The sequence below is a fragment of the Miniopterus natalensis genome, chromosome 10 (assembly GCF_054644295.1).
Source record: "Miniopterus natalensis isolate mMinNat1 chromosome 10, mMinNat1.hap1, whole genome shotgun sequence".
NCBI classification, from domain to species: Eukaryota; Metazoa; Chordata; class Mammalia; order Chiroptera; family Miniopteridae; genus Miniopterus; species Miniopterus natalensis.
This window is the reverse complement of record NC_142090.1, coordinates 54,324,636-54,396,724: the sequence shown is the minus strand read 5'-3', so window position 1 is coordinate 54,396,724 and position 72,089 is coordinate 54,324,636. Positions and strand designations below refer to the sequence as shown.

Below are 72,089 nucleotides of genomic sequence, written 5' to 3'. Positions count from 1 at the left end.
GAAATCAAGAGCATTGTTGCATGGATATCAGGGGGTCTATGCTCATCTGTGAATATATGTGTGTGTGTGTGTTTCAGCAATCATCACATCAATGAACACCCCCCCCCACACACACACGTACAGTATTGTTTCTCATTATTTACAGTAGTTATGTTCTATCAAGTCACTGCAAATTCCAAATTAGGGAGTACTGAACCATTTCCCCTGTGAGCCTCTGGTCACATTGCAACAACTGATCAATACATAAACTTGTTTTATGTGTGTTTCTGTTTAAAGATACTGGACATAATATGTATTATTGATTCATTAACTTTGAACTCTTGGCCAAGCATACTATAACTCATATCTGAATGAAAGTGTATCTGTGAATTTTCTCCATAGGCTCATCATAGCTGTGTTTTGCTTAGGAACAAACACGAGACAGAACTTCAGCACTATGCTTGAGCAACATTTTAAACAGCCAAAGCACCAACCAAAAGCATAAAAATGTGAAAGTCATGGCACAAGATAGACCAGAAAGAAGAAAGTTGTTACAGTATAAGAGTGAAACAGAAAGCAGAGCATTGCATTGTTGGACCTCAGCTGGGCATATGCATGCCAGGCAACTCAAACTTTTCACAGTTCTGTCCATGTCCATCAAAGACCATGAATGCTGTTTTGATTTTGGTGTTACAGATACATTTTAGCAAGTAAGTGAATTCTCAAAAATGGAATCTATGAATAATTAGGAATAGACTGTACATTAAGAACAACCAAAAAAACAGTTCATTCCTATACTTCCAATTCCAATACAGATCCTCAAGTTCTAATGAGCCTTACCTTTTTCATGTTTGTAAATAATTTCTCAGTTGGTAAGATAATTGTAAATTCAATTATTCCCAATGTATTGACTTCTTTGCCTAATCAACAAACTTATTTGCTCAATGTAACCAAATTCCCAATCACTCTGATTACTTCCTCTGTCTGACCTTGTACCATTCCATTCACAGGCTGCCAGTGATACCTTTATAATAATTTAATTATTTTTTAACAGAAAAAGACTGAAAGGAAAGACTAGATATAGGCATGCCATTTACATAGCTTTGCCAAAACCTGCATTTAACATTCTCCAAGTCTATTTTCCGCTGATTGATTGGGGGAACAGAGGAGACAAAGGCAGTTTAGAGGCATGCCCAATAAGGTCTAAGTGACACTGAAAGGTACTTGCCTGTCAATCAAACCTGGGAGCCAGTAGGTGGCTAGGATGGGCATGGCCTTTGTAGGCAGGAGAAATCTAAATATATAATCTTCTAGACAAAGGAAGTTAGCTTCTCCTTTCCTTGCCTTCCTCTCTGCTTTGTGTCCAGGGCCCTTACCTGGCCCTCTTGGGACTGCTGCTGCAGGGGGCTGCGCTCTCTTTCGCACATGGCACAGGGCCATGTTGGACTCCACACATGGACTTTAATCTGGCCTGAATACTGAACTACACCCAGCTGCAACATGGAACAGGAACTTGACGCTGGCCCCCTTTCTCACTCTGCTGAACTCCCAGCTGCAACTCTTCCAGAACTGGTTTAAGGGTGAGGGGACACTGAAACCCAAGAAATGTAACTATACTCCAATAAAATCTACCCCCATTCATCCTCCCCTGGGGGCTTCTGAAAATGTTTATTTCAGCTGTGCAGCAAGAATCCCACAAACAACGGAGGGTCCCCACTCATATACCCCTCCAGCATCACCAAGACCTACTTCCTTTCAACCCTGGCTTCCTATCACTGACTTATGCTCTCACTAGAGATGGAACATGCCCTCTCAATGTCCAGCTTCCTTGTGTGCTTGAGATTAATGTCTCCACTTAGACACCTAGGAAGCACTCCTTCCCTCTTTTCACCTGCTTCCTGGAACATAAATGATTTAGGTTGAGTCAATACCTAGGAATAAAGTTACTGGTTTACAGCAGGTATATGTTTGATCTTATTTAAAAACTGCCAATTGGTTCACCATAACATTTTACCATATTCTCTATATTGTCAGCAACATTTAAGGTTTTAATATATATATATATGCATGTATATAATTTTTTTTTTTTAGCCATTCCAGTTTCAGGTCTATCTCACTGTGATTTTGATTTTTCTGTCCCTGATAGCTAAAATGATGAGTTTTTAAATAAAGTTTCTGTATTTTTTTGCAATTCATTTCTTTTTCTTTTTAAACATGTTTTTATTGATTTTTAGAAAGAGAAGAAGGAAGAGGGAAAGAAAGATAGGAACATTAATGAGAGAGAAACATGGATTATTGCCTCCTACCCAGCCCCTACTGGGAACTGAGCCTGCGACCCAGGCATGTGCTCTGACTGGGAATGGAACTGAAGACCTCTTTGTGCATGGGTTGACACTTAACCACTGAGCCACACCAACCAGGTCATTTAGGTTTTTTATTAAAGTATAATTTACATACAATAAAATATTCGGATCTTAAAATTACTTGACAGATGGACTTTGAGAATCCATATACTCATACAGCCCACACCAATATCAAGGCATAGATCATTTTTCTAAGTCTGGAATATTTCTTGTGTCTCTTCTCAATCAATCACTTTCCATCCCCAAATGCTCAGAAGAAACACTGATATTATTTCTATCACCATAGTTTAGTTTTACCCATTCTAGAACTTCTTATACATATATTTTTGTGTTAAGACTTTTTTAACTGAGTATAATGTTGCCACACACATCAATATCTCATTTTTTATAACTAAGTGGTATTTAATTTTATTTTATACTACAGTTTGTTTATCTATTTCCCCATTTATGGGCATCTGTGTTCTTTCAACTTTTGAGCTACTAGGCATAAACATGTTATAAACATTCTTATATATGACTTTTAATGGACTTACCTTTTCAGTTCTCTGCTCTATATAAAGCAACCGGCAAAGAGTTTCCTAAATATGTGCTACCTTTTGTCTACTTTAATTAGGTTATCTGTCATTATACTTTTGAGTTATGAGCTCTTTCTTTTACCAGAAAAGTCTTGCCAAAGCTAGTGCTTCTCATTGTGCAAACAAAACACATTATCATGCCAGAGCTTTAATCCAGCCAAAACTGTCCTTCTTGGATGAAGGGAAAAAAGAAAGAAAGAAAGAAAAAAAAAGCACAAGGAACAATGAAACAATTTTCTTTTTAAGGTCTTGTTTTGGCAAGATTTACGTATTGCCATGTACTGATAAAATACTAAAATGTAAAAACTATATTCATTATATTTTTTGTCCCCATGTGCATAAACTATGAAAGCTTAAAAGGAGGTCATGACTTTCACCACTATTGATAATTTATAACTCAGAACTCTTGGTTTCTGTTGTAGGGGAAGAAAAACTTTCCCTCTAACTTCCTAGTTTTGGAAATTGAGTCTCTAAAACAAACTGAAATAGGCGGATTAAGAGGACAAAGGTATACAAATTTATTGAATTTAATAAATTAACAACGGATAGTATAAGCACAGGAAAAAAAGTGAGTACCTAAAAAGGTAGTGAGATTTGAGAACTCATATACTATCTTAATAAGGAAAGGGGTAAGGGGATGTAGGCACCTTGAGGGAGAGTAAATTATTTTTAAGAAAGATGAATGTTTCCATACAGTTTGTGAAAAACTGTAGGTGGGTGTGGTGGCACAGTCTAGATTTCGTTCTGTGATAAGAATCCATCTACCCTGGTAGATGAAACTCTCAGAGAGAAGATTTATGATGACTGAGATCCTTTTGGAGGATCTCTTTTTAGACAGATGAGGGGAGTTCAGGGAGAGCCTTCAGCTCAAATTAATCAATATAACAAATGGCATATTTGGGGATGGCATGTCCTAAACTTCTTCACTGTCAACATAAAGTAGTTAATTTAGATTAATGTTCCTACAGAAAATCTGGAGGGAAAATCTACTTAAAGGTGATGGAAATTAAGCAACAGCAGGGTGATACCAAAGAGGAGTCTACAATCACAAGACAGAAATCTCATTTGTGAGAACAACAAATTTGTGGGTCTGTGTTCAGTGACAATCTCTAATCCACGTGCTACCTGGGAAGGTAGAAAGCTACAGCCTTACTTGGCTGATACGTCACAGAGCACAGACTTCAGGGCTAGGTGAAAATCTAGAGGTAGATGAAAGACATGGGCAGGAGGGAACAAAGGGAGACGAGCACTACGATCTGAATATGAAATGTGTCCAAATCTTTCACTGACCACTAAACTGTACAACCAATGGGGAAGGCCAGAAAGGGCCTGACAAAGAAAGAGCAGCTTCTGGAAAACAAAAATCTAAGCTGATTTCAACTGCTCTTGCCTGCTGGGAAATCCAGCATGGAGTTTGAGTCCATTCAAGTGAACTGCTTGCTAGAAAAAAAAATCACTCTTCAGCCACATTATAGACCCAGACTTTCTAATTATATTGTTTGAAATGTACAATATACATTGTACAATATATTATTCAAAATTTCAAATGAAAACAATCAATATAAGAAAACAGGAAATTGATCAATAATCATGAAAAGAATTAATAGAAATAGAACTTGAGGTGATCAAGATGTTATATCTAGTTGAAAAGGAATTGAAATTAATTCTTATGAATAAATATACAAATAAATGTATACACATTATCTCAAGAAAAATAAAAATTTGAAAAAGAACCAAAGGGAAATTTTAAAATAGAAAATTTTAATATATATTTTTAAAATTCCATATATGAGCTTAAGAGATTAGTAAAAAAGTACTGATGAAGTCAAAGACAGATTGGTACAAAACATTCATTCTAAAGATAGCAATTAAAAAAAAAAGATTATTAACAATGAACAGGTAGAATTTAAACTTACAAATACCTTTTACATTAACACCATAAAACTAAAATACTTAAATATAAATTTAACAAAATATTTACAAAAAACCCTGAAAACTCTCATGAATAATATAAGAAAATAACTAAATAAATCAAGAGATATCTATGTTCATATACAGAAAGGCTCAATACTGTCAAGATGTTAATTCTTATCAAGTTAATCTATAGATTCAATGAAATCCCAATCTAAATCATAGCAAGCTATTTTATGGATACTGACAAACTAATTCTAAAGTTTATGTGAAGAGACAGAAGACCCAGAATGACTAACACAATATTGAAGGAGAAGAACAAAGTTGAAGGGCTGACACTACCCAACTTCAAAACTTATTCTAAACCCACAGTAGTCAAGACAAGTGTGGTACTGGGAGGGACAGGGGGCGGGGAGACACACAGATCAATGGAACAGAATGGAGAGCCCAGAAATAGAGTCACGTAAATATAGTCAACTGGCCTTTGATGAAGGAACAAAGGCAAAATAATGGAGCCAAGATAGTCTCTTCAACAAATGGTGCTTGAACAACTGGACAACCATCTTCAAAAATTGAATCTAGCCACAGACCTTACACCTTTCATAAAAATTAACTCAAAATAGATCACAGACCTGACTATATAGCAATAAACTATAAAACTCCTAGAAGATAAAAGAAGAAAAGGTGAGTTTGGTGATGAATTTTTGTTACAGTATGAAATGCATGGTATATAAACCAAAAATTGATAATTTGGACTTCATTAAAATTAAAAATGTCTGCTCTGTGAAGGTCAATGTCATGTGAATAAAAGCACAAACCACAGATTGGGAGAAAATATTTGCAAAATACATATATGATAAGGAACTGGGGTCCAACATATATAAGGAATTCTCAAAACTCAACCATAAGAAAATGAATGACCTAATTAAAATATGGGTAAAATATCTGAATAGACCCCTCATGAAAAATACAGAGTTGGCAAGTAAGCACATGGGAAGATCCTCAACATGAGATGTTACCAGAGAATTGCAAATTGAAACAATGAGGTCCAATATATACTTTTTAGAATGGATAAAATAGTAAACACTGACAACACCAAATTCTGGGGATGATGTGGAACAATAGAAATTCATATTCATTGTTGATAGGAATGAGAAAAGGTAAAGCCACTTTGAAAGAGAGTTTGAGAGTTTCTTGTAAAACTAATCGTATTGTTACCTTACGATCTAGCAATTAATTAAACTACATGCACACAAAATGCACATGAATGTTAATAGCAGCTTTATTCATAATTACCAAAACTTGGAAGCAACTGAGATGTCCTTCAATATGTGAATGAATAAACTGATAAATCCAGATAACAGAATATTGTTCACTGTTAAAACGAAATGAACTATTAAGCCACGAAAAGCCATGAAACAACCTTAAATACATATTGCTAAATGAAAGAAGTCAATATGAAAAAAAGTAAAGAGTATGTGATTCCAACTATATCACATTCTGGGAAAGGCAATACGATGGAGACAGCAAAAATACCAGTGGTTGCCAGGGGTGTTTTTGGGGTAGAGGAGATGGAAGAATCAATAAGTAGAGAACAGGGCATTTTTAGGGCACCACAACAATTCTGCATGATACTATAATATTTGATACATTTGTCAAAAACACATAGAATGTATAATATTTATTAAGGACTTTAGTTATTAGCAATGTAAACAGTGTTGGCTCATCCATTTTAATAAATGTACCACACTTATGTAAGATACTTATAATAGGGGAAATTGCATGTGTGACGGGATGAGGGGTTTATAAGGGAACTCTCTGTATTTTCAACTCATCTTTCTATAAACTTAAAACCTCTCTAAAATATAGCCTATTAATAAAAGTGACAAAGTAAATAAAAATTTAACCATTTAAGTAATCACAATATGAGTAAGTAGACTAAGCACTCAATTAAATGGTTGAGATTTTCATGCTAGATGGAAAATAAACGCAAGTGTATGCTTTCTGAACAGATTGCCAAGGTGGAGTCATTTATGTCAGTGAAACTAAAAAGGAGGCAGGAGGCCATAAAGAAGTTTTGTTTTACACAGGTTTCACCCAGCATGTTTCTCCAAGAACTTTTGAACTACTCAGTCTTTCCTGGACCTTAATCTCTTCCTCACCATGACAAAGGGATCATCTACATTCTTTATTTTGAAAGGAGCCAATCCCTTTTACCAACCAGCCTCTTTCATTTGCATGTTAAACTCAACCAATCCTTATTAACTTAACCAGAATCCTTCATTTACATAAAGAGGGCCAGACTGAGAATGACCCATGGAATTCAAGCCTTTATAAATTCTGCCTTTCTTTGTTTCTTTTGGAGCACTCTTTAGACTGCTATCTGAATTAGTCGTAACCACTGACACTAAAATACAATTTTTGTTTTTGGTTTTCTTTTAGCTTAAGTTTCTTTCTTGGTTTATAATTTTTACATAATATAAAGTTATGAAGACAGACTAAAAGGAAGGATATTATATATTAGGCATATTGAATCACAATAAGGATGGAGTGACTAGAGAAATTGTCTAAATATAAGAACAAGTGGATATCAAGACCAGGAGTATTACCAGAAGGAACAGTGACATTTCATAATAATTACAGGCTCAATATATCAGGAAAATATAATATTTATAAATGTGCATTTCCCAAATAATAGAAATAATGGAACTGCAAAATACATAAAGTATGACCTGGCAAAAATACATGGCAAGTCTATAATCATAATTGTAATCTTTAACACCACTCAGTAATTGACAGATAAACTAGAAAAGACATCAGTATAGATATGAAAAATCTGAATATCACTATCAATTACTTTATTCTAAATGATATTTATAGAATACTACAGCCAATATCTAGAGAATACAATTTGACTAGAGTGTAAATGAATATTTACCAATATGGACATTGAGCTGGGCCAAAAACAAGTGTAATTCAATTCCAAAAGAGAGAAGTCTTACAGGCTACATTCTCCAACCACAACAGAAAATTAGGAATCAATAAAATTGGATATCTAACAAAGTCCTAAGTACTTGGAAATAAAAACAACAAAAACAACTCACTTTTTTTCAATGTAAAATTATTATATTTAGAATTAGCCAGCTAGACTCAGTTTAGATATTCCCAGTTTTGTTGGCAACATCCAAAGAGTCATAGTCAGGAGGCAGTGGAACGTATGCTCTCTTCTCTGTATCAGGCCTGATCAAGGTTTTGACCTTGGTCACATCAATGTCATAGAGCTTCTTCACAGCCTGTTCGATCTGGTGCTTGTTGGCCTTGACATCCACAGTGAACACAAGTGTACTGCTGTCATCTATCTTCTTCGTGCCTGACTCAGGAGAAACTTGATGATGACATAGTGGTCCAGCTTGTTTCTCCTGGGGGTACTCTTTTGGGGATATTTAAGTTGCCTTAAGAGTCACAGTGTCTTTGGCCATTGGAAGGCGGGTGATATGTAGATCTCTTTTTTTAAATTTTTTTATGACCGTGGACACCTTTCAGCACTGCTTCTTCATCTTTAAAGTCTTGCCTTTGGCTTTGGCTTTGGCTTTAGCTTTGGTTTGGGACAGGCAGGGGCTCCCTTCTTCATTTTTAATGACATCTTCGTGAAAAGGACAACTCACTTCTTAATAATACATGGGTCAAAAAATATAGTGGGTGGTATTAGCAAATATTTTAAATAAATCATAATGAACATATTATGTATCAATACATATTATTATTTGTGGAAGTCAACTAAAATTACATAGAATACAGAGCTTTAAATGCTAATAGAAAGGGAAAAAGGTGTAACATCAGTTCTGTAATACACATCTTACAAAGCTAGAAAAGAACAAAGAAAATCAATTCAAAGGATGTAGAAAAAGAAAAATAATTAAGAAAGTAAATCAATGATGTAGAAAATAAACAGTAAAATTTTAAAGCCAAAAGTTTGTTCTTTTAAACAATCAGTAAAATTGTAACAATGACCTGTAACAATACCAATACAGAACTGGGGGGAGGGAGACAGAAAGAGAGAGAGAAACACAAGGACAGTGACAAGAAAAGAGAGGAAGAAAAATGACCATCATTAGAACGTCAAAAGGATCTACCGTTATAAGTTGAAAGGTATCAAAAACAAGACATATTATGAGCATCTTTATCCAATACTTTGTTCAGTTAGAAAAAAATTATCCAGAACTGTCTCATTCTTAATGTTTTAGGACAACTAATTTTATATAAAAAATTAACTGAAAATGTTGATTTTAAACCTCATGCAAACTTATTATAAACAAAAAAATAAAGAAGAGAATAATATTAATATTCTTACACATGATTAAAGTATGAGTGAGATACATACTCAAAGCAAATAAAACATAGCTTACTATTTTCAAAATGAAAACCTCAGAAATGAGGTGACTAATCAGAAAAGGTTTAATAAAATAAAAACACATTTCAGAAATGAAAACTAAACTGGAAAAAAAATATGAGGAGTGTAACATAGATTCTGTAATATTCATCTTACAAGGTGTAAACACACAATTCCTTAAGGCAAATATAAGTTTAAAAGTATTTTGCATTATAACTATAAAAGATTGTTGTTTAATAAAAAATAAAATAAAAAATATATAATAGGAAATTTCAACAAAATCAAAAGCTTGCTTTTTAAATAGTACATTTTATAAACCCTTGAAAATTTGTTCAAGAAAAATAAAAGAAGTGGGTGCTCAGGGCAGTGTGGGGACCATGCTGTAGAGTGCATCATTTTCCAGCCACTTGGCTGTACATCAGAAACTGGTGTACAGAAGAAATGTAAAATCTCAATACCCCTATAGTTCCTAAACTGTGTACCATGGCACATTAAGATGGCACAGTGAACTCAGAGTAGTGTCACAATATATTGTAAATTTATTTCATAAGACATGAAAAACAACTTTCAGAGAAAAATTTAGGTGAACACTATGACCCTAGAGAAGACCAAGATTTATGTACTGGATGCAAAAAGTGTTAATTACAGGATTATAGTAAAAATGAAAACTTTTATTTATAAACTAGTAAGAGAGTGAAAAGTCAATAGAGTGGAGAAATATATTCTCAATATTTTTGAGAAAATACTCAGAATGAACAGAGAATATATAGAAACACAATAGAAAATATCTGCCAGTTAACACCATCATGATATGCCACCACAAATCCATCAGAACGGCAAATAATAATAGTAACAAAAAAGCTAAGTTTTGGAGAGGATGTGTAGGATACCTCTTTTACATTGCTAAAGGAAGTGGAAATTGGTATAACTCTTTTGAAAATCTGTGTTGCTATCTATATCCACTAAAACTGTACTTACACGTAATTCTTATACTTCAAGAATTCTACTCCTAGGTTTATACCTAAAAGAAATGTATACAAAAGCTCACCCAAAAGTATGCACTAGAATGTTCATAGCAGTAGTACTTTTCAAAGTTGTCAAAACCCTGGAAACTAATCAAACACCTATGGACAATAAAATGGGTACATAAACTGTTGTAGTCACACAAACTTTAGAGCAAGAAGATGAAATATCTAAATCATGCAACAGTATAGCTGAATCCCATAAATTTAATGTTGAATGAAAAATGATGAACATAAAACATGTATTATGTGTTATTCTATCCATATATAATGCAAAACCAGAAAAGTGTTTGAGGAGTCAAGACTGCGGTCTCCCTTTCACAAGGTCATGACTGAAAGGATGCATGAGAGGTGATTTTGAGCTGGATGAGATTCCATGTCCTGGTTTCCACGCTATTGTTTACACAGGGGCCCTCAGCTTGTAAAACTTCGTCCCCACCTCTGCCTGCTTTCAGTCTTTCCGTAGCTGTCAAAAGAAACAGTCCATAATTGATCCTAATCAGGCCAATGCCTCCCTCAAAAGATATATTTGCTCACAATGTTTCTTCTGTTGTCACCCACATCTGACTTACTCCTTAAGATTTAGCTGAAGTGTCAGCACTTCCATGAACATCCAGGTGACCACCCATGTCCAGAGATGACCCTGTGACAATTCCAAGTTTCAGGCAGAAAAGAAATTGACTTTCTACTTTCTATTAACCTTATTAATAACACACATATCAAAAGGCAAAAATATTTCATTAACACTTATTATTAATTGAAGACCTGTGTTTGAATCTGATGCCAATCTTTTGAGCATTTAGAAATAATATGGCCCAGCCGGGCTTGGCTCAGCAGTTGAGCATTGGCCTAGGATCCAGGTGATTGGGGTTTGATTCCCAATCAGGGCACATGCCCAGGTTGAGGGCTCGATCCTCAGTCAGGGGAGGGGGATGAAGGAGGCAGTCGATCAATGACTCTCTCATCATTGATGTTTCTATCCCTCTCTTTCCCTCTTTTTTCCTCTCTCTGAAATCAATAAAGATATATTAAAAAACTACTACTAATGATATGAATATTATTTTCTCTATTTTTCTACCAGAAGGATGATTAATATTTCACAATCTTGCTTGCTTTTGCTGGCCACCTACTTTCTTTAAACCCAAGTTGGCCGCAGGGTCTATCCTTCATAACTGGAATGCTCCTGTGTTTTTGTTGGCTTATTGGAAATGATATGTGCTCTCAAAGTGATTCTGAATTGATTTATTTTGAATCTTAGTTATGCACTTACTTATGTTTCTTTGAGTTCATTTATGATGATAACAATTTGTGCCCACAAAGAGACCCGTTAGCGAGTCTGCTTCAAATTCCTTAAGAGGAAGAAACATAAATATATCTAAATTGGAGAAGAAAAGTGTTTCATTCCTGAGTCCAAATTTGGAAGATGACAATAAGATATCTGAAATGTGGAGGGCAGTGTTATACTAATGTAATCAACCTTGATTGTTTTCATCTCTATATGTAAAATAATTCAACAAAAGCCTATTGGTTGGCTACTATGGTAGAGTCAATGTTAATTTCTGGGAATACAATTATGGGTGAAACATCATGGTCTTTGCCTTAATGGAAATTACAGCTTAATAATAGAATAAGAAAGAAAGACATCAACTGTGGTTAAGTGATTAAAAAAGGCTAAATAAATTGTGCCATGAGGACATTTAATAAGGATTTTTTTACCTGTTAAACCAATGCTGACTAGAAGGTAAACAACTTTCCTTTAGCAACCTGTGTTCATCATTTTCTTTAAACTCATGGTTTAAGCCCAGCCAGTGAGGCTCAGGGGTTGAGCATAGACCTAGGACCCAGGAGATCAAAGTTCAATTTTCTGTCAGGGCACATGCCCGGGTTGTGGGCTTTATCTCCAGTGGGGGCATGCAAGAGGCAACCCACCAATGACTCTCTCTCTCATCATTATGTTTCTATCTCCCTCTCTCTCCCTCCCTTCCTGTCTCTCAAATCAATAAAGATATATTTAAAAATTAAATAAATAAATGAATAAACTCTTGGTTTAAGACTTGATTTCTCTAAGAAATCTTACTAGATTAATCCTAGTTCACTTTGACTATCCCTTTAACTTGGGTGTCCTTAGGCACATGTACAATGTATGGATGTACTTACACACATAAAACTTTTTAATGGTGGGGTAGCATATAATTTTTTTTTCAGCATATAATTTGTAACATCAACTTTCTGGGATATACTATTCACGTTACATCTCATGATACCTCCAAGCTTCCATCCACTCAGAAGACTTTTCTTAGTGCTCACTAATAGTGGTTAATAAATATCAGTTGAGTTAAGAAGGGTAAAAAGGAGTAACAGAAAAATCCTTTACATGTGAAATGTCAACTCTAGAAATATAACAGTAATTTATCAGGGTGCATAATCCCTTGGAATCATCTATTTTATTTGTTCAGTTCAAAATTTATTCTGTGTTTTCCTGGCTATGGTAAACATTTTAGAGCCAGGCAGAATATTCTGAAAGAGTTTAAGAAACTTTAACCATCTAAGTTATTCAGATTTTATACTTATAATGAGGCCAATCTGCAGGTGTTAAATTAGTCAACAGGGAGACTATTTGCTGGTCCATAAATGTCAGAGAAGCATATTGAAAGAGATAAAAGAAAAGTAAAAAAAAATTATGTAGGTGATATGAAGCATAAACCTCATTCCACAGATGAGAACTGTCTTCCTCTACAGAAGAATAAAAAAAGGGAGAGAGTAGGCTTATTTTCTGCAATTTTTCCAAAGAAAAAAATAATAAATGGAGTTTTATCCTTTATTTTCTCTACATAATTCTCACTATAAAAAAAGTGAGGTGCATGCATTTAATTATATTTTTTAAAGGCCATACATTAGCAACAACAGGCCTTAATATCTATATGTACTAGATGAATGCAGCTAAATGTGGGATTCTTTTTCAGTAGTTCATCTTCACTTGATGCCCCAGTCTATACTGCTATTAGATGATTTAACTATAAACTTTTCTTTGCTGATCTTTCTAGTAATTTTTTTAAAGATTACTCCCATTAGGAACAGAACCTTATACATTGTGGAATTTAATTAATCCTGGAAATATAGGGAAAAGAAGAAAACTATTACTTTGTAATAAATATATCTTTATTTTTATGTACTTTTGATGTGTTGGGAAATACTTTTCACAAAGTTAGAGCTGTAAGAATATAGAAAATAATATTTAGAAAGATATTAACAATATGTGCTCTCTGACATTGAAAGTGGCAAACCTATTTTTAGTACATTAAAAAGTAGATAAAGTAAATTGCATGATTAATGTCTTTTTTCAAGCTTGAAAATTTTCTAACAATTCTTATGAGATTGTAAAGGAAGTATATGATAATAGAACATATGTGGTATAGAAACTTGTACCTATCACAGGAATGTATTTGTTGTACAAATGTTATTGTTATTCTATCAAGAAATTGGTTATTAAAACAAATACTCATGTGCCCTCAAAGAATGAAACATCACACTCATGATAACTACCTGATTATTGGTGACTAGTTAAAGAGTAAGATTATTATTACAAATTTGAAAATATATTGACTTGTAGGTGGAGAAGAAAATAAGACAACTGGAAAAATGAGCAAAATCTTAGAGAAATTAAGCCTCTTTGTGTATCCTTCAACCAGCATCAATGCACAAAATATCAATCACCTCCCCTATTTTTGTCAAATTATTTTCAATACATTTTACAAAAAGATATAATACTATTAACAACATATAGAAAGAATATGAGGAATATTTTTAGCATCTCTAAATGTGTTGTAAAGTGCTAGTTTAAATTAAACTTATATTTATGTTTTATATTGTTTATTTGACCTTTCATGATCTTTCCACTGGTGCTGGCATTGCTTTAAACTAGTGAGAAAGCAGGATTGGGAGAGTGGAAATGGTAACACACTAAAGATTCTTTAAATCTAAATCTGCAGCCTGCCAAGAATGCTGACCAAACTTTCTTTAGTACAGAACAGCTTGTGCCACTCAAATGCATAACGAAAACATAAATAATAAAAGCAAAGCCAGCTTTTAAAAATCCAAACAAAAATAGTTTTCAATGAAATGCAAGATTTTCATGATTTTAGAAACTCCCTGCCAGAACTTGTTAGCTTTGTACCGCCAGTATTCATGAGAACTGAATACAAATTAGTACATTTTGCTAGTTTTCAGATGCACCTAAATCAAATAAATGACTAAACTACTATTAAATTTCATCTTCTAATGAAGAGTTTTCCTCCACTCGTTAAATTTTAATTGGCTCAGATTTTGCAGTTGTAAAAGGTACTTTTTATTTTTGCATGAAGCTGCTAATTTAGCATTAGTTCTTAAAAACAGTTACAAAGCCCTGAGGGTCATCTGAAAAAGCTAAAGCATATAAAAGCAGAGAAAATCATTTGCCATCAGCAGAAAACTGATTGTGTCACCCAATACTGTAATTTCTTATTTCCAAGGGAATGAATACCTATACAGATTATGCTAAAGTTATATTGAATTTTTACTTAAATTTTGGAACTTCTACTAACATAAAGAATGCACCAAAGGAATTATTTTCAAACTGTGGTCTCCTACATCATGAAAGACAAGGTTGAGGTTCTGACTATTGCCCATGTCCTCCAAAATGAAAACCTGAACATTGTCTTTTTATCTATTTTACATAATGGGCTTCCATTTCAGCGTTATTTCCTTCAAGAAAAGATTGTTAATCTAACCTAGATTTTAAAATCAATGGAATTAGATATAGCAAATAGTCATTTAGCTGTCAAATTTCATATAAGTGTTTTGAATTCAATAATATAACAATATCATGAGTTAAAACACTAGAGCTTACAACAGTACCAATTAGTCATCAGATTCATTGGTATATTTGTGTCCAGAGACAAGGAAAGATTAGACATAAGAATTTGTCTCTTTTTAAAATTACACTAAAAAAAAATTACACAGTGCTTCTTGGTAACAGATTTTAACTTATATCTTCAGAACTCTCTTGGGAAACAAACGAGAGAACATGGAAATCTATGAAGTGGAAAATGATATTAGCCAACCAAAACTATCTGCTGGCAACCTGCTTTGTAGTTCTCTCTTTAATAAGTGTGTACTTTATCGACAGACAACTTAAGCCAGATTTTAAAAGTTTTTCAGAATATTGCTAAAGATGAACTAGGGTTCAGTTTGGACCTGGAAACCCAAATTTAAATATAGCAAAATTAATACCCTACACTTATTTTGGGAAAGTTATGCAGAAATACCAGTGAAATACTATAATAGAACACAAAGACTCTTCCCTCTTGGTTCTTTGCCCTCTCTCTTCTTATTGTTCCCTCACTCTGTTTTAACCCATTTACATTAGATATAATAAAATATGAGAACATAATTTTCAGTTTAATAATATATCACAAAGTAAATATGTGTTAACCAAGGCACTAAGAAAGAGAATATGAACAGCACACCGTAGGCCCTCTCGAAATCTCTTTCAATTGTGATCTCTCATTTAATGTTACCTCTATCATGACATTTATAACAATTATTTCTTTGCATGTTTTCAAAGCTTTTTAAAAAATATGTTTTTATTGATTTCAGAGAGATAAAGGGAAGAGAGAGAGAAACATCAATGATGAGAGAAGAGTCATTCATGCTCTGCAGCCTCCCGCACATCCCCCGCTGCGGGTGAGAGGCAACCCTGGCCTGTGCCCTGACTGGGAATCAGACAGTGACCTCCTGATTCCTGGGCCACCGCTCAACCTCTGAGCCATGACAGCTGGGCCATTTATAGCTTTTAAAACACCTAAACACAATTCTTTAGCTTTTCATTTTATTTTATAAAAATGAAATCATATGAGATGTATACTTTTGGGTTTGGCTTCTTTTATTCAAACATGTTTGCTTCTTTTACTCAAGATTATGTTTGTGAGATTCATTTGTGTTGGTGAATGTAACTTCAGTTTCTTGATTTTATGTGATGCACTATATTTCATTCTATAAATAAAACAGATTATTTATGTACCTACTGTTAAGAAGAATTTGAGTTGATTCAAATTTTTCATTAATTAACAGATGCAGTATGAATAGTTTGAGACATATGTCTGTACACAGATAAATTTATGTTTTTACTTTTATGTTCAGGGCTTACTTTTAATGTCATATTTAATAAATCTTTACCTACTTCAAGACCTAAAGATATTCTCCCACATTAACTTCTCAAATTTAATTATTTTGCATTTTACATATTGATCTACAATACATCTATAATTTAATTTTGTGTATGATGTAAAGTAGAAGTTGTTTCATTTACTTCCTTAAGGGTATCCAACTGATTTAGCACCATTTACTGAAAAGAGCCATTTTTCCGCTAGCGCTTGTAGTGTCAGTTTTTCCCAAATTAGGACCTTGGCCTATCTAAATTCACATTTGAGTCCCATTAGTCAATTTCTTTTCTCTCTCTCTCTTTTTTTTTTTGGTCTAAAAAGCCTACATTATTAATGACTAGATTTTTATAAAAAAAAATTGTTATCCAGTAAAACAAATTCTCATTATCTTTTATTTCCAAAATGTTTATTCTTGGCCTTTAAATTTTTATATAAACTTAAATCATGCATTACGTTTTACATGAAACAAAAATGTATGGAATATTCATTGTGATTACATTGAATATACAGAGTAATTTGGGGGATATTTACATATTTATAGTGTCAAATAACGTTTATGTATCAAGGTTATGCTGGCCTCATCAAACTTTATTCTCTTTTATAGTCTATATGAGATTGGTATTTCTTATTCATTACTTATTCAGTATAGCTGTTTTAGTCCAGAATTTCCTTTGAGAAAATTTGAAATTATGGATTAGATTTCTTTAATAGTTATAGAAATATTAGATTTCAAATTTTCTTGCTTAAGTTTTGCAAAGATAATTTTTTCTCAGGACTTGTAAATGGCATGCTTTGACAGTTATTGGCATAAAGTTATTCCTAATGTTTCCTTAATTTTTTAATGTATGCAAGAAATAGTAATTACGTCTTTTAAAATTTATAATAATTTGGTTTTTTAGTAGTTTTTCTTCCTGAATTTTATTAGTATTTTTCAAAAATAAAGTTTTTAATTGAATTGTCCATTATTTATATTTTCGTTTTTAATGTCATTAAATGTTACACATATTTTTAATTTTTTTAAATTTAAATTTTTGGGTTTAGTTTATTTTCTATCAGGTGGATATATAACATTTATTATCAGTATTTTTTGTAATATATTACTTTTAAAGTTATAAGTTTCCTTTTAAGGAAACTGCATTTACAGCTTCAATAAAATATTAACATTTTTATACATTAATTTTACAAAATATAAATTGTTAAAATTGATTCAAGGATTACAAATTTGATTACTTTAATACTGTATTATTATAGTACTGTATTATAATAAAGAAAAAAAGGTAAGCAAAATCAAAAGCAAATTAGAAACATTCACTACAATTGTTTGAAAAACTATCTTAGAGATACGCAGAACAGGTTGCCAGAAAACTCTGAGGATAAAGGACAGAATGCTATGTACTTTATGGGGAATATAGGTCTTAGTACAGGAGGACTCCTATGACTACTCATGGTGTTTTTAAATATCCAGATTAAACTTGTATTAACATTTTGTTTTTACAGTGTGTCCCAAAATGGCAACATTACATGCTTAAAACTGGAAGTCGTTCAGTTATCAAGCAATTTGACACTTTTTATGACAAATCTTCCTGGAAGCCCACACATAAAAAGAAGCATATTGATTTCTTAAGTTTAATAGGCAGTAGAAGAAGTGACAATAATTTATTTATAAAACTCCTGGAGGGATGCACTGTAGCCATAGATGCTGTCAACCAAAGCAGACAGGTTATCACAACGTAGTTAGCAAATGATCATAAAGCCTAGAGGCAAATAGCCCCTGAATGTGAGGGACAGTGGGGTGAGCCTGACTGAGAAGAATTTATTGTAGACTATGAATACTTTAGCTTGAATTTCTGGGAACACAGAAAATACCAACACTTATAATTGTTAAAAGTTCCTTTGTCCTGAAGAACAGTAATGAAATTAAAATTAGCTTTGAACTTTAACAATATAATTACTGGCGGGGGGGGGGGGTGGGGAGTTCTTTTATAATGCATTAGTTTAGAAAAGAAAAATAATATCTTAAGGAAAACACAAGCATGTACACAGTTTTTTCCCTGAAGGATATCAACTCTCTACTGCATATTTTAATCAAGTTTCTTTCCGTCATGCAGTTTTAATGATTGCGTCACCAAGACCGACAGAAGTCTTCAGCATTTCTTGTTGAGTTGAAGTAATTTGGTATTCTGCAAATATAGTAATAGAAAGAAGAGCCAATTATTTTGAAAAGTCATAATGAAAAGTCCTATCACTTATGCCCATGATATTTGACTCTATTCTACAACTCAAAACTCACGTTCTTAGCTTGTCACAAACACTGCATTCTGTCACACCAAATAAAGAGAAAACAGCTCTAATTATGTAAAAATTAGCAGTAAATGCCACTTTGACAGAAATATTCTGTTTAGGTAATCTGAATATGTTGAAATGGATTTACACACTTTATCCAACATTTGTTCTCTAAAATATAGAATCATTACATCAACATCAATTAAGTTACTTTTTCCAAGTTCTACTGAAGTAGGTTGGGATTAAAAAACAGTCCTGTGTTTAGCAGGGAACATAGAAATGGTCTGTTCTGAATACCGCCTCCTTAGTTAATGATTCTTAACAGACAGGAGAGAAGAGGAAAGAACTCAATGTGTGTACAGCTTCAAGTTATAAATAAATTAGACCAGTGATCTTCAGATGTTTTTTGTTGTTGAGGATGTTTTCCTTTCTTAAGGTGCAAAGTTCTTAATTCAGTGAAATCTTTGGTAGGGATCCAATATATAACAGAAAAGAGCAGAGCTACTCTGGATAAGGTAGGTCAAGCTTGCCTGGGTCTGTTTCATGCAGGTAAGGTTACATGCTCTATTCAGAGAGTCCGAGATAATGTCAGGAACAGTCTGACTCAAAACAACTTTTCCATTAACCTTTATTACTTATACAAATAACGACAATTCCTTTGGCTATAACTTGACACTTGTTAAGATGCAAATGTCCTTGAAGGGGTAATTAATTCAGTCTTATCAATTAACACCATAGAACAAATTACTTTTCACATCCCTTTCTTTAGGCAAGGATATATATAATAAAACATATTATAAAGAAGTGTTACAGAAGAAGTTCAGGATATTGGAATCAAACTTTAGCTACCTCAAATTACTTTAAGATACAGGTCATCTGTTAATATAGTAATACAATTTTAATTAAATTTTATTATAAGAATAACATATATGGATCATTGGGTTTGGGAGACCCATAGAATCAGGGAGGTAGAGTTAGGAATTAAGATACTCTGGCTAAGAGAGAAGGGAGTCATAATTGCAAATCTCAATGACAGCATGAAAGTCTTGGCACTTGGAGAGTGAGCAATTATAAAGCTGTTGGGAGACAATCCTCCATGTGTCTTTTGTGATTCTACACACCTTATAAAGAGCAATTGACAGTTTTTGTTCTAGATTATTTTTTTTCAAGGATTTTTGTATAGCAATCAGCCTTGGAAGTGAGAAGGTGTGGGCCTTCTTTCAGGGCAGAAGGCAGATTCGGTTTTTTGTCAGGTTGTTAATGTCTCCTTGTGAGGAAAAAAAACAAAGGTAAGGCAGGTTTGCCAGAAGCCCTTTTATAAAACTGGTAGTTTTCTAACCCACCCTAATCACACTGTATTATCTGCTGTGCCATAAGTAATAAAATTCTTTGTCTTGGGCCCAGGAGTCTTGTGTCTTCTGGCAGCATCTGTAAAACTGTGGCAGGCTTAATTGTTAGCTTGAAAGTAGGGTAAAAATCTCAAGCCTTTTATACTCTTTACAGTATTCTATCATATACAAAGGTCAGGAACTGAAAATATCGCACCCAATAATTACTGTGATGGGGCCTGTGCTAGCCAAGAATTGATATAAAAATTCTACTAAAGCAGAGTTGAACAGGAAAAAGAAAAGTAGCTTTCACAGATCACTGGGAAAAGTTGAGAGACTAAAAAAGAAAAGCAAGTATTCACCAAAGCTGTTTCTTTTGTCTTGAAAATTATTATTAGCCTTGAGACTACCAGGTCTATTATTATTAATCTCCTTATCTCTGTTTCTGTAGCTTATCACAAAGAAACCTGCCTACCCATACAATTCCTCATTGTCTTTGCTGTAAAGATTCTTGTCTCTCCCCTGGCCCTTCTTGTACACAAAAACTATCCTCCTTCTCTATGTTTTTCCTCAGAACACTCATGACCATCTGACATATTATACATGTATTGTATTACCTATTTATTTGTTTGACTCATTCCACTAGAATGTAAGCTCTAGAATGTTGAGATTTTTGTCTGTTCTATGCATTTATTAATCTTTACTTCTGGTATAGAATCTATCATTGCGTAAGTAATAAATAAGTTTTAGTCAAGATGAATTAATTAGTAGATCAATGAATGAACATAAATGGAGGTTTGTAGTTAAGTTAAACACTTCAGTTTATTTCAAGTCTCAATTCCTTTCTGCCTTCAAGACACACTTATTTTTTTTTTTAATTTATCTTTATTTTTGAAAGTATTACAGATGTTCTCCATTTTCCCGCCAGTAACCTCCTCCACCCTGTACTGCCCCGAAAGGTCTTCACTGAACTATTGTCTGTGTCCATTGATTACGCATATAGATTCTGTGGTTAATCTCTTCCCGCCCCCTTACCCCCTTTCTCTCTGAGATCCCTCAGTCTGTTCCATACTTCCCTGTCTCTGGATCTATTTTGTTCATCAGTTTATTTTGTTCATTAGATTCCACATATAAGTGAGATCATGTGATACTTGTCTTTAAGATATTCGTGATGAAGAAGTGGGTCAGTCAGAGAAAGAACCCACTTCTTCTGAATGAATACCTTTGCTCTCAATTCCGGAACAGTAGACTAACAGGACATTTTCTTCAACATATTTCAATAGTGACAGGCACTTTCATCTCCTTTTTACATTCCACTTGGCCACCACCTTCCTTATTTTCCAAAACCTATAAAATACATGCACTCTATGGGGAAAACATAAACGTAGTATGTTTCTCTCAGGACTTGTAAATTCCAAGCTAGTGATCAGATCATCTTTCCTGAGTGATATCAAGTTAGAATACAAAGAAAAATATTTGACACCTGTCCGAAATACAATGCTTTACCTTCAGAAAAGAAGTCTAAACAGATGTGTCATTTAAAGACTTATCTCTATAGAAAACTCAGTTACAGTGCAGACCCCTCTTCATTTTTTTATATTAAAGGTATTTAAAATAGTTTTTTTATAAGAGTTTTTCCTCTTTTTTGTGGATTGCTCTGTGACTAACGATGTCCTCAGTTCTCCAACTAAACAGGGCTTGCTTATTTTTTTATAAAATGTAATAAATAAATGTTATAAATGCAACTGGGTCTTTTAAAGCTTCAATATTTTATTTCAGACTGCATTCTGTGTCTCATATTTAATAGTACTGCTTTTGAAATTGTGTACATTCATGCCTTAGATTAATGAACAGGTTTTACTAACTTATGTAATCCACATTTAATCAGAACCAAGTCAAATTTTGTTTCCCCCCCCGAAAATAAAACTATATCATCTCCAGCTGGAAATTGTTTATAATTTCTCCACACTGTCTGATTGCAATTAGTAATACATATAAATAAATTTATATATGTATGTGTATGTGTGTGTATATATATAAAACTATATATAACTATATAGTAATATTTATAGTAAGTTAATATTTATTAGCTATATAGTAATATTTATATTTATAAATACAGTAATATTTATTTATATATATACATATGTATGTATACATATACTTATGTGTTTATATATAAATACAATATATATGTAAATATATATTTTCAATGTAGAGAAGAATAAAATAAAATAAAAATGTATTCAAACAATTTGTCTGAAATTACTCTACAAGCACACCTGGGTAAAATTAGGTGAGCCCAGTTTACAGATTTAGTTCTATTCTTTTTTTAATTTGTAAAAAGAAATATTTTATGACCTATTGTGTATAAGCATTATGCTTTGGTTGTTATAAAACACTAAAATATGACCCTGAAATCTATTTTTATAATACCTTAATTTCTTTATTTTTCAAAAATGATAATATTCAAGTTGTGATATGTGATATATATATATTAATTTATCTTTATTGTTGAAAGTATTACAGATATCCCCCTTTTTCCCCCCATTGATCCCCTCCATCCTGAATCCTCCTGCCTTCCAGGCCTTCACCACACTATTGTCTGTGGTCATGAGTTATGCATATAATGCCTATAAGTTCTTTAATTAATGTTTCCCCACCCTCCCCCACCCCTGCAGCCGTCTGTTCCATGCTTTTATGTCTGAGTCTGTTTTGTTCCTCAGTCTATTTTGTTTATTAGATTCCACACATGCATGAGATCATGTAAAACTGAATCAGGAAGAATCAGAAAACTTGAATAGGCTAATAACAACTGATAAAATTGAAGCGGCAATAAAAAAACTCCCCGCAAACAAAAGCTCTGGTCTGGATGGCTTCACAGGGGAGCTTTCTAATTCTTTAAGTTGTAGGGTTAGATAATTTACTAAAAATTTTTCTTGCTTTTTGAGTTAGACCTGCAGTTCCATGAACGTCCCTCTTAGGACTGCTTTCTTTGTGTCCCATAGATTTTGGGTTGTTATGTGTTCATTTTCATTTGTTTCCAGGAAGTTTTTGATTTCTTTCTTGATCTTATTGGTAACACATTCATTGTTTCATAGCATACTATTTAGCCTCCATGTGTTTGAATGGATATGTGATATTTTTTGACTATCAGGCAGTTCACTAAGCTAGGTTTTTAAGCTTTATCAGTACTTATTGTTATATGGCACTCAAATGTTAGTTTAATATTTCCAACTAGATTTCCAGTTAGACTCAATCATATTGTACTGTTTATGATTATTAATGATTAACTAATAGTTCATAGATAAGAGAATGAAATCATTCCAGAAGCTCAGAAAGAAATGATTAGAACACCAATAATTTACCTTTATTGTATAAGAAACTGTTTAAGCCAAAAACACCTGCCCATGATGGCTTACTCCCATTCAACCACCATGAACAGAAACTTGGACTAAAAGCCAGAAATAAACACCTGTGTTTACTAGTAGGTCTAGCTTAGCCCAGGTGATCAAAAAATAAAGGAAGAAAAGATAAATGCTTCTATTTCATTTATAAGGTTAAGCTATGGTGCACTATTTATTTTATTTTTGGAGCCAATAATTAATGATGAAAATGATAGAGTTAGTGCAGGTGGGTGGTTTGGTTTCTGCATCCAGAGCTGAACATCAAGTGTTGTTTTGTTGCTAGGAGGTTAAAATGAGCAGTTGAAAGTGAGAGAGGAAGTACTTTGTTCAATACATTGAGCTTAACTTTAAATATCATGGCATGGTTAGAATTATCCAAAAAGAATGTGAGCATCATGCCTTATCAACCTGCCTTTTACATATCTCCTTCCTGATCTCTCCTCCATGTCCATGCTCACATTAAGGTGACAAAGGGACCCAGAATATTACTTTAAAAAGTTATTTTAAAAAGTTAATTTTAAAAATTATTTAAAATGTAGTGAATTATTCTTATGCTGGAAAGGGAATGAGTTTAGAGAAATGCTGATCAGGGAATTCTAGTGCTTTAGAATTCAGAGCTATTTTCATGATTTTATTAATGTGTTTAGAGTCGGATCTTCCAAACATTTGAAGAAAGATGTAACTTTCCCCAGAAAAAAAATTATAGATGTATGTATACACTCACATCAAACACACTTTCATCCACATTTATACATACATATACACACATGCTTCCAAAAAGCCTTGTGCATTCATATGTTTTTTATTTTGGTTTTTAAATGTTTTTATTGATTTCAGAGAGAAGAAGGGAGAAGGGGAGATATAGTAGAAACATTAGTGATGAGAATCATTGACCAGCTGCCTCTTGCATGCCCCCTACTGGGGATTGAGCCCAAAACCCAAGCATGTGCCCTGACAGAGAGTTGAACCCTGATCTCCTGGTTCATGGGTGGATGCTCAACCACTTAGCTACACCAGCCAGGCCATATGATTTTATAGACATTTTAATTAGGATAAGAATCTCTGATCCAAATAGGGGTCATCAAAATATGAACCCATGGGCAAAATCCAGCCAACTGGCTGTTTTGTAAATGAAGTTTTATTGCAAAACAGCCTTAGTAGTTGTATATTACTTATGGTTACTTTCATGTTCTAATGTCAGAGTTGAGAAGCTACAACAGAGGCTATATGACCCAGAAGTCTAAAATATTTGTAATCTCACTACTTAAAGAAAAAAAAAAATAAGTCAAATCTAGAACAAAACTATTCTTTACACATGGGGAAACAGAACTGTATAGTTTAAGTAATTTGTAAGATATGAAGAGAAAAATCTGACAACATGGTGAACTTAATTAATAACTTTTCTACTTTAAGATCCTAAAATGCTGGATAAAATACAAGAAAATTATAAAATAAGATTTTGCCTCTGAATATGGCAAGAAACTTCCAGGGAGATTTCTACAGGATTCATATGAGTTAGAGGAGAATAGACCCGAAAGTGACAGGAGACTAGAATTTGACTCAATGACCAAGCAGCCATGAGGGATGCTAATCTCTACTCAGGGCCAAGGTTCTCTAGGAGGCAGATGTAGAAGACAAAAACAAAACAAATTGTCACCTGTGGGAAAAAATCAAACTTCTAACCTATGCTACCAAAAACTTAAGAGTCTGAACCTATACTGCAAACAAAGATATTAATATGATCAAATTAACCTGCTATGCAGGTTGTTTCCATAATTCATGCCTCACAGGATTTCTATAATTTAAGCAATCTCCACTGAAGATTAGTTCACAATATTAAAAAATAGTCCACAAGGAGACAGAGTCAGAAGAGGAGGAACAGTGCCCACAGACTTCAGAAACAGAAAAACCTGAAAAGCATGATAAGTAAGCTTATAATGCCATAAAAGAAAAAAAAGAAAAAGAAAAAGTTAGCAATGGGAGGAAAAGGACATCTGTAGTACTTTCAACAATCAAGATAATTTTTTAAAAAGTTGGACAGCAAAAAAATTGACAAGTAGATTGGTAATATAACCATTATAATTTCTAAAAATGGAAATACAGCTATTTTAACTTAAAAATTCAGCAGAAAAAAATTTAAAAAAGGACAACTGAAGAAAATCTTCAAAAACTCTGAAAAGTAAATAAATAAATAATAGTTCTGAATAAATTCACTTGAATACAGCCCTTAGGGATTTTCCCCCCAGATCCATTGGGATTTAATTGACATATAACATTGTTTATGTTTAAGGTATACACATACTGATTTGATACACATGTATTGAAATATGATTGCCATTGTAGCTCTAGTTAACAAGACCATCATATCAAGTATTACCATTTCTAAAAGTAAACAGAATACAGGAAAAGAGATTTAGAGATGTCAAAATTAGAATGGACATGTATAATATAAATGTAATAGAAATCAAATAAGAAGAAGTTTGAGAGAAACAATAATAGAAGAGATATAATTGGTAATTTTCCAGAATTGTTGAGAGATATTAATCCTCAATTAAGGAAGCATGAGTTATTTTTTCTATAAATAGGTATTTAGACATAGACATATCTCTAAATATCTATATATATATATACATGTCTATGTATTGACACATGCATCTCTACATATGTAGGAATTATTGTAAAAGTGTAGAAAATCAAGGCAAAGAGGAATACTTTAAAACACAGAAAAAGGCAGGCATTACAAAAATTACATAAAAATTTAGACCTAAAATATTAGGACTCATATTTTCAATAGAGGCCAGACACTAGAAAACATTTTTTTAGTTGGTCAGTGCTAAAACATTTTTTTAATTGGTCAGTGCATATTTATATGCCCCTAAGATATCTGTCAAGACTAAAGACAAAAGAACATTTACAGATAAAAGAATGAATGAGAAAGCTTACTACTAATAGACTGTGTTAGAAAGTATTATACACAGTTTGTATTTTTTTAAATATATTTTTATTGATTTCTGAGAGAGGAAAGGAGAGGGAGAGAGAGAGAAACATCAATGATGAGAGAGTCATTGATCAAGCACGCAACCGGGCATGTGCCTTGACCAGGAATCGAACCTCGATCTCCTGGATCCTAGGTCAATGCTCAACCACTGAGCCACGTCCGGCCAGGCCACAGTTTGTATTAAGACAAAAACTAAACCCAGGGTGACGGGAAGAGATTTAAGAAGAAATGAGAACAAATGATAAATTTATGAAAAAAAGAGTGCAAATTACTGTGCTGTTTCTAAACAAGTAGTGACTTCAACATAATGAAGGTTATCCAAAACAAACAGAATGAGCGCTTTTTGTGGTGGAGGTAGGAACATGTATTTTTGCTCATTTTAAGAATGATTATGAATGGGAATAATTAGAAAAAATAACTTCTAAAGAGGAGTGGATGAAGTAGGAGTAAAGATAATTGTTGACAAGGAATATGAACACATTTATTGTCTTTTCTTCTTCTTTAGAGCCATTTAAAATGAGAGTAAGCAAATAAATGTATGTGTCACAGCCAATAAATCTGGGGATGTGTAATTGAGTTGGGGATGGGGGACACAAGTTGGGGAACATATTTAAACCAATTTATGTAAGAAAAAGGGATAGTTGACACTTCTTTACTGGTAAAGCAGAGGAGCATGTGGCAAGAAAACATTCAAGAGATCTAGGCAGGTAATGAGCACATCTGGCTAGCACAGGACCAGAGAGATTCCTATATCCAGGTCTGCAGGAGAATGACACATGGCAGAAAACTGAGGGGATGCAGTTAGGCTTGACTCCCCTCTGCTCACGCCCCTTGTCCTACATTTGGCCATTTTAGTTTACACAGAGGGCAAAGATTAAGAGGTAAGACTATCCAGGAGAGTGCAGCACTACAGGACTCATCAGAAATTCACCAAATCCTAGGGTAGATGCTGGGTCCAGAGTTTAAAATACTCTTCTATGTGACCTCTGAGGGACCCTCAGGCTAAATTCAGAATTTCAGTCTATTCATCCTAACAATTACCTAGAAATTTTTCTGTCCACATGTTTAAATGTGAATTTCTATTCTTTCTGCTACACATATGATGCAAATCAGTAGGAAAGTAAGGAAACACCAAGAGGAGCAAACAGAAATAAAAAGAATGAGGACAGTTAGAATTTTAGGGGTCCAGAGAAGATTTAAGCATCTTAATATTATATTTTCAGAGCAGCTCAAGAACGTGTAGGTTTCATAAAGACAGACATAATATTATGTAAAAAGAACAACAGAAGGGGGAGGGGATGGGGAAAGAGAGCTTTAAAACTCAGCATTTATTAGGCAAAGAAAGAAATTTAAAGATTAGAAAGTGGGGTAAGGTAGTTTCCTATTCATAGAATTAAAAAAAAAAAAGGCTAGAGAGACTGATTTTGACAGAAAAGAGGCATCGTGCACCATTCCAATAGCGTCAGTATATGAATGACAAGAATTTGGAGAGAACAGAAAATAACCACTATAGAAAGAGAAGCAATTTGTAAAAGCTGGGGGAGGAATCACAGATCTCACAATAGAAAGGGCCTACTAAGTATCTTTAAAAATAGGTGGAAAGTATAAATAAATAAACCTACACCTAGATACATGACTTTGAAATTGTAGAGCAGTAAGTTTCTAGAGAGGAAGTACAGGTCAATTAAATCAGAGTTTCATCAGTCACAGTAAAACCTACAAATAAAATTGTGTAATATCTTCGATACTTTTAATATAAAATATGATTTGGAACTTAGAATTCTATATTTACCAGGCTGCCAGGGGAAAATTTCACCTCCCACATGTTTTCTCTCCTCCTCTGTCTTCTGGACTTCTTCTCTCTCTTTCCTCCTCACCCACCCTCCTTATTGCCATTGCTTTTTTGAGCATGTTTGAACAATGTGGGTTAAAAGTAAAAATAAAGGAAAGCTATACCGACTCTAGTGAAATTCATCGAGGATTCCAGCTACACAGCAATGGCAACTTGGTATGCGAACAAAGACGACCTTGAAAGAAACATCTGAATTAGAACATAAATTTAATGAAATTTAAAAGTAACTTGAAGAAATGGAACATTAGGTACAAAGGAACATATGGAATAGTCTATACTCAAGAAAGCTCACATTACTTCACTCAATAATAACATAAAGGTGATTAGAAATTTTGTGAAAAGAAAGGTATGATAAATCTGATTCAAATATGAAATAGCCCTAATGGACCACACTTTTCAGCCCTAGATGAAATATGAGAAAATAGAATGCATTTCAACAGTATGTAAGATGTATTCTTTAGTACCTCGGAGCTATGACACTGGACCTACAGGGAAGGAAATTTGTCATCAGTATACTAATGTCTATGCAAGTGGCAGGGTTAAAAATCCCAACGTTGTAACAGTTATTTATTCGTTTTCACCTTGATTGAAGACTTCAATATTCAGCAATATAAATTTTGTCAACCTAAACGACATAAAGGCAAAGGTATAACTGCCAGATAATGAATGGTGAGGAGAAGAAACAGTGAAGGGAGAAATTACCTTCACTTAACTGAGAGGGAAGCAAAAGGGGGGAAAGGGACATCTGTAACAGAGTCAACAATAAAAACAATGCAATATATTAAAAAAAGAGGTACTATGTAGACCAAATTGGGCAAGAAATAGAGATTTTACTGTATTATTTAAATATGCTAAAATAACCAATAAAATTAGTAGTGAGAGGATGGTGAATTTGATCTAAAGTCTTAGCCATCATAACAGTAAGTCAGTTTCTAATGATGATAAATAATGAAAAACATAAAACATGTTATTTAGTGATATGGAGGTAGCAACTGGAGGATTTGTGGGAAGTGGTACTTGGCTGGGATGATACTCTGGCTTTCAGTTATGATTCCTTCATTCCTATTTTGTACCATATATACATTGCCATTTATTAAATATCAAAAAACAGAAGTCAATATGCTCTATACATGTCTTTTTTTCTCACTTTTTTTTAATTTAAAAGTTATTACAGGTATATTTAATATATAAGCAAAATTATTTTTATTCACCCTAATGTGATAGCTTTTCTGTTAATTGAAAAATAAGCCAAACATAATTTTCAATCATGAATTTTATCAATTTATATGTTCTGTTTGAAATATGATTTTAATTTCTATAGTAATGTAAAGACAGTGTTCTTTTGTTTATTACATTTTTATTGGTCTCAGTTTGTCAATAGGTACTGAAGAAAACGCTTAGCCCACACTGAAATGATATTAGATATAGTAATTTCTTAAAATTAATTGATAGATACTTCTACAAGCTCTAAATGACTTCACCTAAGTAAATCAGTTTCATAGCAATTTATACCAATTCAGAAGTTCTTGAACCAGTATTTATAATGAATTAACCAAGGGTGATTATCTTGAATATATGTACCAACCAATAAGCTCACATACTAAATGGATGAGAACATTACTCTTTTTCCACATCAAAATTTATGAACATGTTTAGCAATTTTTATAAATATTCATATATTTTCTAATAAATCTCAATATGATTTTAAAATGGAGATAAGAAAATAACTGACAAGCAATTTTAGAATGAGAAGCAACTGTGTGGAAATGTATTAAGCATAGAGCCTTTTGCTACATGCTACTTGTGCAATCACATAGAGCCCAGCACTGAGGATGGCCACACACTTGGTTTAATGCTCTGCTGTTGCTGTCTTGTAATTGTTCATTTTTAAAACACAGGGGCCCCACATTTTCATTTTTCATTGAGACTTGCAATCTATGAAGATGGTTCTGTATTTAAAAATTGACTTCAATGAATAGGTATGCTTAGAGAGAAAACATAAATATTACTTTCTAGAAAAAAAAATTCAGTTGTTATTATTTTTGTTCTGTTGCCTTGATTTGATCTTCCCCCCCCCATGATCTCTATTTCTTGTGTCTCCAAAGACTGAAAGTGAGATAGATATGAAATTTTGAGGTCTTGTGTATTTAAAATACATAATTTAGAAAAGAAAGTGTTATAGAGGTTTCCCCCCTTATTCTATATTAATTTAATAAGAAGCTATGATTCAATACTTTCTTTAGCTTAGATATGAATCTGAGGTCTAATAGATATATATGCAAATAGTTTCTTTTCAGCTTAAAAACAGAAACATTTTTGTTTCATGTTTTAGCTCAGGTAAGTAGAATCTTGCAAACATTTAAAAATTAAACATACATTTGTTATATAATACCGCTGGCTAAGTAGGGTTTAGAAAATGTTCTAAAATTAGTTTGCTATATTATTCTTTTGCTCTTAGGAAAGAAGAATATTAGCTTATCTATAATATATATTTTTAAAATTAATTTAATCCTAGTGCACCAGGATCAAAAGCCAGGGTATGCATGTACAATAGTTTTCTATCTTCTCCAATAGGGAGGAGAAATAAAAATATCCATTTGTGGCTTTGCTTTTTCAAGGATGCAATTAAAACGTAATTAAATTAGTTGATCATTACTTTTTTAGTTACATCACTTTAAAGGTACTAGCCCTAAAGCTGATATTTTAAATAAATTTAATTATTAAAATTTGAGGACTTGCCCGGCCAGGCGTGGCTCAGCAGTTGAGCGTCGACCTAGGATCCAGGCGATCAGGGTTCGATTCCCAGTCAGGGCACATGCCCGGATTGTGGGCTACAGCCAATCAATGACTCTCTCATCATTGATGTTTCTATCTCTCTCTCCCCCTCTCCTTTCCTCTCTCTGAAATCAATAAAGACATATAAAAAATAAAAATAAAAATAAATTTGAGGACTTGAAGGTTATCTCTCCCAAGTTTCTCCCAGACTATTCAAACACTTGGATAGAACATATGTTCCACAGACGGTAACCCATTCCATACATGGGCTAGCTTATCTTCCTTAAAGAACTTCCTTTCTTGTTTTTGGAGGAACTTTGCTTCCCTGTGATTTATAAGTAGTTAATAGATTTGTATTCACGGGCTAAAAATGGACAGGATTTTTCTAAAGATTTTCTATCTAAAGGTGAAAAACTTGTTCCTTAAATCTCCAGCAAATGACTTAAAAACAGAAGTTAATTTTCCAAACTGACTTAAACAGCAGTTTCTCCAATATAACTGAGATTATATTCAGTTGGCTGTCTTTTTGTTTTGTTGATGGAGAACAGTATGGAGGTTCCTCAAAAAATTAAGAATAGAGCTACCATATGATGCAGCAATTCCTCTTCTGGATATCTTTCCAAAAAAATTGCAAACACTTATTCACAAAGATATATGTACCCTATTTTCATTGCAGCATTGTTTACAATAGTCAAAACATGAAAACAACCCGGGCATCTTTCAACTGATTATTAGATAAAGGTATAGTACATATATACAAGGGAATGCTCAGACATAAAAATAAGATTAAATAACAGAATGGTGGTTACTAGAGGGGAAAAGGTTGTGGGGGGAGGGAAAAGAAGGGAAAGGGGCTCAAATACAAGGTGATGGAAGGAGACTAGACTTCAGATAGTGAGCACACAACAGAGAATACTGATGTCATATTATAAAGTTGTACATCGGAAATTTATAATGTTATTAGCCAGCGTTTTCCCAATATTTTTAACTTTAAAAAGACAAAAAAAAAAAAAAATAGTAGGCATAGGAAACCGAAAGCATTGTAGAATTCTCATTTAGCATGCCTTCCAAGGCCCTATTAGACCTTTAAAATCATACATAGCTTTTAGGTATTGGTTGCCAAATCTGAGAATGCTCATTTGCAAATGAAGATGACAACATAGTATACAATATTTTCATTTAAATATATGCAAATGATATAAACCAAGTTATGGTCTGTGTATTAGGAAAAGTCAGATAGATTTGAAGAGTGAATCAGCTAGATATATAAAATATATATAGATGAAGATCTATCTAAGCATATATGAAGATCATCAACTGACCAGATAACCTTAGAGTTGATTTCACTTATAACTTTATGTCACACTGCTTGACACTACATTGGAATGATAACATTTTATAATAAACTTCTAAGTTACCAAAAGTTTTTGATGTACTATCATAATTCTACATACATCTTAAAACAGAAAACTTAACACTAAAATATTATGTTGCACATTTTATGTTGACATATGTTTTATATTTTCATATCTGTGTATTACTATATTTTAAAACTATCAAAGGACAAATCCACAAATATAGTAAACATTTATAATGGGAAAGTATATTTTAGTAATATAAATTTAGAAGTTATCATAGATTGCTGACAACTACAGTGAGGTATTTCTTTAGATTTTTGTAGAAATCCATTTCCTCTTTTCCTTCTCTTCAAAGAAAGACAATATTAACCCTGTGCTTACTTGTTACCAATAGATAGGAGGGGTTAGCAGGGATCATAAAAGGGAGGCCATGAAGTGTTAATAAGCGGATATAATTAGGACAAAAGCATGTGATACCAAGATATTTATTTAGTTAGTTATTATTAAATTTATTGGAGTGATACTGATTTGCAAATACCGTATGATCTCACTCACATGTGGAATCTAATGAGCAAAATAGAAACAGAGGCACAGACTGACAGGTGTCAGAGTGGAGGGTTGTTGGGTGGCTAGATGAAAGAAGGTAAAGGGATTAAGCATAAATAAATAAATAAATGTAAAACACATACAACAGTGTGGTAACAGCCAGAGGCAAAAGGGGATGGGGGGATGTGGACGTGGGCAAAGTGGGGGGAAAACGGGGTGGAAAGAGAATTTGCTTGGGGCAATGGTCTCAGGATGCAGTGTGCAGATGATGTTTTATAGAGCTGTACACTTGAATCCTGTATGGTTTAGAGAAACCAGGATATTTAAATCATGCTTTTAAATATACTGTCCCCTTTTCTCTTTGTCTCAGGCTTACTGTGAATACAAAGACAATCATAAAGTCTGAAATTTAAAAATGGGGAATTGGACTTCATTATCTATGTGCAAAGGGAAATAGACTTAACAAGATAAGTTGTCTGCACAATCTTTCTGATAACTTGTAATGCAAATATTAAATACATCAGTTGAGCATATTCATTTTTGTTAAGTAATTTTGGGTTCCTAAGATCCTGTTACATGCCCATAGAACTCTATACTCTCTTCAAAGCTATCATTACACTATTACATCTTTTTCATTTTAATAGTTGTTCGTATTTTAAGTTCTATAAAGGCAGTGATCATATCTGTATTGCACACTGATGTTTGTTTACTGTTTAAGAAATTTTAGATACTCAAAAAATGTTTGATCAGTAAACTTACAGGGTAAAAGTAGGTCTACAGTTGTTAGCATATGAAACACAGAGTTTATTCTTGTATTTTTATTTATATATTACTGTAATTATTATTATTAACCTACTTTTGCCCTCCCCTGTATAAACACAATTGGTTTAGTTTACTTTGGTATGGTCAAACTGAACTCCTACTATATTCTGGGATCACAAATATTAATAAAATAGGGCACTGCCATAAAAAGCAGCAGGACTGACATATAAAATATGCTATAACAAATGACCAATCTATGCTCTTAGTTTGTATAAAGTGCTTTGGGGATAGAGAGAGTCAGCAGGTACTCAACCAGTAAGTTCCAACAAGACTTTCTGAAATAAAACCAAGTATTTATTGGTTAATTCAGGATGATTAAAGTATGTCAGACCAGGGGAATAGAACAAGTAATTTTAAAAGCATGAAAGAGGATTTTATGGAAAAACAATTCAGTCACTTACTGAATTATTATAATAACTTAATTATTATTAAGCTATGGTTGAAAATTATTTATTTTTTAAAATTTATCTGTATTGTTGAAAGTATTACAGATATCCCCTCTTTTGCTCCCCCATTGATCCCCTCCACCCTGCATCCACCCCCCCCCACACACACAGACCTTCACCACACCACTGTCTGTGTCCATGGGTTATGCATATATGCATATAAGTTCTTTGATTAATATCTTCCCACCCACTCCCCCACCCCTGCCTTCCCTCTGAGATCCTTCAGTCTGTTCCATGCTTCTTTGTCTCTGAATCTATTTTGTTCCTCAGTCTATTTTGTTTATTACATTCCACATATGAGTGAGATCCTGTAAAACTGAATCAGGAAGAATCAGAAAACCTAAATAGTCTAATAACAACTGATGAAATAAAAGCAGTAATAAAAAAACTCTTAGCAAACAATTGCCCTGATCCAGACGGCTTCACAGGGGAGCTTTCTAATTCTTTAAGTTGTAGGGTTAGATAATTTATTACAATTTTTTCTTGCTTCTTGAGGTAGACTTGCAGTACAATGAACTTCCCTCTCAAGACTGCTTTCACTGTGTCCCATAAATTTTGTATTGTTGTTTGTTCATTTTCATTTATTTCCAGGAAGTTTTGATTTCTTTCTTCATCTTATTGGTAACCCATTCATTGTTTAATAACATGTTATTTAACATCCATGTGTTTGAATGTTTTTGAGCATTTTAACTGCAGTTGATTTTTAATTTCATGCCCTTGTGATCTGAAATGCTGGATATGAATCCAAACTTTTTGAACTTGTAGAGCTGGTTTTGTGCCCTAACATGTGGTCTATCTTTGAGAATGGCCCATGTGAACTTGAGAGGAATGTATATTCTGCAGCTTTGGAGTAAAATGTTCTGTAAATATCAATTAAATCAATTTGATTTAGTGTGCCTTTAGTCACTGTTTCTGTGTTGACTATTTGTCTGGAAGATTTATCCAGTGAAGTCAGTGTGGTGTTAAAGTCCCCTAATATGAGTTTATTACTGTTGATCTCTCCCTTAAAGTCCTTAAGGTTATTATTGATAGATTTTTTTTATTGCTATTTTAATTCTTTATGCCTATGTTTCTCTGTTTCTTCTTATTATAGCAGTCCCTTTAACATTTCTTGCAATGATGGTTTGGTGGTGATAAACTCCGTTAGCCTTTTTTTTCTGCCTGGGAAGCTCTTTATTTCACCATCTGTTTTGAATGATAGCCTTGCTGGAAAGAGTAGTCTTGGTTTCAGATCCTTGTTTTGCATTGCCTTGAATATTTCATGCCATTCCCGAGCCTTTGGAATTTCTGATGAGAAGTCAGCTAACAGCCTTGTGGGAACTCCTTTGTAGGTAACAGATTGCTTTTCTCTAGCTGCCTTTAAGATTCTCTCTTTGTCTTGAATTTTTGTCATTTTAATTATGATGCATCTGGGCATGGGCCTCTTTGGACTCTTCTTGCTTAGGACTCTCTGTGCTTCCTGAACTTTTGTGACTTTTTCCTTCACCAGGTTAGGGAAGTTTTCTGTCATTATTTCTTGAAACAGGTTTTCTAACCCTTGCTTACTTTCCACCTCTTCTGGCACTCCTATGATGTGAATATTGTTACATTTTATGTTGTCCCACAGCTCCCTTAAACTGTCCTTTTTTTTTCATTTATTTTTTCTTTTTTGATCTCTGATTGATATTTTCTACCCTGTCTTCCAGTTCACTGATCTGATCCTCAGCTTCCTCTAATATGCTGTTTATCCCTTCAAATGTATAATTTTTTAAAAATATATCTTTACTGATTTCAGAGAGAGGAAGGTAGAAGAAGAGAGAGATAGAAACATCAGTGAAGAGAGATTCGTCATTGCTTGATTTTCTCCTGCACTCCCCTGACCAGGAATCGAACCATGGTCTCCTGGATCCTAGCTTGATGCTCAGCTGTTCAGCCATGCTTGGGCAGGTTCCAATGTATTCTTTATTTCTTCTATGTCATTCTTTATTTCCTTCATAGTCTCCATATCTTTTTTCACACTAATGAGCATACTTACAATCAGTATTCTGAACTCTATATTTGATAGATTGCTTATCTCCATTTAATTTAGCTCTTTTTCTGGAAAATTCTTTTGTTCTTTCATTTGGGGCTTGTTTTTTTGTTTCCCCATTTTGGCTAACTAATTGGGTTTGTTTCTATGTATTAGGTGGGCCTCCTAGGACTCTCAGTCTTTTCGGATGGTCTGTGGTGCAGGCCAACATCAGATACTGTTTGTGACTGATCTTGAGTACCCTGTTTGGAGCTATCAATAACCCACAGCTTGAGGTCCTCTGGATGTGGTTGGATAGGACCAAGATGCATACCAAAGTCTGCTTTTCCGAGGCCCAGGTCCAGAAGCAGGTCAGTCAGGCAAAGAGTTAAAGTACTCTGAAGTCTGCCTCTGCCAGCAAGCTGATTAATGTGATTCTTTTAATGAGCCTCAGGCTGTAGAAAAGCCACAGGGTGGGACAGTTGGCTGTTATTAGTCTCTTAATGAGCCTCCAACTGCATAAACTCCATGGGGTAGGGAGAAAGGTTTTCCTGCAGAGTGGGGCAGTTGATTCCCCCTCAAGCAAAAGACACTTAGAAAATAAGTGTCTGCCTCTGCAGCATGGAAGAATGACTAGGCACAGAAATCCAAGTGGGTGCCCTCTGAGCTCTATCTTCAGAGCCCACAACTCAAGATTCTCCTCATATAGCTCCAGTCCACCCTGCTCTCCCTCTGCTGGAGCTCAAAGTGAGTGGCTGCGCAGGAAACTTTGTGCTTTGGCTCTTGAAGAGGGAGCCTGCATTTCCAGCCATCTCTCCCTGGCAGACAGAAACCTGGCTGCTTTTCACAGCCAAATGTTATATGGGCACTTTTCTCAGTTCTGGTGCTCTTGGCTGGGAAACCCAGACTGGGGTTTAGGCCCTACAGTCCTCAGTGGGAATTAATTCAACAGAACAAAAATCTGCCAGTCCTCCCTGGCAGATTAATTCAACAGAACAAAAAATATATGGCTACTAGAGTAAAAATGGCTACTCTCAGAGGAACTCACACAAAAATGATATACATTATAGTTAGAATATAAAATGCATGCTTTTACCTTTTCTATACCCAGGGTGAGAGAGATGTAAATTGTTTTCCCACATAGTCACAGTTATCCTTTAGAAAATAACAATTCTATACACATTCTCATTAGGTAGAATTTTCCCCCAGTGGAATATATATTACTGCATACATATCATTGGACATCCTATGACTAATCATTACTGAAATCCTTTAGGACACTACAATGGGGGAAATTTTTAGAGTTGCTTCTACTCTAGCCTATTTAGAAACTTCAGAAATAAAGAAGTACCTGTTATATTCTAAAATAATGTTCTGTTGTAGGTATCTTGAAAGTTTTCATTTTTAAACAAGGGCCCTACATTTTTATTTTGCACTGGGTCAGTTATGACAAATTATGTTGCCAGTCTACTTCTTGCTCTCCCCCACCCCCCTTAACACAGAGAATTATTTGCTTTTTGTTTGTTTTGTTTTTTAGGAAGATTCTATTGCTCTCACTATAAATAAAAAGGTATGTGTCTGTGTGTATTTATGTAAACCTCTATGGTACAACAAGAAAATTTTCAATTGTCATAATAACTATATGGTATCAATAGATTCTTTGATATTAAAATTAAAAACCTGACTCAAAGATAGAAAGGTATTAGAGTTTATCATTAATATTTTTTGTCTGGAAATGGAAGAAAAAATATATTTTCTCATTTCTCAAATTTCAATCAGCACAACTTGCTTTTATTTGAAATAGCTACACATATTAATCTAAAATATATTTGTAGAGAAATTTTCATATTTAGCTTATTTTAGACTAAATCTCTTAACAGAAACTAAAGCAAGATACAATTTTTTAAAAGGTCTTTAAATGTATCAGAGAAAAAGATGGGATTTAAGGAGTGTCACTCTCAGGGAAATATAATTAAATTAGCCCAAAAATTTGTACAAAATTTTATCTTGAGTATTTATAAGCTTTTAAACAGTACATACACTGAGTATGGTAAAAATTCAGGCTTTCAGTTGAAACTCCCCCTAGGAATAAAAGAGGGAAAATAGGCAAAATTGAGCTGAAAGAAGATGTTCTGCCTCTACTCCATCTGCCTGTAGGAAGAAAATTAAATCTACTATAGAGAAATGAAATAGCACCTATATCTTCTGCCATCATTCATGCACACTGCATTCAATAAAAATTATCAGGAATAGGAGTGACTTTTAATAGGTAGCTTAATGTATTTGATCTTCAGTTTTTACAACATGTACATCACAAAATAATTGGGTAAATTAAGTGACTAGAAATGTGACAGAACTTCTCATATGTTACATTTATGTGCATTACAAAGTTGATATATTCACTATCTTAATGAGTTCTTTTTCCTCTTGTTTAATCTTATGGGAAGTATACTAGGGTGAGTAGAGACATAACTAGAAAATAACCTTAGTGAAATAAATGGGATGAATTTTATCCCAGAATGAGTTATTGCTAGAGAAATTAGTCATTTTTGGTTATTGCTATTTAGAGTTTGAGCCTTAGAGGAAATGCAACTATGCACAAGTCTGCTCACCATCTCACAGAGAGTCAGTGATAGTTGTTCTGGATGGTGATGAATGTATTCTAGTGAAAAAAGCTGAGTGGGAATAAAACTATGAATGTGACATCATGACTTTATGGAGGGATTTTATAAACATTCTTTATGTGCTTCTGAATACACTAGATAACCTAGAATTCTTTTGTTATTAATGTTAGCCAACCACCAACTTAAAATCATATTTAGGAAATTAAGGACAGCTCTGAAAGGTAAAGGATTTGTTGAGTCAGCAATACTGTCTGTCACTCCATAGGATTGTTTTTCTCTTGTGACTAATAGCTTATTGATTTTGCTTAGTCAGCCTTCTGGTACAAGGTTTCTTCTTATCGGCACCCTTTCATATGATTCTTAAAAACAGCAATAGGGATTACAGAATACTGCCTAATTTATTTTTTAAAAAGATATTTCCATGAGATGCTGACTTTAGTTTTTTGGGGAAAGATTGAAATTTCCTACAACGTCATCAGCAGCAGTAATGGACATACTTTGAAAACCTTAAACATCATGTCTTAAGCTGCTTTCACATCCTTACTCATCTGTCCCAAAAGGTCCTGACTGTAGTGTATTGATTTTTCAAGTAAATTATTTCTCTTTATGTTAATATTTGTGCCAAAAAAAAATTCTGTACACTTGTGACAAGACTCCTACCCCATAATGTTAATAAACTTATGAGCCTGATTTTACTTATATCCATAAACTTCTTTTCAGAATGCCTGGATTGCCTAGTTATTTTTTGTATATTCACGAAACCTCAGTATATATTTAATGATGTATACTATACTAATGTTAAGAACATTCCTAAAATTACAGCTTATTTTTTCACACATGGTATTGTAGACTGATTAAAAATATGTACCTTTGAATATAGTTCAGTCATTTTGTGTTATTTCCCAGTAGAATAGGCAAATATTATATTGGCTTTTCTGTAAATATTATGTATTTCTAACAATATAAAAGTTAGACATGTTTAATCCTATATATCATACATTTTATATATTGTAAGTAGGTCAGGATACATTTGAGATACAGAGTGCAAATATAGATAAGCCATTTGTATTTATTGTTCATTCATTCAACACATATTTTCAGTGCCTCCTATATACCAGGCATGTTTTTAGGCCCTGTGGATACAGCACAAGAAAATAAATGAAGAAGTTTGCAACAAACACAAAGCTTATATTTTAAGGGTGTGAAACTGAGACAGTAAGTTACACATAAACAAATACACTCCCACACAGTCACACACACACACATATATACACACACACACACACACACACACATATATACTATATATATACTATACATGTATTATATATATATATACATATATATATGTTATAATTAATAATGCTAGAAAAGAAGAAATATAGAAGTAAAAGGTGACTAAAACAATGACAAACTAGACATTTCCTCAAAAGGAATATTTAAAAACCAGTATTAGAATGCTTAAACTCAAGTGTTCACACATGCACTAATATTAACCTGTGTATAAGTACCATTTTTTAAAGTGTTTTTTTATTAAAAATTCTATAGTAAATTAAAGTTAACAGAGTTCTGATATAAAAGAAAAGTGCTCCAGATGTCTTAATTGAATATATACAATAGCAGATCCCATATTGAAATTTGCTGTCCTACATTTCATACATTTAAAATAATTTTTGATGATTTTAAGAGAAGTCAAAAAGTATATACACATACATGTAAGTGTACATGTGTGCATGCACTCATGTGTGCAAGTTATATAAAAAACAAAAAACATCTTATAACATCTTCATATTTTTCTCAAAACAAAGCTTGAGTATAAATCATGTCTCCTGATAAATACTTATTTCTGTGTAATCCTTTTTTCTTATCAGTAAAACATTTGTTCCATCACCATGACCTTGGCATATCTATCAGATACTAGTATTCTTTACAAACTGTATCTATATATTCACCCTTCTATGAAGGGCTTGCTAAATAAGACTAGATTTTAAAAATGAGCTAACCCATGCTAATTTTCATTAATTACTAACATGTGGCTATATTGTGAAAGCCTGGATAACAGAGTAAATCAATTCATTTTATCAAGAGTTTTAAAAAACACAAGTAAAACTACTTTTTAAGCTGAAATTTCATATATGTGACATGTCAGTAAGCATTTTGTATAGAGGATATTTATTTTATTAACTCCTGGTTAGGTTAACCATGATAATCTTATATCATGTTGTTAGGGGCAGAAATATTCATCATGCTCTGTTAACTATGATCATTCTGTTCTGATTTGAGAAAGCACATTCTAACCTGGCTGAGAGCTGTTATCCCTGCCACATGGGAGTTAACTTGGGAATATAGTCCATACTTTTATCATCATGGGTAGATTAACAGCCTTGTTCCTGAAACAACGGAATCCCAGAGGCCTCGGCCCTTTGTGACCCCCAGCCCACATTGCTTGTAACCTATTAGTTAGCATTATACCTTGCCTACTTCACCATGCCTGTAATTCTTACTTTCCCATGTAATCTTTGTCCTTCTACCCAATATGAACAACTGGATTGGGGGGAGGGGACTGCAGAGAAGATTTTTCTGGATGACCCCCTGCTCTTCCATATTGCTGGAAATATTGAAATAAATGCTCATATACAATTCAATCCTGTACCTGCTTAATTGACTCAAGTGGTGTCAGGCAACCCAGACACATTGTTGTCTGGTTTCAATGTTTAACAGCAAATATCCTGGTATGTTTTATTTTAAGAATATGCATTACACTCCCCCTTCCAACACACACACACACACACACAATAATGGCAATAAAAATGTGAGAAAGCACTTAGGTTTTCCTAACCTGAAATTTACCTTCTTGCCTTTTAATGGATAAATTGACTGCTTTAGGAGATACTGGCTTTAAAGGTGAGGGTAAGTATTGTTGAATTCAATCAGATTTGTTTTTATAACTGAAAGTCTGAGTACTGATACATGCTCTTAAATAATTTCAAATAAATATAACTGTTACCAGGGAAACCCTGGTTGGATTTGCGCTGCTCATCGCTGTGTCCAATTCAACTGAGGCAGGGTTGAAATATATAAGGTATTTATTGAGAAGACCAGCCAACCAAGAAGACAGGGGGATTAAAAGCATCCAAAACATGTCTTCCAGCATGGTGCAAAGGATGAGATTTTAAAAGGGAATGGGGTAAATTGAGGCTGGGCATGGAATGCATCCAGAGGTCTGCAGATGTCAGCCATTATTCTTGATCAATCTGATGATGCATGGATTAAGACACTATTCTGAGTCTTGTGTCAGCACATATTTCTGACTGTTCCATGCCTCTAGATTTATGACTTTGTTTTTCTTATTGCCCTGCGGGTTTGTGTCGAACCATAAACCAGTCTGCTGGGTTTAAAGGAACACAAAGGGCCTGGAAAGGCAAAACTTGTAACAATAAATCATACATCATACTATGAAATAAGCACAACTAGTTATACAATCAAACTATAAATCATAATATTCAGGCTATCACACCCCATCATGACTATTGTAGTAGTTTTATGGAAATGTCAAGATAATTTGGCCAGGTAAACTAAAAGTATGGGTCTACAGAAATATTTCTACAAAAAATGTAATGCTGCAAAGATAGATAAGAAATATGTAACAGAATTGCTTTGGATAATACCTTATGAGAAAACAAAATGATCTTTTTTCTCTGGTACAGATATTATATTAATTTAGATAGAATATTTTCTGTCCTGCTCTACCTTTTTTCTTTTAAGCAAAATTTGGGGTGCTATGTATGGTCAGAAAATAGACCTACAAGTCATAATTTGCTGACAAAGGGAACATACATGCTACAATCTACTATTACTTGATTTAAATTTGAAGTATCTGCCTAGCCAGCATGGCTCAGCAGTTGAGCATTGGCCTATGTTCCATAAGATCGTTGTTTGATTCTCGATCAGGGCACATGCTGGAGTTGCAGGCACATCCCCAGTCGGGAGCATGCAGGAGGCAGCCGATCAATGACTCTCATCATTGATGTTTCTAGCTCTCTCTCCCTCTCCCTTTCTCTCTCTGAAATCAATAAAGACATATTTAAAAAAACAACACTGAAGTATCAGTACACTAACTCTTTTCCCATATTATCCCTGTGTACATTAGGGAATTTATTTTACATTACATTTTATAAATACAGATAAATTCCCTTCTTCCCAACGTACAATGTCTTGAAACTAGTGTCTATAATAGTCATGCAAATTTTTATACTTTTACTCTAATGTGTTTATCTGTAAAACATATATTATTTTGTATATTCTAAAATATAAATACTAAAGAAGCTTAATGCTTTTCCAATTGGCTTTTTTCATTCAATATCTTATCTAGAGATGTAGACATGCTGATGTATGTACATGTGACTATTATTCTAGTGCATGAATTATCAAAGTTTATTTAGCCCGTTATAATTTAACAATTCCACTTCTAGATAGGATACATATAAAAGCATTCCAATACTTCATACACTTCATCTTATCACATTTCTCCCAAGGTTAGGTAAATGAGAAAAGAGTTGAAATGATTACCAACTCTTTAAACTGTCTTCTCTGATTTACACTAAAATAGGAAGCACTTTTTACTACCATCAATATGGCTATATTTATTTAAGAATAGTTAAGATATGAATCCTATGACTATAAATTATAGATAGATAAATCAAGGATTTAATATCTCTCCTGCTCTCACTTGCAATGCATTTTGTAATGTACCTGTCAAAAATGCACAATGCATTAGATAATACTGTAATTCAGATCAGATCCATTCAGTCACTGTGTTATCCTGTGGAATTTTAGATATTATATGGACCTGAAGCTTAAGACTCATTATTTAACATAAACAATATTCAGTTAACATCCTTTATGACTGCTTCAGAGATCATTTCACTATGAGGACCTTAAAATAGGTCTGTGCCCATGGAACAGATTGACAGATCTCAGAGGGAAGGAGGTGGGGAAGATGGATAAAAGAAGGTGAAGAGATTAGCCAAAGAACATATATGCTTAACCCACGGACACAGAGGATAGTGTGGTGAAGGCCAGAAGTGGGTAGAGGTGGGCAAAGGGCAGGAAATGGGGTCACATGTAAGAGTATGAACAATGAATGAATGAATGAATGAATGAATGCATGGATAGGCCTGTGCTCGATGCAGCTGCAAAAGCCATATTCTATGACGGATCTTATAAAGATCCTTCCTTTAAACAACTGGTAGTTATTTTAAAAATAATTAAATTGTAATGTATTTTCAAATAAGGCATTTTACCATGTTGTTAATTTCCTCAGATATGCAAGGTAAATACTGTTACCCAAGACAATGAATTTCTCTTTTTATCAGAGAAAGTATTTTTAAAGTAATAAACTATTTAATATATAATTCAATGTTGCTGGAATACTCTGAGATGCATTCTTTCCTTAGGAAAAAAATTCAGGTTTGATCTTAAAGAAACATCACAGGTCTTTTTAATGTATAAAATCTGAGGAAGATGGATAAACACATTGGTCTCTGCTTAACTCCTCAAATTTGTTGGCCCTGCCTCTCCCAAATATACCTCCCCTTCTGAAACAGCCTCTCTGCTTTAAGAATCTCTGAAAAATTATGCTTACTAAGGAAGAACTGAGGAATGTATTGAGCCATATTTAGTATGCATTTGTATGTACATATAATATCTCATTTTAAATAACTCATATACACATTTATAATAAATAGAAATTCTGGGAAGATAGATATAAAAATTTAACATTGACCTTTGCTGCAGTGTGACTATAGATGCTATTTATTCCTTTTTTATGTTATATATGTGATACTTTTTAAAACAATGAACATGTATTTCTTCACACATTTTTAAGGAACATTTACTCTATAAAAGCTACTGTTTTAGTTCTGAACAGTGAACAAAACCATATTTTTATCATGAAGCTTATGAGTTTAAATAATTTCTATTTGAAAATAAAAGTTAAATTTTGATACTATGACAATTTTGTAAAATTTTATATTTGAAAGCTATGATTATTTCCACATGATGAGAACAAATAATTTTGACTTTCTTGTTTTCTCGTATTTAAAGAACAAATTCTAAAATAAAGTATGACTTTATTACAAACATAATCTTAAAACATTACATGCAATTATTTGAACTGACCAAAATTATATCTTAAATTATTATTTGCATTATTTTTGTCTGTTCTAATTGTTTTATGTTATACCATTGAGGTAATTCTTATCCTGAAAGTGAATCTTTATTTTATTACCTCATGTCAATCATTTTATTTCTCTTTGTTTTCAATGATCAGTGTTTATATTATTTGATTTTTCAAAGCTAAAGTTCTGCTTCCAACTCTTCCTATGAAGACTTTAATATGGTTATTTTATTTCCAAATATTTTGAATTTTGCTCTATTTAATCTACTTCTTTTTTATCTTATATTCTTTTCTCATCTTTCTGTTCTCTTTTTAAGTTTCTGTTTGAATTTTATGGATTAATATATTTGTGTTCTATTATGAACTTAAATACATTTCCAAATTATATTATTATTGTAACAAATTTATTGTGCAATGTAGAGCTTGGATCTCAATTTTCAAAAAGACATGCCTCTCCATTGGTCATGCAGATGTATACTCATATCTTTTGTTTCATGTGTTTGTTGATTTTTTGTATGATCATCGTTCATGGTTTTTTTTTAACATGCGTAGTATATGAGGTAACTAGATTAATTCATATTTCACAAACTAGATTAATTCATATTTCACAAAATATAAGGATTGTTCAATGACTTCCAATATGCTGATTCATTCTAATTTTCACTTGTAAAGCAGAAACACTTGTTTATACAAACTAGCCCAATTCTTTGCCTATAAGGATATTTTATGAGTTTCTGTTGGACTCATTTGGAACCCACATTGCTTGTTTCTCTGGAAAACAAAAATCTATATAGCCCTCAGTTTACGTGCAGCACAGTCTTTTCTTATTTCTTCTCTCTACTTCCAACAATTTTCTCAAGGAATCTATAAATTTCAGGAGGCAATGAGTCACCCTCTGTTGGATATTTTAGCAGAAGTACTGATACATTGATTTTCACTGTATTTTCAAGTGTGGGGTTCATTTTTTCTTATATTATCATACATATTTTTATTGCTTGATAAGAAAGGATAATTTAATACCTTATACCTAAATGATATTTTAAAATAGTACCAGGTAGGTGAAAAATCACTATAGAATTCAGTAGAGTACAGAAAGAGTATTACACAAAATCACAGTTATTTTAAGCCATTATAAAGCTGACATTGGAATGTATACCTAATGAACTAAAATCCATAAAAGTGGCAAGAGCCTTCCTTCTAGATGAGTGAGATCTGTGGTGGATTTAATCTTTAACACAGTGATGAGAGGCAGAAGAAGCAACACTAGATACTCGTAAGAAAAAACAGCTGACCTTTCAACAAAGGAAATGACTGCCTATCCCTGGAGTTGGGTCAGGAGAAGAGAAAGTCACTTGCTGCCAAGGACAGTGGCCTTTCCCCCCTCAATTCTACACTAAAGACTTGGTAAATAAAATGGCCTGACTTTTTAATGGGAAATACTATCATTTATATCAGTCTTATTTTCTTTTACACAACATACCTGATATTTAATCAAATATTATAAAATACAAGAACATACTACCAACAACAAGACAGAAACCTTCTATAGTATCCATATTAGACAGGAATAACCAGCTGTTGGAATGATCAGGAATGGATTTTAAACTTTAATAAATATTTTAAAGAACATAGAGAATCAAGTTTACACAGCACATGGGAATAAATGCTGCTTTTCAGTAAAGACATAGAAATTTTCAGAAGAACTGAGTGGAAATGTTAGGATTAAACAAACAAACAAACAAACAAACGAACAAACAAACAAAAACACCTCATGTTATACGTAAAGATTTATTTTTGTGAGCTTTCCAGAAGACTGGAAACAGAAGAGGAAGGATCAATGAATAAAGACATGTCAGACAAAACCTGAAAGAATTTGTCTCCCACAGACATGCTAAATAAAAAAAAGTAAAATAATTTTCTTAGACTGAAGGAGAGTGATGCCATATATAAAACTGATTCTGAGGAAAGTAATGGAGGTTGCCTGGAAGAGTAAACATATGGCAAATATAACAATCCATTTTCAAATAACTCTTTATAAATTAGTAATTGGACTCTTTAATATCCCCCTTTCAGCAATTGATATAAAAATTAGGTTTAAGAGTCATTAAATACATAAAATATTTGAACAACTCTACCAAAAACTTAATTTAATAGGTATTTATATAACATCACAACCAATAGCAGCAAAAACACATTCTTCTCAAAAATACATGAAACATTCAAGGAAAAAAACCATATGATGGACCATAAAACAAGTCAAAACATTTGTTAAGCTGCAACCAGTACAGAGTGTGTTTATGAACTGCAATAATATTAAATTATAAATCATTAACTATAATATATCTAGAAAATCCCCACATGATTAAAGATTATATAATTCACATTTAAGAGGTCATGAGTCAAAGAAAAATATAACAAAAATAAGAAGATATTTTAATAAATTGATGATGAAAACACTTTTTAAAATTTGTCTCATGTGCTTTGATTTATAGCATTAAATACAATCAAAAAGAAAAAAGTTGTAAAATCAGTTATATGAAGTTTCACATTAAAAAGCTAGATGGAGCCCGGCTGGGCGTGGCTCAGCGGTTGAGTGTCGACCTAGGATCCAGGTGATCAGGGTTCGATTCCCCTTCAGGGCACATGCCTGGGTTGTGGGCTCGATCAATGACTCTCTCATCATTGATGTTTCTGTCTCTCTCTCTCCCTCTCCTTTCCTCTCTCTGAAATCAATAAGGATATATTTAAAAAAATTAAAATAAAATAAAATAATAAAATAAAATAAAATAATAAAATAAAATAAAATAAAAAGCTAGATGGAGTACAGAGTAAGTCAAAGCTTTTTTATCATAGGAAGACATTCTATATAATTAATTTACTTCATCAACATAAAAGGAGTTATATAATAACTGTAAAAGATGCATAAAAGGCATTTGAGAAAATTCAATACCCATTCACCATACAATCTCAGTAAAGTAGAAATAGCAGTGCATTTTCTCAACCTGATAAACTAAATAAAAAAAAAATTCTACACCTAATATCTTCCTTAATGATAAAACAGACCACCTTCTGTCATGATCAGAAGGAAAACAAGGTGCTGCAATCTTACCATGGTGATTCAATGTTGTATTGAAGGCTGTAGTGAGTAAAATTGGACAAGAATAAGAAATAAAAGGTGCATGGACTGAAAGAAAAGAAGTAAAAATACCTTTATTTCTAGATAACAATTTTGTACTTATAAATTTATAAGAAGCTTAAAAAAGAAAATCCACAAACAAAGCAACTAGCTCTAATAAGTAAATGTAGCAATATCATAGGCACAGTCAAAATACAAAATTCATTTGAACTTCTAAATATGAGATATGAATAATTAGAAAAAAATTAACACTCTCACATGTTATAGCACCTAAAACAAATCATATATACATTCGGGGGTGGGCAAAACTAGGTTTACAATTGTAATGCAAACAAATAATAAAATAATTAATAAAGTGCAAAAGTAGTGATGCTGGCAATTGGAATTTCTTAAAGAGAAGCTGTGAAGTGCTCTCTTTAAGTCGGAAGGTGAGTATGATAAAATAAAATCTTTTGAAAGAGAGAGACCACATTCACATAACTTTTATTGGTGTTGTCATAATTGTTCTATTTTATTATTAGTTACTGTTGTTAATTTTTTACTTTGCTTAATTTATAAATTGAACTTTACCATAGGTATGTACATATAGGAAAAAACATAGTATATACAGGGTTCAGTACTATCCTTAGTTTCAGGTATCCACTGGGGCCTTGAAATGTGTCTTCCACTGATAAGGGGGATAACAGCACATACATTGGTTCTATAACTCATCAGTTCTCCTCCAGTATAGTGAAAATATATGTCTGGAAAAAGCCTTGTATAATAGTATGTATATAAAATATATTGATAATAGCCAAAATTGGAAACAGCCCAGATATCTATCAATAGGCCAATGGATAAATTGATGTTTTTATAATTTAAAAAATTAATTAAAAATTTGCTAACTAGTGATGCATGCAGATACATGGATAAAAATAAAAACATTAAGACAAGAAAAAATATCCAATCACAAAAAGTACATACCCTATGATTCCCTTTATGTGAAGTTCTAGAAAGGACAATAAATAAATAAAAACTAACCCATGGTGATAGAAATCATATTAGATTGCTTCTCGGGCAGGAAAGAATTAACTAGGAAAGGGCATGAGAAAACTTTCTTGAGTAATGGCAATGTTCTATGTTATGAAAGTCGTATGAATTCCATTGACTGAATCCATTGTCAAAACGTATCCAACTCTACACCTAAAATCTGTGCAACTCACTATACATGTAGTACATCTCATAAAATAATATTTTTAATAACTAAAAACACACACATAAAAATAGGAACCAAGATGATTTTTTAAAAGTAAGAGATTAAGAAGACTGAAGAACAACAACATAAGAAAAAATAATACATGACACTCATTCTCATTTTTCCTGCATATCACATCCTAGGCAATATTATCTTATGCTCTAATTAAATATGACAGCTGATCTCAGATTTCAGTGTGTCTCCTTTAGTTCCAGGAAACTATTGTGTATATGTGGTAGTTTCTAATTCATCTCTAAGTATTTATTCCTCTGAACTTTCAAAATAGCTGATGTTAGGTGATTTCAGATTCTTTGCCTCAAAAAAAAGGAACACCAGTATAGTTCTTAACCCATTTATTAAATAATGTATGTTGTACTCTTCTTAGTTAAATTGCTTAAATCAAGTTAGTAGCTAAAATTATGAAATGCTTGAAGGGAGAAAATGGGGAACTAACTTGCAAGGAAAGTAAATTAGGAGATGCTACATAGATCAATTTATAGATTTTAGCTTTGTATAGACAATCAGATGCTTATCGCTAGCACGTGAATATAAAGATGTTCTTATGTAGAGTTATTAGTGTCATCCTTTATTCACATAAAGCAAATGTTTTCCTAACTCTGTTACAACATTACTACAATAAACAATTATTTATTTCCATGTCTCTTCTCTCTTATTCCTCTCTCTACTCCCAAGAGATATTTTCAAAGGGCCCTGCTAGGTTACTTATCAAAGCTGAGCAATTTCTACCTGAATATATGAATTCTGAATTTAATTAAAATAAAGTGTAAATAAAAGTTAGTCATTCTTAAATTCTAGGTACAGTAAAACAAGATTCTTTTTCCCCCTCAATCGAGGACATATTCATTGATTTTTAGAGAGGAAGGGAGAGAAGGGGAGAGAGTGAAGGAGAAGGAGAGAGAGAGGGAGGGAGAGAGAGAGAGAGGGAGAGAGAGGGAGACAGAGGAAGACAGAGGGATAGAGAAGGGGGGAGAGAGGGAGAGAGAGGAAGACAGAGGGAGAGAGACAGAAACATCAAACTGTTGCCTGCTGGGGATCCAGCTGGCAGTCCAGGTATGTGCCCTGACCGGGAATCAAACCTGCTTTCTTTCAGTGTATCAGACAACTCTCCAACCAGCTGAGCCCCACTGGCCAGGGCAGAACAAGATTCTTTTAGAACTGGTTAAAAAAATATATGGACAAAATAGAAAAAGTCAATATACAAGAAGGATTTAGAAATCATAGTGGTTTAGAAAAACCTTGAAGAATTTTGTGGTGGCCAAGAAAAAAAAATCCTTGAGCACAGTTCAGTATAATTTTAATAGTTCAAACAATAGTGTTAACCTCCATTGTGAAAGCTTGTTTATACACACAATTCCATTATGTATTCTGGAGAAGAATTTGGAAAAAAATTCTGGAGTTTTGACATCTACAGTACATATGTCTAATTCTGCTATTGAAAGTATGATCATTTCTGAGATGCATTTCTAAGTGAACTTTGAGGACTCAACCACCTTCAGGTGAATTATTACATTTTGGAATATAAAGGGACACATCACCTCCTTTTAGAGTGTAGCAATGGTACAGTAATTCTTAAATGGATTTAAATGATAATGGAGCATCACTGATAATCTATCGTCACATTTTGACTAAGGATAAACATTTCATGAGGCAAATAAGATAATACACTGCCTCTTAAATATTTTATTTTTATTTATTTATTTTTTAAAAATATATCTTTATTGACTTCAGAGAAAGGAAAGGAGAGGGAGGGAGAGAGATAGAAACATCAATGATGAGAGAGTCATTGATTTAGCCCACAACCCGGGCATGTGCCCTGACCGGGAATCGAACCCTGATCTCCTGGATCCTAGGTCGATGTTCAGCCGCTGAGCCACGCCCGGCCGGGCGCCTCTTAAATTTTAGCAAATATTAATTTTGTTGTTCTTAACCAGATATATCAGTATTCACAACATAGACTGAGCATTTCTAAAATTTGACATTAATTAGGCTGAAAAGATTTCTTCATTGACAGTCTTGAACTTTTTGGTCAACAATGAAATTAAATTTCATGGATATAAAACAGCGAAAAATTATTCTCTTTTCATAGAATTAATAAATTTTAAAAGTTTTAAATGTTTTATTAATACTCATAACTGTATATAAATTTTTACTAAGTAGCATTCTCTAACATAAGAACTCTGAAGTCAAAAACTGTCTTTTTACTTTTGTTTAACAAATATATACATATTATTTATGATATACACCAGGTTCTCAAATAACTGTATTTTGTTCAGCATTGTTTTGTTACATGTTGATGAGATGTCCTAGGAAGTTAACTCTTATTTAACATCAATTGGCCTATGGTAAGATGGGTTTAGTTATACATCATTTTGTTTAAAACCATAGAACTGTTGACAACATAAAGTAAGGACTTTATATATATATATATATATATGTATATATATATAATGCTTAATCTCTGAGAAAGTCAATTAGGACACAAGAAGTTACATTTACATTTCTTAATCAGAAGAAAAGAGTACATGCCCAGTGATAAATACAATTTAAGTTTAGCCTTAATTTAAGGTGAGCCTTGGTAGAGATTAGTACCGTTATAACAAGAGCAAACAAAATTAATTTTGGTAATAAAGGTAATGATTACTGGTAGCCCATGTCAGAATATATAGTCAATAATATTTTAATAACTATGTATGGTGCCAACTGGATACTAGAAATATTAGGCAAAAACTTTGTAAAGTATATGATTGCCTAACCACTATGCTGTACACCTGCAACTAAATACAAAATAATATGAAATGAAAACTAAAAATGAAAACTAAAATTTAAAAGTTTAAATATTTATGTGTTCTTAAATCAATAGTGGATATGGTAACAGAAAACAGGAAAAAATAAAGTCACTGTCCTCCAGGAGATTGTAACCTATATAAGGATAGAGATGATATGTAAATCTTGAAGATGAAAACAAATGAAAATAAAATCAAGTGTTATAATGTCTGGTACAGAGCAGATGGAAATGCTAGTAGTTGCTTTATATCTTAAATGTCACTTATGACACATATCAGGAAGCCAGATGCAGAGTCAGGCTGATATATGTGCTTTTTATGACCATGTAGTCTGGTTCCTGAATTATTTATTGTCCCCTCAAACCAATGAAGAATATGTTAATAATGCCTGTATCTCTTGAAGAGTGCCTTTTGCTTTTTTTTAAAAAAAAAAAATTTCTTGCAATTTCATTTAAATGACTATTAATATGAACCAGGGAAATTCACATAGTATATGCTTAATAAATTTTCAAACAAGTTTGTATAATAAAAAAATACTAGCAGTGATATAAAAAGTTCTTTTCTCATCTTTCCCAAGTACTAGAAAATTACCTCTATCAACCTCAGTTTTTATACTGAAAAACTTAGAGGACAGACATCATATATTTGGTCTAACTCACAAGATTATTTTAAAGACCAGATGCCACTGAAACCTTTTGTGAAAAAGAGCTACAAAACACACATAAAATATTAAGGAGGTTAGAATTTTTGTAGAAAAATAATAATTGTAGTGATTCTTTGTCTCTCATCCTGTACTAAGCAACTTCTTTTTTGTAGCAAAACCAATCACACATTCTCAGTGGCTTACAAAAATAATGGTTTTTAATTCAAGTTATATGAGGTATGATGGATGGTTGTAGTTCAGATAGTTGGTTCCATAATTCTGGGCCCTGTTGGTGTTGACTGGTTTATAGAAAATTTGAATTATGATATCCAAATGAAAATATTCTCTGGGAAGTACTTTAATCCATTCAGATACCTTACCAATGAATTTTATAAACATGCCTCCTTTAATGTTATCTTTGTCCCAAGAAGATATCTTAAGTAGCCAAGTGTTATTTCTCTTTTCAAATTTATCTATTATGAGTTAATAAAAGAAATAGTAGCAACTCTCCATGTGGAAAGTTATAGAACATCCATATGTTGTTTCTTCCAGTGAGTCCCTGATTGCAAACATCCTACTTCTTTTTGAATTAAACTCTTTCTTGTAGTGATTAATGATATAAAATTAATAACAAACAACCTGCAATAGTAATAATCTGTCCTAAACTTCTCACAAAGTAAGTTTACTAGGTATATTTTTCATGCCTATTTTGACCCAGCTGACAGTTTTATTTTGCCAAAGAAATATAGCATTGGCTACCACTTTTTCAGTTTTCTGTAACAACAAAATTGATAAGCTTCTAGGCAGGCTAACAAAAAAATTGTAAGAGAAAACACAAATCACAAATATCAGAAGTTAAAGAGAGGCTATCACTACTGATCCCATGGTCATTAAAAGATTAATCAAAGATATTTAATTAAATTTCTGCCCACAAATCCGATAACTTATATGAAACAGATCATTCCATGAGGGCATAATCTAAAGGAACTCACACAAAGAGATACAGATAATCTGAATAGGCCTTTATTTATTAAAATAATTAAATCAATAATTAATAACCTTCCAATACAGAAAGCATCAGTGTCCCAGATGGTATCACTGATGAATTCTCCAAACATCTGAGGAAAAATAATACCAATTCTCCATAATTTGTTGCAAAAAAATAGTAGCACTGAAAACATTTCCTCACTCATTTTGAGAGGCCAATACAGCCTGAGTAACAGAACTAGAAGATAACATAACAAAAGCAATCAGAGAAAGAAAACTACAAACCAGTATCTTTAATGAAAACAGATGCAAAAAAATCCTTCAACAAAATATTAGTAAATAAAATTCAACCATGAATAAAACTAATTATACACTGTGAAGAAGTGGGATTTATTCCAGGTATGCAAGGCTGCTTCAAGGCTTAAAAACCAGTTAATGTAATCAATAACATAAGCTAAATAAGAAAAATCATATGATCATATCAATATATGCAGAAAATGTATTTGAAAAAATCTAATAGTATTAATAGAGGGGAACTTCCACAACTTGCTTTAAAAAAAAAAAAAATCTACAAAACACTCTGTAGCTAATGTCATACTAAATTGTGAGAGACTAGGCACAGGCATTCCACAGAGATAGTACAGGTTTGGTTCCAGATCACTGCAGTAAAGTGAATCAATCCCTCTGCTCATGGAGGTTCTTGCCTTTCATTTGTAAAAACGGCAACATCTGTGTAGCACAATAAAGCTAATCACAATAAAGCAAGGTATGCCTGTAATTTCCCCTTAACGCCAAGGCAAGGATGTCCTCATTCCCTCCTCCTGTAACATTGTACCGGAAGCCCTCGCAAATACAGTCAGAAGAAAAAGTACATAAAAGGTACACAGAATGAGAGGGGAGAAGTAATACACATGGCAAATAAAACATATGAGAAGCAGCTCAACATATGTCATCAGGGAATTGCAAATTAAAACAATGAGATACCACCTCATACCTAGAATAACTAAAACCCCAAACGCTGACAGCACCAAATGGGACAGCCACTTTCACTTGGAAGACAGTTTGGCAATTTATTATAATGCCAAACATAATCTTATCATATGATCCATAAATTAAAATTTTAAGTATTTACCCAAGTGAGTTGAAAACTTATGTTCACACACACACACACACACACACACAAACCACAAACCAAAACCCACACATCAGTTTTATACAGCTTATTTATAATTCTAAAAGATTGGAAGCAACCAAGATGCCTTTCAATGAGTAAATAAAGAAATTGTGGTACACCCAGACAGTGGACTTTTATTCAGCAAGGAAAAGAAATGAATTACTCAGCCATTAAAAAAACATGGAGGAAACCTAAGTGCTTATTACTAAGTGAAATAAGCTGATCTGAAAAGAGTGCATATTGTATGATTCCAACAAAATGTATTCTGAAAAAGACAAGTCTATGAAGACAGTAATAAAATTAGTGGTTCTGGGAATTAGGGGTAGGCAGAAGGTGAGGGATCAATAGGTAGAGTGCAGGGCATTTTAGGGCAGTGAAACTATTCTGTATGATACTGTAATGGTACATACATGATATCACTCATTTGTTAAAACTTATAATACTGTAGAACACAAAAAGTGAACCCTAATGTAAATCACGTATATAAATTAGGAAATAATAACATATTGATAATGATTCATCAATTTCAACAAAAGTATCAAACTAGTGAAAGTTGTTAATAATAGGGGAAACCAAATAGGGGAAGTATGTAGAGAAAGGATATATAGAAACTCTGTAGTTTCTTCATTTTTCTTTACCCAAAACTATTCTAAAAAATAGTCTATTAATTAGAAAATTATTTTAATTCCAGTTCCATGTGTAAGGAGGCTGAAAATCCCCATACTGTCCTAAAAGTAAAAAAATTTAAAAAAACAGCTAAACAGGTGGAAAACTTAATAACTATTCTTGGATCTATAAAAGAGAGGATGTTTTATTTGTGTGTTTTTATAATCCTCACCTGAGGATATCTTTTCTATTGCTTTTCAGAGAGAGTGGAAGGGGGAGAGAGAGAGAGGGAGAGGGAGAGAGAGAGAGAGAAACATTGATGTGAGAAAGACACATTGATTGGTTGCCTCCCCGAAGGTGTACCAACCGGGGCCAGGGGTCATGCCTGCAACCAAGGTACGTGTCCTTGGCTGGAATCAAACCAGGGACCCTTCAGTCCTAGGGCCAATGCTTGAAACACTGTTTTATTTATTTTATTGAAACAATGCTGAGATGCAATAGATTAAAATTTGAAAGAACCTTTCTTGTTTTAAAGATGGTTGAGAACTGCAGGGGCAAAAAGAAGAAAAACAGAGACCACTGGTAAGTGTTTAATGTAAAATAACTTAAAAATTTAAAATGGTAAAACTGAAATTCTAGAAAACCATAAGAAGAATATATATGTTTTTTGTAGTTACATAAAGCATTCTAATTTTTCTGGTCATGTTCATAAGGATGGGAAAAACAGTGAAAATGTTTGGAGTTTGGGAGGTGTTTCTATAATGAATTACATAGCTGAAAAGTTGAAAAGTAACTATAAAAGAAATTTTCACAGGAAGATATAAAAATAAGAATATTAAAATCACCTATTTTTTTTAAAAAGAGAGACTATGAGAATAAGAAAATAAAATCTGTACTGAATATGAGGCTTATTTAAGAAAACAATATTTCAAATTTTTTTAAATTTAAGGGCTATAAAAATGTATAATAACCAAGGAGTAGATGGATAGTGGGAAATTAATTTATATAATACCACACAGAATAGAATTAAGGCTTAAATCCTAAAATTTGGTACTGCTTAATATTAATTACAAAGAAGGGTTTGAGCAAATTGTACAGTATATAAATTATATCTGAATAAAGCTGTTAAAAATAAAGTTGGTTTTTGGCACGACCACTGAAACCAGCAAAGACAAACATTTCTCAACATTCAGCCATAGCCCTGCAATGGAAAAGCCTTTATTAATGCATCCCACTAATTCTTTCTTCCACTATTCTTAAGCATCATTGGATTTAAGTGCAATCTATTTAGGATAAGTGGAGAAAGATTTATAGTACCTCTGAAAGGAGATAGCCACCTTAGCCAGGACACGGTATCACCCTTGGACTAGTGACTATGTATCAACACCAAGAGCAGCACTGTTAATATCCTCACTCTGATTTTCATTTTATTTTTAATTCACCTGATGAACAGTTGACTCAACTAAGCCATTCTTTGTTTCTTTTTCTTTTTTAAAAATATTTTTATTAATTTCAAAGAGATCAAGGGAGAGAGAGAGAGAAACATCAATGATGAGTCATTAATTTTCTGCCCCCTGCACGACCCCTGCTGGGGACTGAGCCTGCAACCCGGGCATGTGCCCTGGCTGGAATTGATCCGAGATCTCCTGGATCATAGGTCAATGCTCAACCTCTGAGCCATGCCAGCTGGGCAATTCTTTTATTTCTTATACATCATTCTTAATTTTCTGGTGTCCATATTTCTTCCTTTGAATGACTTAACCCTTTTTCTCATAATGAAGAAAATACATGGCACATATGGTAGCAGGTTGGTCATTTCCTCAATGATCTACCTCTGATTATAAGATTGAGATAAGGGAGCCCAAGTGTAGAAGGAACTTCCTGCATTACAAAGTATATAGTTTTTGAATCAGAGGCATATTATATTTGCTGGCTCTTGGCTTGTCATCACAAGACCAACCTGTTTGCATGTACAACTTTTAAGGACTTCATTTCAAGGGCTCCAGGGGATGTTTTAAAAAGTTAAGAGATCCAAGCAGTAATTTTTTTCAGCGTACACTTTCTCTATTCATGTTTTCACTCACTCCAAATAGAGAAGTGTTTAAATTACACCTAAATTCTGGGGGATTTTCTGTGTGAACACTTCTGGAACTCAACTTGAAAAGTCCATTCTATTCAATGATGTCTATCATGAAATTGTTAGTCTCCTGATTATTTAACTAAATCTAAGATAGCCAAGATTCATCAAGCATTGCTTGTATTTTCAAGCAAACTGCCACACTCTTTTGAACTATATTCATAAGCTTCTATGGTTACCTCTTTACTGCATTAATGACCATATGTTAATAGAATCAGTACTGAACACTCTATTTTCCCAATTCCCAACAGAACCATGACACTTTTCTATTGTCTCTGTTTTACTTAGTTTGACTGACTCTTTTCTTTCTCTTTTGTTTTCAGAAACTTTACTTACTAAAAACCAACTAAATAATAGTCCTCACTCTTTTCCTCTCTATCTGCCTTTCCTTATGAATTTATGTTGCCAATTCTCCAGGCAAAATATTTCATACATAAATAATAAACAAACAAGAAAACAATCCTCTGCCACAAGGTTTTGCTGCTTTATACTGAGAGTGAATCAGTAACTGCCCTGGCCTCAAATCTTCTCAGGTCTTTCTTTTCTCTTCTTTGCCTAACTACAACATGACCTTGTCATAGTGAGTTGTAGGTCTGAAAGCCAATCTTATTTGTGATACCAGTCTTTAATATCTATAAATGATTAAGTAGCAGTAGTCTTGGGTTCTGACTGATAACAAATTCATCAGGCACAATAGCCTTCACACAATACCAAGTTTATTAGCTTTAATGAATGATAAAGATCAGGGAACAATAGCACAGTGGCAACAGAATAGTTATCTCTTGACTCCCAGGGACAGCTTCTGAATGTTCCAGAAACTCCACATTAATTAAGATTATGACTGAGATTTGTTATTAGATTTAATAACGTAGAGGTGATTGGTTACTTTGACAGAAGACTTGTAATGTCATGTTGGGGTGAAAGTCTGATTTGAGAGGGTTAATGGGAGATAGGAGAGTCACTGTAGATAGAAACTATAGATAACACTCTCAATTAGTTTTCCTATAAAGGCCAATGGAGGAATGGGCAGAAACTTGAGGCAAAAGTCAAGTCAAAAATGGTTTTGAAATGAAGAGTTTGCTCATGGTAATGAACCAGTAAAGAAAGAAAACGAAAATATGCTGGAGGATGGGAGAAGCATTTCTAGAATTACGTGTTTGTATGGGCAAGAAGAAATGAGTACTAAACACTGCAGGAATGCTGGGAATATTTCCACATTGTTCTTGTGTTTCATTAAGATAGTTATCATTATCTCAGGCCTCAGAAGAAACAAATACATGCTAGCAACTCTCTTTCATCGCTCATTTTTGGTTCCTTTTGAATATCTGGTATTGTGATTTCTTGTTGAAAGGCTCTGGGCTGAATTTTAACTCAGAGAAATAGAAACATCTACTAATCCCTTTCACATCCAATGTATCATAAGGAAATGTTTTCCCAGATTTCAATTCCTCAGAGAAAACTAACAAAATTAGAAAGTGTATAGGATCCATGCATAGTTGATATTTTCTAAATCTTTATTAAGGAAAAAAAATCAATTGTAGCTCATACAACTATGACAATCTAATCAATTATTTCTGCCTAAAATTTTGGCAGAATGCTCAGTGGAATTCCAAGTGTGTGTAATGTGCTGGAAATGGAAACAATCAGATGAAGGAGGCAAAGGGTTTGCAAATTGAGTGAATGCTATTCCACGTTCTGGTTTGTGGTGCCCACTGTACTGATTCTGTTGATAGAATTTTATTTCTCCTGCTTATTCTTGCCCTTGCTGTTGATGCTGCTAATATATTTTTAGGATCCAAGTATTTGGAGATAACCAGAGAGATGTAACTTGCATCACTCATTAGAGATATTATTAGCTGAAAATCTGCTCTCTCAGTACAGGGCCAAATAGAAAGAACAAGATGAAAGCCATAATTTTTCCTTTTCCTATACTTACTTACTAGCAATCTTGTTCTTATTCCAATCATATTTCTTTAAGTCCAAAGTTATTTAAATATAACCATATTTATTATGCTGAACACTCAAATATAGCCTTTTTTGTTTTGGTGCCCTGATAATACATGAATAAATAAATGACTGAGAATTACATTGATATTAGAGTAGAGCATAAGCAATATGGCCACAGTGACCAGCATGTAGTATTTATTTAAAGGGAACTTTTTAATCCAGCATTATTTTCTTTTACTTTCCCATCACCCAGAATAAATTTGATTGCAGGTGGCTGCAGCAGAGTGCATTTGATCCCATTTGAAACATGACTTTCAAGCAATTTTAACTTGTTATATGATAACCTTACCGGTGTTTTAAGAGTAATACTTTCCAACATGTTATTTTTCTCACATAGCATTAGCAAAATTCCTAATCAAAGTCCCTGATCTTATCCCCATATCTAATTGCCATCTTTTCAAGATTAAAATCTTGTTTTCCTAAATAAATTAGTTTGAAATATTTCTGTCAAAGTGAAATCCTGTCAAAATGGAATGTTCTGTAATTTATATTATCCATACAATTCTGTGGGGTTTTTTTCCAGTTAACTCATTTTACAGAAATACCATGAGGTCCAGACAAGCTAATTAATCTCAGGATACGTAGGATAGGTAGCTGCTGTCACATTAGTGTTTCTGCACAGCTACTGGGAAAAGGCAGAATGACAAAAAATGTTTTGGAACATGAGGTCTTCTAAATAACCCTGCTGTCATTTTTTCAAATTGCTGCCAAGTGCCTTCTTTAAGGCAGCAGCAAAATGCCAATGCAGGCTGAAGCAGAGGGTAGAATAACTATTGTTCAAATAGCAAAGGGCAACAGATCACATGCTCTCTGGTGTTGAAAAGAAGGAGAAAAGGGGTTAGTGATTATATCTGTTATTTGGAGACAATTTCTCTCTTCTCTAAACTACAGACTTCTGGAAGATTAGTGTGGTCTTGACTTTACCTAAATTAGGCTATTAGTGTGGTGGCAGAATTTAATCATTATATCATTAATGAGGCAGTCATCTCTACCTTGTTATCATCATATGAGCCAAAAAAGTCACGTAGCATCAATTTTTAGAGGTGATGACAGTCACTTTACCCTCACAATGTTTAAATACTTCATAGAAATCAAAACATAAAACTAGAGCTTGAATGTCTGGTTGATTTATTTGCGTGTTTGTCTATAGAGCATTTTATAGAAATGTTAACACCTACATCCTTTGGAGGAATCATTGATTTTGAGGTGGGTGCTCAGAACACGTTTATTACGAGGATACTATAGCTTAAATAAGTTCTGTTCTTACTGCTCTTATAATTAATGCAAAAGGGTGTAAGATATAAGTACAAAATTTTAAACTTCTGCAGACTAGGATGAAAGTCATTCATGATAAAACTATGGTTTTATGGGGAGAAAAGAGAGGAGAGAGCAATTAAGCTACACCTCACCACCAACTTCTGGCATCTCATCCCACTTAGCTGTATTTTTCTGTAAAACAGCAATGATTAGCTGATACTTTAAACAACTACTTATCTACTATTCCTCTCCCTTTCAGAGAATGCAAGTGCCAAATGGGCAGAAATTTTGTGAGTTTTTTTTTCACTTATATCTCCAGTAAAACTAGCACATACTATACCCTCAATAAACATAAGTTGAGTGAATAAAGGTAGAAGAGGTTACTGGTTGCCCGGAAATGGTGGAGAAAAACAATGGATAATGAAGGCTAGAGTTCATAAAGAGAAGGAAGGACTATGGCGATTTTGCTTTATACCTTAGAGTGCTCTCAGTTCGGTAGAGAACACTGATATGGCTGTATCTAAAAGATATATATATGTGTGTGTGTGTCTGCATGTGTGTGTGTATGTATTCGTAATTCATGATTCAAAAAAATCTTGAAAACATTGATATTGTAAAATAATGAATATACTTTTAAGAAGAGGAAAAGGAAGATATGTAAGCACAAGACAAGAAATATGAGAAGAAAAGGAAAAGATACCTCCACTGGAATCCATTTTCTGCCCAACTCTTTTGATTTTAGAGACAGTACATTCTATTAACCATCTCCGTATCTTCTTGTGGTTTGAGACCCTTTTTTAAAATATTTATGAGCCCAGCTGGGTGTGGCTTAGTGGTTGAGCATGGACCTAGGATCCAGGAGATCGGGGTTAGACTCCCGGTCAGGGCACATGTCCGGGTTGTGGGTTCGATCGATGGCTCTCTCATCATTGATGTTTCTCTCTCTCCCTCTCCTTTCCTCTCTCTGAAATCAATAAAGATATATTTTTTAAAAATAATAATAAAAATAAATAAATAAAATATTTATGGCTAGTAGGTTAATGTAGTAATTGTGGCCCCCTGGCTTCTTGCAGTTAAAAACTTCCACCTCTCCTCTATTGCTTTCAGGACCCATATTTTCTATTGCTATAAAGTTAAGCTCTGTGATTACCTGTCCTAGCATCATCCCTGGCCTATAGAAGAGAGCTATCACAACAAAATGGTACCAGTGTCCCTTTCACCAGCGTGTTCCTGATAACTTTGGTGAATGGATGTTTTCTCTAGGTTATTCTGCAAAACATAATTTTCTGGTGGGTGGTCTCATCTCACATAATATATTTCTTCCTGCAAGGTTGCTTTTCTGAGCCATTTTGATACTTTCTTGTACTATGTGTTTGGGAAATTCAGGCATGTCTACTTGCTTGGTGTGGACAATTGTTTTTTCCAAGCTTCTAGGAGCCACTCTGGCTATGAACTTGACCCCTGGGTCTCACTGAGATGTTAAACTCCATGTATGAGAACATGCCCTCAACTCCATAAATTCTTGTTTAACCAATCTCAAGTTCTGTGCCCCTTGCCCAGCCACATTTCAGCAAGTATCATCAAAGTCCAACCCCAAAAATGCTACTCTTAGTTTTTCTGGGGCACACTAGCTCATTCTTGCACCTTCTTTGGGGTGCACATACCTAGCTGTCAAGGTTCTTGATTAGTTTCAAAGTCTGCTCATTCTTGCATTTGCAATCCCTGTTTTCCACTTATCTGTACACTCCTTCCACTCCTGATTTTGTCCGATGGTGGTAGCATTGCAAAAAAAATCAGACAGTGGAAGAAATGATGTTCTATTTTTAATAAGCAGGTGATATATCAAACTGATCAAGGCACTACACTTTGAAGGAGAAACATTATATGGAAGATGGCTCATTTAAAATGGACATAGTTACTATTTGTTTTATCTTAAAATGAAAATACAGAAAGCTGATGTCATCTTTTGAACTGCTCATTTCAATTACATTTGTTTATCTGAGAAGAAAATCTTTACCTTTTGGATATAAGTTAGAAATGAAATGTCATCTTTAGAAAGAAAGAAAATGTTTAGAGATACAGTGGCTATGAGCTACAGAAGCCTAATAAATGGAAATTTTCTGTTGATAGTATTCCAATAAAATACTACTAAATATTGACTTCTAAATTTTCTCTTTGGTATTGCTTTGAATTTGAGTTGCAAACACTCTACAATTCTTTGGAATGTTGTTAGAAATCCACAGAGGTTTTGGAGAATTAAAAGAGAATGCTGCGACTATTGAAATATTCATGGTTTGCTTTCTCACTTGGAAACAGCACACTGTAAAATGCATTGAAGCAGCCACTTTGCAACCTCAAAATACTATATCACATCTTCTGACTTCTCTTTTATGTTTTGATAAGAAGGAACTTTAAACCTGTGCTCTAGTAATGGCAAGGTCGATGCCTTCTGTGCTTCTGATAGGTGCGCCCCTCAACATCACTCATAGCCTTGTATAACAACACAGAGACCATTGCCCAAAAGACAAAATGAAGACTCGAAAAATGAAAGACAACAGGAAGTTTATGAAATACATACATACTCACATACATGCAAAACCTTTTTGTCAGCCAGGCCTGAGTGGTGGCACCAGTTACCCAATGTAAACTATAAACAGTGATGCTTTAGTTTTTAGAGTGATCTTGTTAAAATTATGTATTGATGTTCTATGGAAGTACTGTTTTTTACTTCTGTGTGTTACTTATTTTATTTCATTAGCTTACAGCTTTTATAGAATAGGTTTAAAATATTTTACATTAACTGTCTGTTGGTCTTTATAGAGGTAATTAAATAAACTGATGGGTCAAATTTAAAAAACAACAAGTATAATATATATTATAATCACCGAGTTACATTAATGTGAGGAAAATTTTTAAAAAATGTTTTATTTTATTATTTAATTCATCCTCCATAAAATTATTCCCCAATGATTTTTCTAAGATATTTGGGGGTGGGAAGGGAGGTTAGCAAGGCTGTTCAGTTGATAAAATAATAGATTTATAGTGCTTGTTGCCCACTTATATAATGTCACCATATTTCTTTTTAAAAAGAGATTCGAACTTTTCCACATCATACGTTAAAGTTATATGGCTTGGGATTTTGGAGAATAATGCCAATTTTTCGTGAATGATCCCCAGGTATTCAGATCCAATATAATGTTCTTGGAATGAATCTTTTATATTCCATTAATTTAATGCCCTTATATATATTTATATATAATAATATATATATATTATTATTATTATTATTATTTTACCAGAGATGAACCTACATTGACATTATAATCACTCAAAGTTCATAATTTAATTTAGGTCCACTCTTGATATCATACACTCTGTAGGGTTGGACAAGTGTATAATCACATATACCCATCATTATAATATCATACAGACTGTTTCCACTGCCCCAAAACTTCTCTGTGCTTGATCTGCTCGTCTCTCCTTTTCTCTTTTCCCCACAGCCACTGATCTATTTATTGTCCAGCAGATTGTGTCTTTCAAGGTATTGCTCCATTTCATCTGGGAAATCACATTGGTGAGCATAGAGTTTTTAAGTGTTTACTATCCTTTTAATTTCCATAAGATCAATAGTGATGTCCTCTCTTTCACATTGATATTAAAAATTTGTTTCTCTTTCTTTTTTCTTAGTTTGTCTGGCCTGTTGATATTATTGATCTTTCTAAAGAAACAGCTTTTAGTTTTAGTGATTATCTCTACTTTAAATATTTCACTCTATTCTCTTCCTGCTTGCATAGTTTCCATGAAGAAGTCATGTATAATTCTTATCTTTGTTTTTGTATAGGTTGCTTTTTTTTTTTTTTTTTTTATTCCTGTGGTGTTTTCAGTATTTTTTCTTTATGTTTAATTTTCTGTAGTTTAATAATGATATGTTCTGTAGTTTAATAATGATATGTAGTTTTTCTGGCATTAATCCTATTTGGTGTTCTCTGAGCTTCCTGGATCTGTGGTTTGGTGTTTAACATTAATTTGGGGAAATTCACAGTCATTGTTATTTTAAACATTCTTTTTGTTGTTGTTCTATTTTTTCTTCTCCTTCTGGTATTGTCATTGTGCATATGTCACACCTTTGTAATTGTTCCACAATCAGACTGTTCTGTTTTTCCCAGTCTGTTCTCTTTACTTTTAAACTTTTCAGGATTCTATTTTATATGCTCTAGCTCAGAGAGTCTTTCCTCAGCTGTGTTCAGTCTACTATTAAGCCCAAGTGTTGTTGTTGTTTTTTTATCTCTAGCATTTCTTCCTGGTTCTTAGGATTTCTGTTTCTCTTTTTACATTGCCCATCTGTTCTTGTGTGTTTTTTACTTTATCCAATATACTTTTTAGAATATTAATTATAGTTGTTTTAAATTCCAGGTCTGATAATTTGAACAGCCTTGTCATGTCTGATTCTGATGCTTGTTTTTTCTTAAAATTTTATTTTATTGTCTTCTGGTATATGTTGTATTCAGCTGGACATGATGTACCAGGTAAAAGGAAATGCTGTAAACAGGCTTTCGCTAACATGGTGAGGTATAGAGGGAAGGGGAGCATTAATATAGTATTCTGATTAGGTCTCAATCTTTTAGTGAGCCTATGCCTCTGGATTGTTAACTTCAAAGGTGTTCTCAGTTTTTTAAACCTACTCATAGGTAGTACAGTATGGCTACAGCTGACTGGACTTGGGTATTTCCTTTCCCCAGGTCAGTTAGGTTCTGATAATACCCCAACAAGTTAAGCTTTGGTGAATTAGTTTCTCCTGAGGGCAGGCTTGTTAAGAAGAACAGAGTATTCTGCTTTCTTTCAAATTGGTTCCTTTTCTCCTCTCCCTGTTGGAAGCACAAGGAGATTTTTCTCTGACATTTTTCTTACCATGGGAATATGGTTGACCTACTGGAGGTAAATCAAACAACATTGTGGGGATTTCTTGTGACTGTGCTCCTTTGGAGCTTTTAACTCTCAGCCACGAAAAAATTGCCAATTACAGTTCAGGTTTTCCTTTCCCAGCATTGGTTCCTACTGCAGTTTCTACTTCTGACTCCTTGAATTCACCTTTCTGGCTCTCCAATTTTAGGGTCCTTGGTTTTCCCTGTACCCTTACTTTTCTTAGAGAGCCAAGAAGTTCTTGATTTTTTTCATTCAGTTCAGCGTTTTACTTACTATTATTATGGAGTGCTGACTTCTGAGCTCCTTATATGCAGAACCAGAAACTGAAAGTGTTCCCCTACAGATTTTCACCTGCCTACCAACAGCTGATTAAGCCCCAACCCTCTCTTCACCAGGACGTTGGACACCATAGCCCAACCAGCTTATAGCTTGCAGTTTTTATCAGATATTAGTGACAAAAAATCAGTACCCATGGCAATACCAGCTTCCACAAGTGGACATATCAGATGTTATAATTTGATGTTTGTATTAACTGCCCATTGTCTGCAGTCTGCACCTACTGAGAGGAATAGCAGCCTTCCCTTCAACCATCTCTATTCTGTATCTTTGGACACTGTTCCCAAATGTGTGGGCTCCAAGTGTTCTTTTTGGCACATGTAGAGATTCTTTAATCTATATAATATACTTTCAATATGCTGTTTGCAGCTAATATTGATTGGTAATTCAGATTTGTATTCCATACGTGTGTTTTTCTTAAATAAATTTTTGAGGAAGCAAGAAAGGAAGAAAAGTATCATATAATATTTTCAAACAAATTTATGCATTTTCATGAGTGGAGATTATTTTCACTTTGTCATAAAAACTCAACTTTTTCATCTGTAAATAAAAGTACACAATTATTCTATTCATTCGTCATTCTGCAATTGCAATCACTTATAGCCCTCAGAAAATTCCTATGCTCAAGATTATACATTTGAAGTCAGCAATTTTCACCTGGTGTGCCACAAGAATTTTTAAAACATGCAGTACCTGACTATTTAGTCAGGGGTACTGACCTTTTTTCCCTTAGATTGTCAAATAAAAAAATGACAAAAGCCAACACAACAATAGCTGTCTGGTGTGAATGAATCAAAATTATACCTATTTTTTTGTCAGATCAGAGGTTGGATGCCAGGTAGAGGGGGTCAATTGGGGGGGATATATGAAATACTTTAAACAAGATAAATTTTTTAAAAATAATAAAATACATTTAAAAAAAAGAAGTTAAAGGAACTAATTTGTTTGTGTGTATATATATACATACATACATACATATATATATATAATTATTTTTTGGTGTGCTGCAAAACTTTACTAATTAATGTGTACCATAGATGGAAATTATTGATAATCACTATTCTAAGTAATCATTATTTTCTAGCATGTATTTAAGCCTTAAGATATTTGCACTAAAAATTCAAGTAAATGCATGAATAGTTTTCAAAAATTCTCTTTGATATTCTTTTATATTTATATTCATGTTCTTTGCCTGTTGTTGATATCTAATTTAGGACAACTTTATCTTGAAAAATTCCAGTGATCTAACCACAACTTTAAAAAACTATTCTAATGACATTGCCATCAATTGTGCTATGTCTATGACATTAAAATTTATAGCAAAATAATATACATGGAAATGTAAAATAAAGACAATTGAGAGAGATCCAAAATTACCCAAGAAGGAATGTAATTCGTCTCAACTTTCATAAACTCAGTTACCAGTGTATTGAGTTGTTTCTTTGGGACCTCACATATACTTCTTTGTTCTGTTGAATTGTGCTGTCATAAATACTTAATGTTAGTGTACATTTTGTTTTTCATATGTTAAACTAAGCATTCGTTGTACACCCTACTACCCCCTATAAAGACTGAAGTCATATAGCTACAGGTAATCCATTTACAATATCATTTCACTTTATTTTCCATGATTCCTGGCATAGATTCACTCCATAATCAAAGCAGCTCCCTTTTTCCTTCATTTTTGAAAAATAACTTCTGGAAACAAGTGACTTGAGGCAGTGAAAGGCTTATGAACTAAATATGAATTAAATTTGAACTGGACCTCTGATTTCCAGGATTCAGATTCTTTTTAATAGCCCAAGGAAATACAATTAACTCAACCTTCATAATCTAATTATATTTCAAATTAATACTCATACTTATCCTTTTATTCACTAAATACTTGCCAAATTCCTATAACTGAATATCTTCACAAATCCAAAGAAATATACTGTTTAAAATTCTTTGTCTTTCAACATAAATTTCAACTTTATACAACTAAATATTTTTCCAATATGCTTTTGTTGGCTTATTGTCTCTCCTTTGGTTTAATTACCATTGATGAGGGTCAGTTATCATTCTAGATCACATTTCAAGTGTCATACATCCCAACTTCCCTCTTAAAGCTTATTAACCCTCTATTTCTAAAGAATTGAGTTAGACAGCACCTCTATCCAAAATACAGATGTCTAAATGGTACATTCATCATACTAGGTTTTGAAAGGAATACAGAGGTCAAGTCATTTGTCTCATATAAGAAAAGAAGAAACAACACAAAGATAGAAAAAAAAATTAAAAATACTCAAGTAGATTATTGATACCAGAGTAGACTAGGTCACAGACCTTTAGGCACTTACTTGTTCCAATATTCTCACTATGTAAACTACTATTTCTGGTAATATGGCCTCTCATGCCACCTTTCTACACATGCTACTACTACTACCTCCATCATTATAATTTATAACTATATTTTATAGTTTAAATAAATATTTTAATATATTTTTGGTTTCTTAAAAGTGTTCCAGATCATTGTTTTTTATTATTTATCAAGTTATTTTTTGTTACAGTAAGATACTTCATGGACAAAAGCAGGCAATTAAACTTAGAAACCAAATGTCAGAAAAATATTTAATCTGATATGGAAAGAATTCTGATCAAGAACCTTAAGAAACACTGAAAGATCAACATATCATTAAAGAGGATCATAAAGATAGATAATTCTTATTTTTTGATAACAATTTAATTTTTCTTTAAAAATCACAAAAGTACCGAACTATGTAATTTCTGTATGAATATCTATGATTTTTGAAATTCCAAATATTTTACTTTCTAAATCTTTTTTCCCCTCTTTCTGTTAGAGTACTGTACACTATAGATATGACCATTCCCTTTTCCAGTTACCAATATGGTTGACATTTCCTATGTGAAAGAGAAAGTATCCAGTATTATTTTGTAAGACACTGGATTTCAATTGAAAATGCATGATTATTAGAAGTTAATAGAACTGAATTTTTTACCTGATTTTACAAAGATCTTGATATTAGTCATAAACACCTTTTTGTCTCAATGTGATATCTATAAATTTGAAAACTATAACAGCTTTAACTCACAGGGATATCTTAAGGGTGAATTAAAGTGACACTACAGCCACAACAGCTACTTATTAACCTCTTATGAATCTGTGGCAGAGTTAAATGCTATATTTTCAAGAAAAGGTAAGACATACAGTCCCCACCACCCAAAAGGTAAATCAAATAAACAAGTCAAGACCTAATGAAATGGAGAAAAATGCACTGATAGAAGAAAGAAAAGGAGAACTTTGAATTAAGCCTTGGTTTTGTTATGAATAACTGGGTAATTTCTAAAAATATGTTTCATGTCTCTGAACATTAGTCCCTTTTTTTAAAAAACAAAAATTTTATTGAAGTTATAGTTTATCTTATGCCCTTACCAGATATAAGATAATACGAATCAATACTAAGTGCTCTGTGAAAGAAATGAGAGGTATTGAAATGCTTCATGAAGTCTTTTGCTGCCTCATTGCTGCATTTTCTATGCTACAAAAAGAAAACTAAGAAACATAATAATATAAGGTTCAATAAAGTGAATTCATTTTTTGTGTTAAGATGATATATAAGATTTTCAAACATGAGCAACCTTCTTTGTTTTTTCACTTCAGAACAAAGTGGGCTTACGTTATTTCAAAATTGAGAAGTGTTAAAAGGTGATTTTCAAAAGCAAATAGAATATAAGTGCTAAAAATGGAAAATGACTTTGTGTGACTTTGAGATAAAAAAGAAAATTTTGCAGCCTCTTTTTAAGTGCTGCCACAAATAAAAGATACTATCAGTTAAAAATATTCATTTTTAACCTTACTGACATTTAAATGATTAAGGACATTTCAAATGACATTCAGAGCAGTAAACGAGAGACTGGTATTCAACAATTTAATATATATTCAAATTAGAATTATAATAGGAGATAAATGTATAAAAAAGGTGTATATAATAACTCAAGAATCATTGGTAGATTATTAACTACCAATGTGTGATTATAAAGGTACCAATAAAATTCTTTAGGTGAGTTATGATTGTGCTATTTGCTTTAAAGAAATTTCCTATGATGCCCAAGAAAGTTACCAATGCTGACCTTTTCAAAGTCAGAGGATTATGACTTACCCAAAACTGCCATCTTTAACCAACTTTCTAGGGAATGTTGAGGGTTCTTTGTAGTTTTCCTATAAGTATGGATATGTCACCTACATAAGAGTAGATGTCTTTTCTCTCCACCTAGGTCATAAAACAGATTTTGTTGTTGTTGTTGTTTTTGTTTATCTCCTTATATGTGTGTATTGTGTGAAGTGGTGCTTTGTATTAAATCAAAATTACCCGAATGCAGTATAGTGAAATGACCATGTTCTTTCTGGGTGTTTTTAAAAATACTGTCTCCTCTCTTTTTCTATTACCTAATAATAGGAACATATAGGCCATTAAATATGAAACAGATTTGCTAAATCTTCAAATTCTAATGTTATCCTCCTACAGAATAAAAAAATGTGAAGCCTGAAATTTAAATTCCTCAGCTGTTCTTAAATTACTTGATCTAATTGATATTATGAAATATTCCATCCAACAATTAAAGAATACACGTTCTTCTCAAGAATAAATACTGTAAAAAAGTCACCAAGATGCGCCACACACTTGGACAAAAAAATTGCAATATATTTAAAATGATACACATAAAATAAAATATTTAGACTGCATGGGATTTAAATAAAAGTACATAATGGAAATAAAGCAGGGTAACACTTAAATACTTAGCATTTGATCAGCACACTTCTAAATGACACAGATGTCTAAAAAAGACCCTCAAGGAAAATTAAGGAAGAATGAGCATAGAGTTCTTGTTCATGAACTGAAACACTATTATTAAGATATCAATTTTTCCAAGTTTGATCTGCAGAGTTAATGCAATTCCAGTCTAAATCCCAGCAGGTAATTTTGTAAATATTGATAAACTGATTTTAAAGTTTATATGGAAAGCCAGGAGACAAAGAGCCAATATAATACCAAAGAAGAACGAAGCTGAAGAACTAACATTGCATGATTTCAAAACTTATTATAAGACTATAGCAATTGAGACAGTGTGGTATTGGTGAAAAATATACATGCAGATCAACAGAACTACCACTACACAGCTCAAGGTGTGCTATGAAACTATAGTAAACAAGACAGTGTGGTACTGTGGAAAAATAGGTATATAGATAAATGGAACAGAAGAGACAGCCCAGAAATAGACCCACACAAATATAGACAACTGATTTTGACAAGAAGCAAAGGCAATTCTATGGAGAATCCGTTGGCTTTTCAATATATGATGCTGGCACAAACAGGTATTGATAACAGACAATGTGAAGATAACAACAAATCACAACTTGGAGAAAATACTTGCAACACCCATTATCTCATAAAGAACTTGTATCCAAAATATGCAAAGAAATCTTATAGCTCAACAGTAAAAAAACAAACAAATGATCCATAGGAAAAATGGGAAAAATATCTGAACAGACAGCTCACTGAGGAGGGTTTACAGAAGACAACTAAGAGTATGAAAGATGTTCAGCCTCACTTATTATTGGGGAGTGGCATTCTTAAAAAATTAGAAACCACTTCACAACTGTTAAGATGGCTAAAACAACAAAAATTAAACAGTGAATAAAACAACAAAACCTGATAGAACCACGTACTGGTGTGGATGCAGGGCAATGGAAACTCTCATTCCTGGTGAGAATGTATAGCCACTTTGAAAGACAGTTTAGC

At 33.1% G+C, this 72,089-nt stretch overlaps 1 pseudogene; it reads right to left on the bottom strand.

Annotated features, from left to right (window-relative positions):
- The window catches only part of LOC148092263 (complement factor H-related protein 4-like), a 13,906-nt pseudogene extending 12,487 nt beyond the window's left edge, over positions 1-1,419 (bottom strand).
- Between the last annotated feature and the right edge of the window lie 70,670 nt (positions 1,420-72,089).